The sequence below is a fragment of the Platalea leucorodia genome, assembly GCF_965183815.1.
Source record: "Platalea leucorodia genome assembly, chromosome: 9".
Classification (NCBI taxonomy): Eukaryota; Metazoa; Chordata; class Aves; order Pelecaniformes; family Threskiornithidae; genus Platalea; species Platalea leucorodia.
In genome coordinates, this window is record NC_138831.1 from 855,636 (window position 1) to 927,724 (window position 72,089).

Genomic DNA, 72,089 nt, shown 5'->3' on the forward strand with positions numbered 1-72,089 from the left:
CACTAAATGTATACTCACTTCCACACAGAATGAGTAGTCGCTGTCACAAAATAAGGTGGTATTGATTCAACTCAGAAACTGGGACTTCTTGAGGACAACAGCTTAAGAAAGAATTTTGCTTGAATTGAGAAGCTCATATTTTACTATACTTTGCTTTCTACCAAGTTATTCATTGTCCACGAGCAAACATTTCAGCAGCACTCCTCAAAGCCTTTGCATTTATACTGCAAACTCTGGTGCTTGCTCATAGACATCATTTAAGACGATGTGATGGCCTCTGCATATTTGATCTCACCATCTACTCACCAAGCTAAGCCCATTGCTCACTAGTTGGCATGGGAGTTAGGAAGCAGCTGAGAGGTGGCTTGATTGATGACTTCAGGTACTAACACATGGAAAAAAATAATCTCCTGGTGGTAACTTTCCAGCCTTGCAGATACATAGTCTGAAATTAAATGTAGACAGACAGACAGACAGACACAATCTCTCTTGCTTTTCCACTCAGCACCCTCAGCCCAGGGCAGCACTGCAGGTTTGCTTTCAAGACCCAGGAGAGCCTTTCGGCACAGGGCCCCACTGCGCGGCACTGTCCTCACTCCACAGCCGCCGCATCCTCCCCCTGCAGCCCCGGCATGCCTTTACCACTCCCCTTTACTCTCTTGTTTCTAATAAGAACATGACATAATAAGAACAGGATTGCCTACACTGCCCACAGACTCCTCCAAACTCCTGCAGACCCACACTTAGATTAACGTCAGACGTTAGAGACTTAGCCAGTCATCCGCACAGGTCAGAAATAACGCCGCTCCTCTCTTGCCTCCCTACCCCTGCCTAATAGCCAAAGTCCAAAAACCAGAGAGGTCAGGGATGCATTTTGAGGCAGTACATCTCTTTGGCTACCAGGAATCCTTTCCCCAAACAAGGTCAGTAGGGCTGAGGGAGCTTCATCTTCTTCTGCACCACGGGGCACTTTGCCACTGCATCCACAGGAGCAAACCGTACTGCAGCAGCTCACAGCTACCAAAGTCTTGTGGAGGGCAGCGCTGGGGGTTTCCTATTCTCTACCTGCAGTTTTATTTCCCAGTTTCCCCTAATCAGCTTGTGCGAAGTACCTCACCACTATAACCATATTATTCTGAGCACTTAACTCATTCTCTGGGTTGTGATGTGCAGACTGCTAGTCTAGGAAACACAGGCTGCATGACCTGATGCTCTCCTATGGGTTTTAGGAAACTCCAAATGCTTGTAAAACCCACGTTAACATACTGCATCCCATTGTCATGAAAATTTTTATAATTACAGAAAAATTCCAGTGTCACGAGAGCATTTACAGTAATCATTTCTTCATCAAAATGGTGTTTTACAAAAGCCTTTTTCATTTGATAAAAATCAATCTACTTTGATAGGTAAAATGTTCCCAAGTAAAGGCAAATCTAATTCAAGAACAGCAAACAGGACTAGAGCCTGTATTGCTTGTATTTGAGCCAGAAACAATTAGTTATAAGATGCTTATTAATGTATACCTTTACCGTTATGTTGGCTCAGGCTTCCATGTGTGTCTTTCCCTTACACCCTGCTTTATACCGTCCATCCTCTCTGTTCACACAGAAACCTGAGACCGGTAGCCTTTCAGAAGCCTGTTAGCTGGGAGAGCTAGAGTTGTATTCCAGATTTCACGTATTAAATTCCCGCAGCCTGCTGACCTCTTCAGTTCTCGGGGAAAACACAGGCTGCATCACTGGGCAGGACTTCAGACCGATTAGGGACAGGGCTTAGACACTACTGGACTAGTCAGGGTGAAGATTTTCTTTCCTTAAGACAATCTACAAGACTCCTGCTTCAGTTCTCTCTCGCAGTTTTTCTGGAGCACAAGATGTTCTGTGTTGCTATGGGTTATGAACATGTGTTAGGGAAATTAAATACCTAATCCAAGCACCACTGAGTTAATTAATACTGTGCTGTTAACAGGGTTATAACTGCATGCATTTCATGAGCATTAACAAGATTTGTTTGCATTAACATGGTCTTACATCTCCCAGGTGACAGCGGGAACCACGCAATGGGGATTTATGCTCTGCTCTGGCCGCTGCCACCAGTGCCCAGCGGGGCTGGGCAGGGACCACGGCGCTGGTGCACGGGGGGCTCCGATCCCCACCCATCGCCTCCAGCGCCCGCTGCGGAAGGGCACAGCTCGCTCCCTGCTGTTGCAGCCGCCTGTACTTTGCATGGGGGAATTACTGATGGCTTGGCGTGGAGAGAGGGGAGATGACCCCATGGCCTACTGATTAAATGGACTAGAACTGAACTTGCAACAAAAATAAACACAGCAAGTACACAAATCAGCAACACTTGCGTGACTTCATGAAGACAAAAATCAAATTACTTCAAGATGATCTTTACAATTACGTTAGCAAGTTCAATAGAGCATCAAAGATGACAGCTGTAGCTTTCTGCGGCGAGGAGCCCGCAGAAGGCGGTGACAGAGCTTCTCTGGGCTTCGGCAGCAGCAGGGCTGAGCCCCTCTTCCCTCTCATTCCTCAGCCATTACTCACACGAGTACCATGGAGATTTTCATTAAACAGTATTGGGGGAAAAAAGTTAGGATAGAAATGGTAGACCTGCTTTGTGTTTGGCACTGGTTAGGGGAGACTTCTACTATTTTCAGTTCATTATTTTCTTCATTTGCCCCTCTTCAGTTGTCTGTCTCACCAACTTCGCAAACTCCGACATCTAGAGAGGGGATGCACCTGCATTCCTGCCTGCACACTGCCAACAGCAGTGCCCAGAGCCTCAGCCATGGGCCCAGGGTGCTGACAGCAAAACTGTGGACATAACTCTGCAATAACAGATGGGTTTTGCTGTCTGTCCATCTGTCTACATGGCTATTCATTATTAAAGGAAATGATCTATCTTGCTTTTATATATTTCAACAGTAACGCTATTTTGCTTTAAATCATTTACATAAAAACACTTGATTTACCTCCATTACTACGAATGAAGTTTATCCATTTTCAGGAGCAAGGAGGAGAGTAGGACCCACAGCAATTTATAGAAGGTATGGTTTATACCCTTGAAAGGTCAGTGCTACGCGTTTGATGTGGACTACGCAAGGTTTAGCCAAATGATACAGGCCACATTACGGGGCAAATTTCTGTAGATCTAGGACAAGGTCCACATAGTCTGCTAGTTTGCTCATTTGCAAACATCTGTAGCAGAACACGCTGATCTTCCATTAAAAAGAACACACAAATGGAGTCAGTTCCATTTGTTTTCCATATATGGGAAGAACCGTCTCTAAACAAATTTAATTCTTGACTCCAAATGGGATAGAAGATGCTTTTCAGATAAGAAGTGGTAAAATAAAATCGCAAGAGATCACAGAAAATGATGTTGTTATTCCCTTCCTGCAGCATTCATCTAATTTTATGTTTCGCATTGGGGCAGTTTGGCCTTCTCGTAAGACCAGAAAGAGAGCAGACAAACAGCAGTTGAGCGGTGGTTAGACTGCACTCATGTAACCCAGCAATCATAATTCAAGGGACAAAATTATTTCCCGTCAGAAATATAGACTGAAACTGCCAAGAAAATCTCTCCAAAGCTACAAACTTATCACCATTCACCCATTAGACTTGTGATGAGAAGAAAAATCAAAATTGCACCACTTAGTAAACCATGGATGGAATATCACGCAGAGAGGAAGAAAAGAAGACGTAGCCATGAAGTCAGCTTGAGTTCTACTAAATACTTTGTTTTGAAATCACATTTCTAAAAGATCAGAGAAGCAGGTAAAAATACAGTTGCATTTACAGCTTACCCACTGTGACACTTTTTCCCGACGACTGGCAAGATTTTGTATTAGCTATGAAGCCATGTCTTAACAATCATCTTGTGGATTCGCTTGTCTCTCCGTCCGTGGTGGCAGAACCATCATGTGTGATGAACAGCGTGTTGGCTTTAGGACACCACGCATACAATCTGCAGCTGAGGGGGACGCCAACCTGGGAACGAGTGCCCGGATAACTATTCGAACCTCCCCAGCTGCAGTCCAGCTTTCATAAGGTTTACACAAGGATTACAGTCTTTTCAAGTTAAAATAACCAAGAAAGGAAAGTTTGAGAGGAGGCTTTCCTTGAGCTGTCTCAAAAGTATTTGCCCACCTATAGCGAACTTCTCTCCCCAGTATAGGGTGTTCTGCTCCTTTGGCACCAACAGTACGAAAAGGGAAAAAAGCCTGCACAGTGTGATTTCCTGATTGAGCTACTTGTAACCTGTAACCTTCTTGGTCCATTTTCATCTGTTTTGGTGTTTTGTTTTGTTATACAGTTTCAACTGCTGAGCCCAAAGGACATCCATGTTAGAAATGGCTGGCTGGTTCATAGCATCAGCTCATGCAGCATCAGAGATTTTCAGATGTGAAACCCTTGTCCAGTTTTTTCACACTGGTGGCTACAGCAAGTAAAGCATCATCACTAATGCATTATCTAATGCATTATTTCAGCCTCCCAGAGGAAAACAGATTGGAACTTCAATTATCTATTGCCACAAGTCACTTTGTTACACCATAAAAACAAAACCCAAAGCAGATTGATTTTTTTTTCATGGAGCTCCAGAACACAGAACTTACCAAGAAATGAGAAACACAGTAAGAGCTGAATCTAACTATAAATTCTGACATATCTCCACTAATAATGATTAATGACTAAGAAAAAGAAAAGGGAGGCTGCATGCACAAATGCCAACCTGAACTGACACTAAGACATACAGCTATTTTAAATATTTTCCCTTCTAATTACACATTTCTTACTACTGTAAATATTCAACATACAAAACCAGATTGGCTCTATTGCCTGTCTCAAAAGCAGCAGGCAGTCCAATAAGCTCTGAAAAGCTAATTCAAATGCCACACGTAAAACAGCACTGCTGTTTCTTCCATAGAAAATCCAAATAAAGCTCATTTACTTCTCTTGTGAGTATAACACAAAGGTACTACCACCACAGCGGAGTTGTTCTACAGTAATACATGAACAAGGAGACTGAATACCCAAACCTGCAGTCCCTGCTATAGCCTCCAGTTTTTTTAATTCCATGTCAGTGGGAGCACAACTCATTTGACTTATGGAGAGGGCTGAGGCCACACTAACTCCGGCTTGTTCACCATTACAAGAGCGATCTCCGAAAGAGAGTATATAGCTCAAGAGTGCGCTAGTATTCAGGGTATGTCACTTTGTTCACTACTTTCCAAGGACCAAAATTAATTTTCCTGGGCAGAACGGCTCTTTTTAAGACAATTTACAGCTAATGCATGGCCCTTCACATCCTACATGACCTGAGTTTCACCGTTCAAGTGCAAAAACTATAAGTTTTAGTATTTCCCTCTTTCACTGACAGGTGTAAATGAGAGGGTTTGCGTGCCAGAGAGCATATTTGGACAGAACTATGCATGCAGCAGTAAAGACCGTCAGAGCTCCGTGGGTCCACATAGCAGCGGGTGTTATATCAGCACCATGACAGCAGCAGGAGGCTAAATGCTTGTGGTATAAAACATGCCGATGTTATTAGCATGACACCAGCATGATGCCCCCTCTGCACCTCACCCTGGTCTGGTGGTGCTTTGCCTTCGCCCTCCCAGCCCGGCTCCGGGGAAGGGCGGTGTCGCTGCGGCCGCGCAGGAGGGCAGCATGGCTGGAGGGCGGCTGTGGGTCTCCTCCTGCTCTGCAGGAAAAGTGCCTATGCAAACCAAAGCTGCTGAGCAAAATTCGGGGGCTGTTTAGGGTTTTGGGAGGCGGGTGAGGGAGAGCTTGAGTCATGGCAGGGGTCCCAGCCAGGACTGGTTTCAGCAAAGCCACATCTGGCAAAAAGCAGGTGCCTAGTGACAGAGAAACCCCATCCCTGAATGCCACTGGCCTCTCGTACAAGAAGCTTAATAGCATGTTGATATTTAGGGATTTCAAGGTGCTCTCTTTGCTGTCGATGATCATACAAGATTGAAATAGCATCATTTGTCACTGGTTCGATGCCACGTAACACATCTGGAAGCAGGGTGTTGGCAGCATTTGTGTTGTGCTCTCAGCGGGAGACAATTTGCTGGTAGAGATCCTGACAGTACTGCTGGAGATGAAAACACCCAAAAAAGTGTCCATGACTGGCAACTTTTATTTTGCAACATGTGTCAAACTCTGGTCTGTGATGTGGCACAACTAGCTATCGCATGATGTAAGCGCAACAGCACATATTTTAACATACAATACCATTGTCTGGGAGAAGTTAATTCAGCTCCCCACTGCGAGACACATTGCGTGATGACCAAGTCCTGAAAAGTGCTCTAGTCCACTTAAAACAGCCCTGTGAGCTGGAACGGCTTCTCACAAGGCAGGACGCACGGCGCAGAAATTTCCAGAAGTGAACTGTAAATGGAAAATCTTTAAACAAACACAAATATTAACCAAACTCGATGCAGGATTACTAGTTTGGGTTGGGCCTCCGCAGAGTAATGAAGCAATTCCCTTAGAAATGCCTCTATATGTTCAGAGCCTGCACTTAAGGCAGATTAGCCATGTTGTCATCTTATGCGAATACCAGCCTTTGCTTGGGAAAACGAATTAAGACCATACCAAAATTGCTCCAGTAAAGAGTTCTCAACAGCGCTTGTAACCTCAGGGATGCCATTATAACAGCAAAAGGAACCAGCAAAATACGGACTAGTTTACCAATGCTGTTTTACTGCAGAGCAAAAACACAGTTTATGAAAGCGAAACACACCAAGGAAATATTTTGCTCAGCCCCCAGAGTGATGGTGCAGTTCCTCAAGAACAGAAAGTCCTTCTTCATCCCTCCCAACACAGAGCTTAGGAAAAAATCACATCTGACCTGAGTCATCTTCTCATTCAGACATGAATTCAGTTTATCCTTGCTGGAAGGATGATCTAACCCCTACCTTCTCCAGACTTTCTCAACAGGGGATCCAGGCACAGGGGTAGAGAGGAGCTCAGTGACAGAGGTGAAAAGAGGACGGAAAAACATACATAAACACACAGAAAAGCGATAATTCTGGAGCTTTCCTCCAGGAAACCATGTGCCACTGCACAGCAACAAAAACAACCCAGGGGTTCCCTCTCTGCCCCGGCTCCCTGTGAGGAGCCACTTTAAAGCTTTTAGAACATTTGCAGAGTTTGAGAGAAATGGTTTTTGTTTGACTTCAGCTACTTCAGAAATGCCTGGGGCCTGAAGAAACATATTTTTGGATTGCTCTTAAAGAACAGGCTGAACTTTGAAGTTTGGGGAATTTTTTTCAGATCAAATGTTAAATTAATAAACACCAACATGACAAATCGGTCTGAGTACTGGGGAAAAAATTAACAATCACTAAAAAATCTTCTTGGATTAATTAATTCTGGCATATTGTTACTTATTCTGATACGTTGATGGGTCTGGCACTTCAAGTCCTATAAGCCGTGCTGCGTAATGTGTTTTTGTGTCCTAACTAAGCACGTTTGACATTATTGCCCGTTTGCCCCTACGAAATAAAAGGCATATGACCACCATTGAATAAATTTCAGTTTGGGTAATAATGAGATCATGAATAACTAGCTTACCTATGGATCATTTAAGTTTAAGAAATGCGCACAGAAATTCAAAGCATCTGGAATCTAAATTACTTCTTTGTACACAGCTTCTTTATAACAGAAGTTTCATCAATGCCGCTGAATTTACCCTGCACTTTCTTGCTAATTGAGGTGCTCGACTAAAGTGTCCCACATGACTCATTTATTCTTCACTGTATTGCAAGAAATGGCTGGATAAGAAAACCTTGACTCCACGGGAAGTCAGGGGTCAGGCGGCTGCAAGCCACACACAGACTATGAATTACAGCTACGTGGTCGCAGAATCATCTGCTACCCCTGGACAAACAGGAACAGCACCGTGCCAGTATTGCCACATCCACATTTTTGTATTCTCGCCTCAGTTTTCCTCACCCTATTTTCGGAAGAAAAACCATGATTCATTCTTAATAGGTGCCCTATTAAGTGCTTAAAAAGCAATAATGTAAAACAACCTTCCTCTATAAACACTGGTAAACAACAGTTCACTCACCGCTGTGGTTCCTTACCATCCCAGTGAAGACCAGAGGGGGAACTACTCAATACACTTCCCTGTAGATTTCAGGGACTTTTTTTCAGGAATCTGAGGACTGTAATGCTTCGGCAGCCCAGAGGTATATCTACCAAGGACCACTGGAACAAGTTTGCTTCTCACAAGCTAGGTGATTTGTTAAAAAAAAAAAAAAAAAAAAAAAGGAAAGAAAAGAAAAAAAAAAAAAGACACCCGCTCCAGATTCTAGTCTATTCTCATTACGCAAGCCAAGTTAATTGTACCAGGACCTTCCTGCTGCGGGATGGAGGTGAGAAGGGAGAGTGCCTACTGATTTTATCCCCGGGGAATCCAACGCCAGAGTCGCCTCCCCGACAAACGCAGTCCCTGCAGAGGGCCGGATCCTGAGCGGGCGCTGACGGACAGGGCGCGTCGATTAACGCCACAAGCGCCTGACCCAAAACATCAGCGCCCTGAGGAGGATTCCAGCAAACATCTGTTACCATTAAAGATTGCTGGTTGAGATCTACACCCAGAGAGGGCCAGGGCTGAGGGATTGCATAGTTCCTCTCTGAGGCTTAAACAGCACACGGATTTGAATGTTAGCAGAGCAACATTTAAGGAAATCGACTTCAGAATCAGGAATGAGGAATGCGAAGCTATTCATTTAGTGGTTTCTCTAATGCTTCTCCATTTAATATTTGCAAATTTAATATTTACAGATGCAAGCCTTACAAAAATTATGTTAGGAGGAACAGCTTCTGTACTTCTCATAATAAACAAACGACCAGAAATACATGGTATGAATAGCAGGGGTTTACAGCTGGGATCCTATGTTACTTCTTAGAGCCACTTATCTAAGATCTAGTATCTATAAAAAGCCTCTCTGTTTGCTATTTACACAGGTGTCCTGGAGCATTATATAATCATGTAGCAGATCAACATAGCCTTAGGATCTCAACGTATAATAAAAGTACATTAGGATCATGACACAGAGGGAAAGAGTTGGCTGCCATTTGACACTGATCCCTTCCAGAAGTTCACCTAGACATGGAGGATAGATGTCTTCAGTTCTTCATGAGAATAAGGCAAAGAAAACACATCTTTTCCTAATCTTGCTCGCCTAGATTTTTTAAATGTAGAGTCAAGCTGGCTCCTCAAATAAATGTTTAAATTTTGCCACTCTTATTTATGCTAAGTAGTTCCACTAAACTTGGCAACAGATCTCCTACAGTAAGATCCAGAAGCCAAGGGTCTTACACGATCTCGGCTTTCAAGAGTCAGGCTTTAAAACAGTAAAGCCATAGTAACTTAAAGTATTCAAAATATACATCACCAAGGAGGACAGTAAGACATGAGAGATGACAGAGTCTACACAAGGCATAGATGTTTCCACATATTCTCTAACCACAGAGAGGATCAGAAACTACATTACAAATTGAAGCAGATTCTATGATAAAAATGCCCTCCAGAAAAGGCATCTATCATCCCTTCCAAAAAAAAAGAAATTAATGATGTGATGTATTATCCATAAAAATCCTCCACAATGACTAATCTGTCATTTCAGTCAGCCAAATCCTGAAGACACGGTTTGAATCTTAACAAGGTAACAACAAAATCCACTAGAATGTAAGAACAAGGAACATATTCAGTTCCTATTACATCTGGCTTCATTAGAGCTTATTCTGCTTTTAATCTGCTATAATAAAGACCTTACATTTGAATAAAGATCTTAGAATTTGACATGTTCCTATAGAAATATGCATTGCATGCAAATGACATGGCAAAGGCAACACTAGTACATCAGCCCTTGTACTTACTCTGAATGAATGATGTCCTCCGTTCATGAAGTCCTCCTGTCATTCTTTTCCAAACATCTGTGACGCAGGATCTATACACGCTGCTGTGTTACAGGAGACAACATCAGGATGAAGAAACTCCCACCTCACATTCCCTAGGCTGCGTGCGGCTGCTGGGTATGCCAAGGCATTGCACCCCGACCCATGATTTTTATCAGCTATTCAGATTCGCACATATAGTAGAAGGCTGTAGCAAAAAAATAAGTTATTATATATAACACAATGCAAATCATTATACTTTTATAAAGTTTAAAAAAATCGTATTGGCTATTTTCAGGTACAAGCATGTCATCATGCATACTAAGGGTTGCCAGAGGTCATAACTAACAAACATTCCATATAATGCATATAATGACCAAGGAATTGCTCCCAGACTGCTATCGTTGGCATTTGCCTAGTTGTGTAAATCAAATGTATATAAATCAAATGGCACTGTGACTTAAAATGGACATACTTTGACAGAAGTAACCATTTGCCTGCTTGAAAACTATAGCAACACCAACCCTTAAATTTTGTATTTATTTGTTTCGCACATCTTGCACTGTTCGTTTTGTTTGTAGTGTTTTTTTGGAGCTGTTTCTTTGCTTATGGTTTTACTTCTAGTTCATTAAGTTCTCAAACTTGATTTACTTACAGGCTCTTTACCCACAAATGTACTACGTAAGATGAAAATATCATCAAGGGAATACTTTTGTCCAGAAAGCATAAATGCAGAAATAGACAGATCTTCAATTTTATATGAATGTCAGTCAACACCACTGAAGACTGCTAACAAAGTCAATGTACATGCCCACCATAACTTGGTCTTTCCCCATTTTCTTCAGATACTAGTTCATGTCTTGCTGAGTAACAGCTTCCTTTTTCATGCTGTGAACCCTATCGCCCAAAGGAGAGCACAAAAATACAGCTGAACAGTATTTTACAGCATTAATGACCTCAGTCTCCCTGCCTCAAGTAATGGCCAGTTCAGGTTTGCTCAGGGATAACTCTTTACTCCTCCAAGGCTACCGATTTGCAAAGCAAAGAGATACTCGAGAAGTCCTAACGCTATTTGCGTACCAAGCATTAGCTCTTCTGAAATCAATAGTCACGGAAAGTAAATCCCAGCCCATGCTTGAGAAAAGCTACGTAAAGATGCCATTCTCTTGAGGAAAACCAACAGGAAAACCTACAGGAGATGGGCTTGCTTCCCTGACAGAAAGAAGGGGCAGAAGGCAGCAGCCAGGCGTGTAGCCGCTGGCAAGCGGCAGCTGCTGCACGCTGCGAACCGCCCGCCGGGGAGAAGCGGGAGGGCACCCGGGCGGCTGGTGTTTCTGAAAGTGGTAACCCAACGTAACCTGGCACTGGGGACCCGGGAGCCACCGGAGGCACTGCAGAGAGATTATCACCTCGTATTGCAGGGACCATTTCCTTCGCCTCCCAGAGAAGGACTTTCAAAAAAAAAAATTCTTTAAAAAAATGGAATATTGGAATGGGCTGCTTTATAAAAACAAAACAAAGAAGTGAGCCATGCTATGAACTCTGCACTACAGTTTGCATTTTTTAAATTCCTCACAATGGATCTGGAATAAATCAGCAATGGGTCAAACTGGTTCAGAAAGTGTTTGAATAACTGCCCATGGAGTGTCCAGGGGTTCTCCGTCAGCTGCGTATTTTGACTGCTGCTGTTCAATTACCATTTCAGAAAGCAGGACTGCTGGGAAAGACAACACAACGTAAACCAACATTGGCTATAAAAGCATACAGGGTACCGATATTCACACTGCGCAGCCCGGCTTGCAGAGGCGTTACCAAAAGCAACTTCATGCCACACCGCTCAATGACGTTCCTCGCCAGCAACTGTCAATACAGCCAAAGGTAAGAGGTCTTCAAGAAATCGTGAGAGCCCCAAATATCTAATTTTATCTCTATAATAGAAACAGTAATTGGCAAATCATTATTTTACATTTATAAAATATATGATGAGGAACATACCACATGCATTCTAGACTTTCTGTCTGCACTGGAAATCAACTGGGAAATTAGGAGGTATGGCGTAGAAACATCACTACGAATATACTGTGTTACTGCTTTTGCAGCTGCAGTCCCAGAATTTGTTTCACAATAATTCAGTTACCCATGTTTAAATAACCAGCCAGCAGAAGAAAGGCTGATATATTTCATATGCATTCTCTTTGAGCAGGGGGGCCTTCACGTCTGGTCGAAAAATGTCAGGCTCATATGACACCACCAAAGTCAGGAGAGATGCCTAACCATAACTAAAAGCAGAATTTGGCCAACACAATTGGAAAATACCAGCAGAGTATATACAAATGCACACACACAACCTCATATAAGAGCAGAGAATGAAACAGATTGGATTTTTTTAATCACACCTTTTAAAAAAACAAAATTTCATGTACAAACCCCTCACGGTGCTCCTTCGTGGTTCATTTATACCGCTGCAACACAAACAGATACACCAGAGTCTGTAGTGGGGTGAAACTTCTTCCCCCCCACCGCCCCGTTGAGTTTTTAAACAGTTTGAAGAGCAAAAGAACAGATCTGGCCAGCCTTCCAAATGGTCTTCAACAATAGATAAGCAATTTTAAGACTACCACAGTCAACGTGTACATACAGAAGCTATACAGGAATATATTTATCTATGTGTTTGAGAGAACTCTATTTTTCCCCTTTGTTTTCATAGTTTCCTCTAGCACATAGTCCAGAAGAAAAAACTAGATGCCTTTCCGGATTCAGCAAAGCCACCCTTTTACAGTGAATATCCTAACGGTTTAGATGTTACTTCTGCAGAATCCTCACCCAAAGGGAAGCAATCTTTCGGTCGGCTTCAGTACCAATTTCTACAAGTTTTGTCTCATCTTCGCAAGATCGTTCTGTCAAACACGCCTTTAAGCAAGGAAGGACTTTAGCTTGCTTTCTGCATGCGGTGCCTGACCCAAAGCTGCCATTCACTTCTTCAGGCTTCTTCCCTGGCCCTGGCACGCACCCTGCTAACACCTGGGGCTTCGATATTTTGCAAAAACAGGGTGAAAAGTGGTATTGCCAAAGCCATAACCGAACAGAAGGATTTGAAGAGATTACTAAAAATACAAGATTCTGAACCATTTAACATTTTTAAGCATTTTAAACAAAATTAAACAGATAAACTTTGCTGCAAATTAAAAACAATTCTCTTGTATCTGAGCCCATAATGACTATTTTGAATACAGATATTTACGGCTGCCAATAAAGAAAATTTTTGGTAACTTTTCTGTTATTGGGAAGAGCTTGAATACAATCCAGTCCAAAAAAATGCTGACTTTCCTAAATAGGGGCTGTGTTTTTGCAATAAAGAATACTGGTCAATATACAAGTGAAGGAAAACTGAACCAGATGTCAGTAATAGGACCACAGAACGTTGCATTTGCCCAGAATCGCTATTTTAAACACACGATGTTGGTCTACTGGTTTGTGGGATAATACATTCTTGGCAGCCAGAAGGAGTTTCGATATGTTAGGAGGTTATCCTTGGGCAAAAAAAAAAAAAAAAAAAAGAAAAAGAAGAAAAGAAGCAGAAGAGAGGTAGAGAAAGGCCGCTAATTCATCAAGCTCGCTATAGCAGAAAAAAATTGTGACTCAGGCAACCAGTTCAAAGAAAAGCCAGTCTCAAAACAGAAGGCTTGGTTTTTACATTAATTTTCATTTTCTACTTTACTTCCGTACTACTAACACTTCGTTGTACTTCGTCTTTTTTTTTTTTTTTTTTTTTTTTTTTTTTTAAGGATTCTTCCTTCCATACACGCTCAATTTCTGGGCATGGAGCCTTAAGGAAACACTGGTGAGCTTCCACCTTGCGGCCCAAGCGCAGTCAGGCCGGTGGGCGGGGGAACCCCAGCTCCAGCCACCGCGCACGCAACCCAACCGCGCAAAAACCCATCGTCGCGTTGGCAGCCTTGGCTCCCGCGGGGATCCTGCCGCCGGCACCGGCCTTACCGGAGGCAGCTGCTCGCAGGGGCAGGCCCCACCGTCCCAGAACCACTACAGGCAGCCCTGGAAGCCACATGCACGCAAATAACATTAACCCAGGTCCCTACCCATTGCCGATTCAGTACTTACCCATCTCTGAAGCGCCTTCTAGTTCACAGTTGCAGGGATTTGAGATTTGGGGTTTTTTCCCTTCTATTTAAGGAGTAGTTACATCGGTATGCCTTCTTAGTATAGAAGTAAAACGTCAAGCTGTACTTGGTGCGTCTGGCGAACAAGCACTTCCCTGTTTTACCACGTAGTAAATTTAAAAATCAACTCTGCTCATTGTTTTAACAAACCCTCCTCTGAAAGATAATTAAAACCACTTCCCAATATACAACCAAAGTTTTATTTTTATAGTCTATCCTCCATTATGGCATAATCCTTTCTTTTTGTTTTTTTTTAAACCAGTGAAATATACAAATCACGCAAGACAGAAATATGTACATTAAATGTACAGAACAGAGGAAAGGGCATAGAAGATTTACATATCTGAATGACAAGTAAAATATTTTACATTAAATAGTGTTTTAATAGCTAGGATCATGAGATTGAGTTCTGCTCAGACAAAAGTCGCTAAAAAGGAACAAGAGGTGACTCAGCAAATGAGAAAAAAATGATCGTGGTTTTCGTACAATAAAACCAAAGTGACGTATTCAATGAATTAGTGCTTTATTTATTTATCTTATTTTAAAGATACTCTTTGCAAACATCTGAAGATGAGGGGTAAATATGTCCTTGTACAATAAATTAAGAGCAATAAAGCGCCGTTTAAGATGATAAATGATCAAGATGAACTTAATGATACAGCTTAAAGGCTCGTGAAAAGTTAAGGCTTTAGTACAACTAGGCTAAAGTGAAAGATTTTCCTCACTTGGTATTTGCAAAACCATTTTCTTTAACTTGTTGGACGGGACTGAGTTGGAAACAGGCATCTGAACCAACGATGAAATCCTGTGTAACTACACAGCTTTGGGGGGAACGCATGTTGTTCAACCAATAACAATTTCCATTTCAGAGACTGAAAAGCAAGGGCCAAATGCAGCACATTTCAGAGTTGGGAGGCGTCTCCTTTCAGCAATAATCAATAATGCCCTGAACGTGAGAGTGGAATAGAAGCGATCTCCAGACCGGTATCAATTCAAGTGCAGGGTGCTGCCTCTAACAACCACCCAAGGAAGTCCTGAAGCAGGGAAGAGGCTTACTTCTTCGTGATTATCCTTAAAACTTTCAAATTATAAAAGCTTTTAAAAAATAACAAAAATAAAACACACCAAAAGGTTAGAATCAATCTAAAAACCTGAAGAGATCTGAAAAAGAAAATGGGGGGTGAACTGCCCCTGTAATTTAAAAGTTTTATTATTTCTTAAATCATTAAAATATATATGTACAAAAAGCTTTGAAATAGACACCAGCAGACCACAGTTCTCCCATATATATGTAACTGCTCAAGTATAGTCTGAGCAGTCATAGTGTATATCTGCAATATATTATCTAAAGCATGTGTATTAAAGACATAGGATGATAAATTTGGTATTGCTGCAACATCTCATTGAACTATAATAGCCAGTTAACGTTATTAAAATATGAAACTATTGTCTCCTTGAGTGAAAGCGTTCCCAAAATCTGCGAAAAAATAAAAATCAATCATTCCAAGAGTGGATATCTAATGATTTATTTTCTCACATAAAATTAGAGGAGTTATTTGTCAAGCTGTGTTTCAAAAGACAGCCAGCTATTACACCATTTTTAAGGCATTTTCAAATCTGGGGAATTCTATTTTCTGTGGGCTTTCCAGGCTGGGAGACCAAAACTGTTTGCAAGCACGCAGCTCCCCTCCGCCCGGCTACAGTGCTCCATGCGGTCTGCACCCCGGCGGCTCTCCGTGCTCGGTGGCAGGGAAGTACTGCTCTGTAAGACGAGACACTCGAACGTCACAATTAGCTAATAAGGCCAAATTCTGCCTTGAAGAATAGCTTTATTATTCGTCAAGGCAGATTTTTTTTCTTTTTTTTGGTCTTGTTAGGTTCTGGAAGCAGACACGGTGACTCAGGAATAGCGCAGTTGAAGCCTTTATGATCCTTTGCTCTTTACCCTCCGATGACATTGCGTACGGAAGCAGGCAGGTTCAGATTTGCAACTGACACTGCACTGCGTGATGAATATACCACCCCTTATTTACAGGGCCCTAAATGTACCGAACAGCTTTATATACCCTATTCTGAGAACTTCTAGCGTCTGAAACTAAAAGCCATGGACAGGTCTGTGTGTTCCTCGCATCCATAAGGATTGTTCTAACATCCCAAGCACATTACATGGTTGCTCTGCCTACTGCACATGTATTACGTCCCATGGGACTAAATTAGGATATGTTGGATTTTCCCCTCAAACTACTCTATTGTTTTTAAGAAAAGTCAATTTTTTTTTTACTTTGTAAAATAAATATTCTCAGGTTCTCCCCCATTATTGCCAAAAATATAAGCCGCACACAGTTCTGGGATGGACGCAGAGAGGGTTTCCAGGCACTTCTCTTTGCAACCTTTATATTTTTCTTTTTTCTTTCTTTTTTTTTTCCTTTTTCCTTCCCCGCCCTTTTTTTTTTTTTTTAAAAGAAGACGACAACTCGTTGGACTCTATAAATAAAGTGGAGATAGTCCTGTGGAAGGGGAGAGGGGCCTGCACCCCTTGCTGGCAGGTGGCTGCAGTTCCTCCCACCTCGTCCGTCCCCTATTTGCACACAAATTGGTCCACGATCTCTGTGCACAACTTGCATTTCACGTAGCAGCACCAGTGGAACTTGCAGTGGCAGCGCTCTCGCTGCACCGTCTTGAACTGGTCGTACCCCCGGCCGCAGCACATGAGTTCGCAGCCGTCCATGCCCTCCGAGGTCTTATTGCAAAGGCGGCCCTGGGTGCCCAGCGACCCGGTGCTCTCGTTGCGCACGCAGTAGTCAGGGCTGGGATCGATGTAGACCAGGTCGTGGATGGTGGGTGCGTTGAAGCGGCTGTTCACTTGCACCAGCTTGCCCCGGCTGTTGAGTTTCATGGCAGCAGCGCTATCGTATTTCTCCTTCAGGGCATCGCCTACCTTGCGGAAATCGGCAAGCTGCAGCCAACAGGTCTTCAGGCTACAGGAACCAGAGACACCGTGGCACTTACAGGCCACGTCAGCCAGGTTGTACACGGTCTGGAGGAGCCAGGGAGAGAAAGCAAAAAGGATGATGAAAGATTAGCGCAGCTGTGAAAGCATTTATCCCCCTCAGTTCCTGCCCTCTGTCGCATTCCCACTCGCCCCTCCGCAATATTGGCCTTAGCATCGCCTTCCCTCCCGCGGTGTGCTGGGACCGAAGGAGCGAGCGAGCGGACCCGCGTGCAGCCCAGCAGCCCCGTTAGCCGGCAGGAGGGGAGCGCCCTCGCCAGCCTCTCCGCGCCGCGGAGGCAGCCACAACAGCACACACAGCCCAGACAGCAGCATCAGTCAGGCTGCATTCAAATTCCAGGAATTCACTCTCATGCCAGCAAAGGATTTTGCTGTTTCATTAAGAAATGTAAAACATCCCTTTATTTTCTATCATCTGAGTTACTCTCTCTATTGATTTCTGCTTGAGGCTGCAATTAGGGAAAGAGTTAAGATTCCTCTTGCTCCTGGCTCCGCTGCAGCTGATTGTCTGCTCTTGGCTCGGCATCCTCCTCCTATCCCAAATATTGCTCTGCAAGGGAGACTTCATCCAAGAAGAAACCCCCAAACACCTATGGGTGGGAGACAGAGCTACATAGCAATATCCTCTTTACAAAGCTTTGGCAGGGAAATATCAGTCATTTGCCCTGTACAAATAGAAATAAGAGTCGGTGTTGACACTGCCCCAAAAATCCTGGGGTCTGACACATTAGATGATACTGTAGACAACTTCCACCCAGCAGTTACAGAGAGGCGTAACGCTGCCAAATGGCACTGCAAAGACGAGGCTGAGGAAGGAAAAAACTGCTCGAGTCTCCGTAAGCAACTGTGAAAGTGTAATTTTTCTTCTTGCTAATAGTAAATTGGCCTGTCCATTGCTTTCAGACACCCTCCTCTCACATTTAAACACTATTAATTTTCAATTATCTTTCATCCTCCTTCACCTTAGAACACAAGTGTAAAGTCTCCAGCCGACTACTTCTGGCACTTCAAGCTCTAGGAAAATAATGATTTTGGCTCTTCATATTCAGACTATTAAAAAAAGAAAAGTTTACACCCATTCATTTAAGGCATTTTCGAGATTAAAGAAGCCATAAAGACACGTTTAACCACAGAAGACCATGTTTTCTAATAATATGGAGGAGCCTTTCACATCCTCTTAAAGCAGAGAACAAAAAAAGAGTCAGAACAATCCCGCGGCATGATTCCAGCCTGGGAAGCCCAGCGCATCCCTCTTCCCTCCCTCCTGGTTGGAAATACAAACTAATAAAAGTCTGTTCTACAGAAAATCCAGGTGAGCTGGGCACTTTTAATGAAACACTATGGAGGGAAACACAACACACTGGTCCCAATCCTCCCCGACGGGCAAGGCGATAGCGCTGTCAGACAACCAGGAGCGACACAAACCCATACGCTCCCCGCCCACCTCCACCCTGCTATTTTCTTGTTCTGTGCATCCCAACGGAGACAAGCCTTGGTGGCCGGTCACCGCCCGGCGCCGCCCTGTGCCCCGCCAAGGCGCGGCTTTCCCCGAGGGGACGGAGGCGGCCGGGGGCAGAGAGACGTGCTCTTTCGCGGCCACTTACTCTTCTCCCAGCCTCGTTGTTGTGCAGGTTCATCATGATGCGGGCGCTCTCGTAGGAGCCTCTCTGGTAAACTCTCTCGCGCTCCCGGGCGTCAACGAACTCCTTGGCGAAGCGGTATCCGTATTCGATGTTATCCCCGCAGCCACCCCAAAGCCAGTCCCGGGGCAAGTCCTTGGGCCGCGCTGCTCGGCTGCAGCCGCAGGAGGAGAGCTCGCCCTCCCGGCAGGCACGGCTCATGGCGTTGACCACCCCAGCCGCGCTCACCGCGTAGGTGAACGCCGTCTCCCGGCTGCCTGCGCGGAAAGATAAGTGGTGTTAGGGGAGAGCCCGTGCCCGCCGCTGCCTGCCTGCCGACGAGCCGCGAGGGCAAAGGCTCTCCAGGAGCCACCAAAACTCATTCGCCTACTAAAAGGTAGAGTAACCCAAACTGTGTTCCACAAAATGTCTTCACTCCCAAAAAACCAAGTGGAACCCATCCAATTAGAGCCCACAAGGTGTTTGTGAAGAGCAGGAGTCGCTTCTCATTCCTGCTGGTGAGAGCCTGGACGAGGTGAACCGGGGCCGGAGCACAACGCCGGCTGGGCCGAAGCAACCCTGCGTGCGTGTGAGGGGTGGAAAGGGAAACAGGCTCCCTGTCTTTCAGAAAAAAAAGAGATGTTAAATACAACAACTTTTAAAAGTCTGGTTCTTAAATCACTACTTCTCAAATATGATTTATGCACTTCACCCACTTGTTCCCATTTATTTAAAGTTACAGCATTTTACAAAGCCTCCTGGTATCAAAAGAAATGCGCAGCACAATAACACACAACTTTTCACCCTACGCGTGAGCCAGGCACTTCTGTAGGAAGCTATTTAAAACTAGCGACACCCTGCGCCGTGTAGCATCCACCACTCCAGCTCATGTCAATATGGCAAGTGAGCCCATGGACAATCATCTTTACAAATTACAGGGAAGAAAAAACCCTTGGCACAAGGTGGCCTTGAAGCTTTTCTCCTCCATCTGGTGCCCTTAAATGGAAAATTGAAAACCTCAAGTTTCAAACTTTCGGAAGAAACAGTTAGAATACCCACAAAGCAAGATATGGCCACGTACCATCCTCTTGACGGTACTAATTCCACCTTTATTTAGAGCCTGACTTCCCCTATCGCTTTTCCAAGGATGCCACAAGTTCTGACTACAACTAGAAAAGCCTTAAAACAAACAAACACAAAGAACCCCCCACAAAGCTTGCACCAGAGAGCCCACTTGAAGTTTGCTTTTCATCTTAAGAGACAGCATCCCACTGGGTCTTTGCCAAGAAAGATTCCCAGAATGACTGAGAACAGACTAAATATGTATTTTTTTATTTTTGATTTATAGGACTTAAGTTTTATTCCTAATCTTTAGTCCAATCAATAGATCAAGCTAGTTTTTAATCTGGATTTTACAAGATTTTTCTTAGGGAACAGCATGGGACTTTGTAAAATCAGGGCTTTAAGAGGCTGCGTTTTGGACACATAATACGTATCTAGGCAGCAACATTTTGAGGCAGAAACTCTTGGTACAAGACCTACCATAACAGGTCAAACCTAACAGGAGCTTTCGAGCATTCTGGAACATAAATAATTTGCAGTCTGGTCCATGTTTAACATCAAGATGACACTGTGCTCAGAGCAGCTTTGTTAATACAACAGCTGTCATCCACTGGATTAAATTTAGTAATAGATGCTAGTTTTAAATGGGAAAAATCAGAAGTCTTATGTTGGGGAAGATCAGATTTAAGGAAGATGAGAAGCACTTTGCTCCCTTATGTACAATGGTCTATTCTCACAGACACCTGCTCGTGGAAGTACTTACATGAGTTATGGGTATAAAGGGTTACAGGAGTAGCCTTTTCAGTTAAAAAAAGATTTGGCTTTATGCGGTGACTTATGCCTTGCATTTACTGCAAACTATAGCAGGGGGAACCTCATAGAGATTTTAACGTTCCCGTTTGTTCTGTAACACACATTTTTGGATTAATTCCTTAAGCAAAATTTCCACTAGATTTAGAGGAAAGAAACGTGGTCTGCTTCGGACCACAGGACTCGCCTCTTCCGTTCCGTTTTATTCTTTTTCATGTTTAGTTAGCTCATGCTTTCACGTGGTTAACTACACCGTTTACTGCAGGATTTAAGCTCATAAAGCTGACTTTTTTTGACTAGTTTTCATGACTATCCTGGAGCATACTTTAAAGAACTTACTTTTAGTGGGAAGGAGAAGGAAAGGCTGGGCTACAGAGAGGAGTTGCCCCCCAAGGTCCCTCCTTGAACATTTAGGCAAATTATAAAATAGCATCAGCTGCTGAAGCGGATTTCGGGCCCCCGCAGGTTGCAAGCCAACACTGTCTCAAGCCATCGACCCCAGGAGCACATTAAGAGTGATGGTTCCACATGGATGAGTTACTCTGAATTTTTTTGCCTTTTTTTTTTTTTTTTTTTTTTTTAAGTCTTTAGGCACAACTGTGCTTTCCTTCACTGTCAAACATATCTGTCTTTTCCCACAGTCCAGCATTTCTCTCTGTTGTAGCCATGGCAAGGAAACACACATTCCAAACACGTTCAAGTCCCCTCTCGCCCATATATATAAAACATAGAAATGGAACTGTTCAATATACATACACTCTGCAAGCCACCCACAGAGCAAGGAGCTGAGCTTTACACTTGATATGAATAAGTCTGCAAGAACAGAACAATTTTTTTTATACCTGAACATAAGATACAAAATGTTCTTTGTCTTGTATTTTAAAGGCATTCAGCATCAGGCGGCAGGCATGAATAGACTGGACCCCAACTACACCGAGCGGCTGGGGGAGGATCCAGTTATTTTATTTGATGGTAGCATTTAGCTGCTTGTGGAGCCCAAGCACAGCGAGCCCGGGGCCGGCCACAAAGCCAGGAGATGGCGCAAGGCGGCGAAGGCAGCGAGGACCATGGCCTGACCTGGGAACCAGCAGCCAAGGGGAGCAGCAGAGAACAAAAGCCCTGAAATTCTGCAGTTCAATAAGCCACAGAGCAAGTTTCCAAACCCAATGCTAGGTTTATTTGTACAGCTTTAGCTAACTTTGCAGGATAAATCCTGGAAGAAAGACTGTCCATTTATACGCTGGGGTAATTACTGTGCTGTCGGCCAGCGCTTTGCCTCGGCGCTCTCCGGTGCACAGCCAGCGACAGCGCGGGCGTCCGCGCAGATGGCAAAACCCTCCCGAACCACGCGCGTTCAGATCCCGCCGAGCATCTTCTCCTGTCGGTGAGAGCAAGGGGCGTCTGACAGCCCCCGACAACCCAGGGCACGGCAGGCTGAAGGAAAATTGAACCGGGCTCTAAAAGCACCTATTTTTCCTTCCACTCAGAGAACAGCAACTGGTCATTACCAAAGGTCAGCGTGAAATAATACAACTGTTACCCACACCACCTTTCTTGTTCTCAGTGAATGCGCTCTTTAGGCTCTTTAACTCTTGAATATGCCTATTAACCTTGCTTCCATCTGCAATTAGAATAAGTGGCTTAATTACATGACGAATTGCTGTGTAGACATCAGCTAATACAGTCATATTCAGGAGAAGGGTGCGGCAAAGTTATTTAACTTGAAAGAAACCACCTTTAAATAGATCTGTCATACTTGGGGAGGGCAGAAACGTCTGTTGCGGAGACAGACACCACAAATCACGGGCCCCATCCTGTACATTTCTTCACGCCAATAGCCCTCTTCAGCTAATTTTCCCTTGCTTGGGTAATAAATAAGGGCCGAAGGATGAAGGCCCAAACTTTAAACAGGTTATTTTTCTGCCATTTGTTAGATTTTTAGAACAGAAAGGTGTACAGAAGAAGTTTTCTTTCGTGTTTCACGTGCTTTTAGACTGTTGCTCGGGTAGGACAAAAAACCAGACTCGATGGGGGGGTTAATACTGTGCTTGCAAAAAGCCTGGGGAAGGCTGTTTATCTAAAATCAGCTGTTCCAATCAGGTACTTTTTATGCAATAGATTTTTTTGTATTATTTGTCTGACAATCTCCAAATAAAAACTTCTTTTAACAAGAATTGAGACCAAATGTGAATTGATGTATTCCTTCAACCTTAACTGGAGTTAGCCCACTTACAGATAAACCTAGCTTGAGCCTGATTTTAAAACTTTATTTTTTTTAAAGCAGGAGAGAAGAACACTGACATAAAAGCTTTACTTCACATATCCAACTCAAAAGCACTGCTGAGTTTGTCAGTGTACTGATCGCTACGTCAAAGACCGCCACCGTCGCCCAGGAAAGCAGGCGTTTTCAGTGGCTCACACAGGGGCAGCAGCCTGGCTGGGGGGAGCCAGGGGAAGGTTTCACCACGGACCCAGTTCAGCAGCACTGGTTAAAATTTTGCCAAGGACTTTAAAATACGATGAGGTCCTTAAGCGTCAGGAAAGGCAGGCAGCACGTGAGCACTGGAGAGGCACATTTCAAAGACGATCTGATCGGGAAAGGGCTGGGTGCCCACCCAGTTGCGATGAGGTGTTAAACAGGGATCTGTCTCTCTTACCCGCAACGTGGTTACATGAAACGCAAGTTACGAGGACAACCACACATATTGCTCTGATAGAGCTGATTTCATAAAAATAACCCTGCTACATTATATTTAGCATAAATCTCACGTTCTCGAAAAGAGAAAAAAGTTACCATATCTGGAAATAAGCAAGAAGGAATTGCCTATAAACACGAATGACAGAGCAGCAATTTTCAGTTAACCTCCAGACCAAGAGCAATTTATTATGCAGCCACTAACTTTGGAACGAGACATGGACATCTTTAATTTTACAAGACGCTGCTGGTTTTAATTCTCTTAGGTTGCCTTCTTTTTGTCTCAGGTTTTCTGAAAGGAAATTTCAGGGCCGCATTTTCCTTTCTCCTCTATTCCCATATGCAAATACATATTCCTACTTTGTTTTCCAAGACACATGGCAGGACAGTGGTGGGAAATCACCTCCAGCTAAAAATAATTCAACTCCTTTGCCAACTTTAAAAAACACTTGATTGTATACAGTACTCGGTAAGAACCTGGCAAGAGTTTCAAGTGCAGAACAGTATGTGCCATACACATCCTTAGACAAGAGTTTAATCATAAAGATGTTGCTTCCTACCTATCTGCATGACTCTGCCAAAAACAGAGTTGTTGTCCACAGTGCTGCAGTTCCATCTTCTATGTCTGAACTGATACTGGCATTCCTTAATGCCCGTCTTTGCACCCTCTCCAATGAACTGCATGTGGTCCTGATACAACTGGCAGAGTTTCTTCTGTCCTTGGGAAAGCCCTGCTAGCTGGCTACATAGTGGCTGGGCTCCTATGATATATACCTCTGACATCTGGACAGGGTTCATGGGGTTCATAGGGTTCATCCCTAAAGACCTGCATAAAGAAAGAGTCAGATTAATAAAGAGGAGACTCAAAAACCCAACCAACCAAGAGTCTATAAATCCCAAACAGAACTGTATCTTATACGTGAGTATGCAACTCCTGGTTTTGCTAACAGGTGGGAAAAAAACCACTCAAATACGAAACTTTTGCTTTAAAGGCAGCACAGAACAGAAGTTATTAGTTCCCATCCATGTGGTTATCGCTATACATTAGGGACTGAAGCAAGAGGCAGACTTGGAAGACTTGCATCTAGGCAGTCCTTCACCAACTTAAATGGACGTAGTAAAAATAACAGAAGCTCCAAACAACTGCAAGGCCAGAAAAATAAATAAAGCAAAACCGAAAAAAGCCCCCCAAACCCCAATTTATTTTAACACACATTTTAGATTTAAGAAGTCTGGATTTTTCAATCTGTTCTACCGTAAACAAATAGGGAAACCTTTAACAAGCCAGAAGTTAGAAACTTGCTACAGACTACTTCTAGCTTCTTCCCAACGACACACAAAAACACAGAGGCAAGTATATTCACTCTAAACAAAATCAGCTTTCTTAATTCTTAAAGTGCTCTCCACATGATACATTTCAATTAAAAAGTGACCATTAATCCGAAAAGGATCACTTGAAACAGCAGAGGAACACCTATTTCAAGAACTCCCAACATCGTACACTATGGAAACAGATATTGCCAAAGCAGAAATTTAAATGTACTTCTTTGTAACAAAATACATTTACAAACATTTAAGTTACAGAAAAGTTCAAACTGAAACTTTAATAAAAGTTTTCACTTGTAAATCAGCATTCGCTCATATATGCAAAATTTCTAATCTAAGGGAGTTGCAACGACTCTTTCAACAGAGAGGCAATTCTAGGAATTTAAGGATGATCAAATCCATAGAGAATCTACTTTACAGCACTCTAAAAACTGAATTTTACAACGCGAGATGTTGCACATTTACACTCATTCGAGAGACCCATTCGTTTTACCACACAACGTATTACAACTACAACCTCATTCCCCCGCCGCCTCGTTCACGCAGCACTCCCTCCGAAACAAAGTGCGTAAGAAGTACGCAGACATTTAACCAAGCAAATCTCGACACCCCCTTTTAAAATCACGTCGATACGAGATGCTTACCACCACGAGCTGGCTTCTATTACGCCCTGGGTAAAAGAGGAGAAAACGGCCAGAGCCACGATGAGGTACTGGGAAGCCATGGCACTGCCCGCGGTCCCCAGAGCGCCTCCGTGGATTAGTGCTGCGGGGGGTTTCTGGAGGGGGGAGAGAAAGGATCAGATCGTTTCTTGCCTCTCAGACCATTTTCCAGCATTTGCGTTTCAACAGCGCAAGCGTCCGGGCCCCCGTTCGCCCGACGCCGCCCGCCGGGGCCGGGGCCGGGCCGGGGCCGGGCAGGGGCCGGGGCCGGGGCAGGGAGGCCGCGGCCCCCGCTCCCCCCCGCCCGGGGCGGCCCCGGCCCCGGCCCCGCCGCTCCGCACCCCGCCCGCCGCCGCCGGGCCGGGGCCGCTGCTCCGGAGGCGGAGACGGGGCACCCGGGCCCCGCAGCCCGCCCGGCCGGCCCCGCTGCCCCGGAGCCGGGCATTACCCCATCGCTCCCCGCTCCGCAGCCAGCGTCGCGGACACCAAACGCTCCCGGCTGGCTGAAGGCGGCGCCAGGTTTGCAGAGCGAGCCCGAGCGGGGCTGGGGGGCCGGTGCCGCGGGGGCCCGGCGGCTCCCAGCCGGGGCGGTGCGGCCGGCCCCCGCCTCCCCCTCCCCGCTGCCCCCAAACCATCTCGCCGCAGCCGCTGCCCGCTCTCCGCGATCGCCGAGGCAGCCCCGAGCTCCGCGCTGACAGCCCCGACGGCAGCCCCCGGAGCCGGGGCCGGGGCCGGTACCGGCCCGGGGAGGTACCGGCAGCGACAAGGAGCGGCTCCGCGGCCCGGCCCGGCCCCTGCAACAACCGGGCTGCCCTCCTGCAAGTCAGACGCTCCCCCCGACGGGTCCCGCCATCACCGTCTGCATCCTCACACGGGACTCTTGAACTTGCTACCCAGTGCCATTCACGGTGTTTTATTTCCCCTCCCCTCGGAAGGGAAAAAAAAAAAAAAAAAAAGGCATTTCGACACTTGGGGGCTCCCTATTCATTCTCAAAAAGCCCTTAATGCTGAACTGAAGGTGCTCTTAATTCTAATTGATTTCTGTTTGCGAAGGGCCGGGAGCAGAGCGGGAAGCGGGGCTGGGGCTGGGGCCGAGCCCGCCCGGGGGCCGGGGGCCGAGCCCGCCGCGGCTGCAGCGCCGGGGGCGAAGCCTCCCCTCGCCCCGGCCGCCTCCTGCCGGTGAAATAATAAATACCTCCTGCCCGTGAAGTGCCTCCTGCCCGCGAAATACAGACCTCCTGCCCGCGAAATGCCTCCTGCCCGGGGGAGCCCCCCGGTCCTCGCTGCCGGGGCGGGGAGCGGGGCCGGGCTCCGCAGCAGGGAGAGCTCCCCCCTTCTAGGTGGGATCAGTCCCGGGAAAGATGCCGAGGGCACACGAAGCACGGGACGAGGCGAGGCAAGGTGTGCGAGGAGCTCGCTGCGACACCCGACAGCCGACGTGCCGGGGTTTTTTTTCCTTTCATCTGTTCTCTCTTAATAATAATGCGAGTAACAACAAAGACGTGCGATGGGACTGCCGAGCCCTGAGGAGCTCGGAGAGGCCGGCGCCCAAGCGGGACCCCGCGAGAGGTGCAGCCGCCCGGCCCCGAGCCAGCCCAGCGGCCCCGGCGGGGCGGGCGGCCGGTGCCCGCCGGCGGCGGAGGGAGCCGGTGGCCGGGGCACGGCGCGGAGGGGGCAGCGCAAGCCCCGGACGGCGGGGCCGGAGCCCCTCTGCCCCGTCCCATGGGCCCGGGTGCCCCCGGCCCGGCCGTCGCCGCAGGCAGCGCAGCACCGGCCCGGAGCCTCGGCGGCCCCGGGCTCCGCCGCCCCCGGCGCTCCGCCGCCCCGCTCCCAACAGGGGGCGGCCGCGGCCGCCGCAGCCCCGGCGGGGACCGGGACCGGGACCGGGACGGGGACGGGCGGCTGCTGCCCCGCCGACGGCACCTCCCGCTCCTCTTCCTCTGGCGTCTCCCTCCTCGTCCTCCGGGCGCGGCGCGGCGCGGCGGGGCGGCAGCAGGCACCTGCGCCCGGGGGCCCAGCGCCTCCGGCCCGGCCCGGCCGCCGGCAGCAGCAGACACGCTGCCACCAAAACCAAAGCAAAACAAAAAAGCCAACCAAAAAAAAAGAGAGAGACTCGCCGGCAGCACCGGCTATCGGGAGCGTGAGGCACCATTTTCAACTTTGCAGGGCCGCCGAGATTGGTTTTTGGTATTTAATGCACCCCATGCGGAGCCCGCGCTCTTTGCCGAGATGAAAAGGGAGGCTTTTACAGATCCTGCAGCCGCGGGATCGCCTGTGATCCTGTTTTACACGGGGTGTCTGGAAAGCCTGCGAAGGCATCTGGTTTTCTGGGAGCACTACCTGCGGGAAGGCGGCATCCAGAGCCCCGGCTCCGGGGGGCTGTAAACCGCGGCGGCCTCGGCGGGCGGCGCAGCGGCTCCGGGGGGAGCCCCCCGGCCGCCCCCTGCTCCCCGCTGCGGCTTTACATCCATTCGGGACCGGCGAGACCGGGCTTCACGTCCGCCGAGGAAGGCGGGCGGCGGCGGGGTCCCCGGCCCCGCTCCCCGCCGCGGCGGCTGCCGGCGCCCCTCCGCCCCGCTCCGCGCCAGCGCCGCCGGGAGAAGCCCCGCGCCCGGCCCGGCTGAACTCGCCGTGACCCTCCGAGCGCAACCGATTTAGCATACAACTGACAATTAAAAACAAACAAACAACAAAAAGCCAGCAGTCCATCCAACATGGAGTCCTCGCAGCGCCAAGGGGACCCCGAGGAGCCGCGCTCCTCCGCGCTGCCCCAGGCGGGACCCTCTGCAGATGCAGAGTGATAATCTCCAGAAACTGAGAATAAAATTAAAAAGGGGGGGGGGCTGACTCCGGGTCCTCCGCTGGCCCCCAGCCAGCTCTCCTTAAAGGTACAGGCCACCATTAGCGCCGACGTTGGGCTCCTCCATAGCGATCCTCCTCGGGGAAGTTTGGGAAGTTGGGGAAGATGTCTTTAAACCGGCGTTAGGAGCCGCTGCCAGCAAGATGCACCGGGACGCGGCGGGCAGAGCGAGCCCCGCCAGCGCCCGGCGCGGGCAGCCTCTCCTCGGGGGGAAATTTAAAAAGAGAAGGAAAAAGCAAATAAAGGAGCGTTTCCCAGGCGGGGAGCAGCGCTCGGCGGCGGGCGAGCGCGGGGCGGCGGGAGCGCAGGGCGCAGCCCGGGCGGGGAGGGCGGCCCGGACCCGCGCCCGCGGAGGTTCCGCCCCCCTGCGCGCCCGCGGCCGCAGCCCCCGCGCCCCGCGGACTCACCTCCATGGCCGCGGGATCACCGAGCGAGAGCAGCCGAGTAATCCAAGCGGAGCGGGAGGCGAACGGGCGAGGCGGACGTAAAATCCTGGAGGGCAGGAGCCGGGCGGTGCCCTCCGGGGCGGCGGGCGGCGGCGGCCGGGGGAGCGCGGGGGCCCGCGGAGCTGGCGGGGGGCGGCGGGCGAGCGGCCGCTCTGTCCGGCGCAGGCTGAGCGCGTCCGACTGAGGAGCGGGGCACCAGTGCAGCCTTCTTTCCAAGGTCCATCAGCAATCGCGGTAATTAGGGCTTTCCACCACCAGAAAAAGAAGGAGGCAAAAAAAAAAAAAAAAAAAAAAGCCAAAAAAAAAAAAAGCCAACCCAACACACGCACACAGCGCCCGTGGGCGTGATTGTGCGGAAGCAAATAAAAATCTTCACAAGCGGCAGCGAAAGCGCCGCGGGCGACGATCCGTCCCACCAGCCCAGGTGGTGCCGCCGCGGGGCTCCCACCCGGCCCCGGCCCCGGCCCCGGCCCCGGCCGCGCTCGGGCCGCCGGCGCGGCCCCTCCGCGCCTGGGCGCGGAGCGGACAAGGGGGGCGAGTGGAGCCGAGCGGGCGCAGGGCTCCCCCCGCCCGCCCCCCTTCGCTCGCTTAAAGGCTGGGCGGTGCGGCGCCGGGCGTCCGCGGCGGCAGGGCCGTCCTGGGGCTGGCTCCCTCCATTTTACACAGAGAAGAAAAAGCCAAAAAAAAAAAAAAAAAAAAAAAGAGCCCAACAGAAGAAGAAGTTTCTGCACCACCGGGGAAGGGGGAGGGGGGCCTTGTGCACGCGTGTGTCTGTCTTACGGGGCGACTGATCCCGCACGGCGAGCAGGGGAGGGGGGAGAAGTCCGGGGCTTCAGGGGCTGCGGCCCCCCCAGTCCATCGGGGCCGCGGCGCCGGAGCGGGCTGCAGGCGGCAGAGCCGGCGGCGTCGCGCTGCAGCGACCCGTCCTCCTCGGGGCTCTGCCCCCCGCCCGCTGCAGCCGGCCCGGCTCCCCCCGTGCCTCTCCCTCGCTCCTCTTCACCCCGCTGCTTAAAACTGCTTAAAAAAAAAAAAAAGAAAAAGGAAAAAAAAAGTTGGAGAGCCAACGGCGGCTGAAAAACTTTCTCGGCAGCGCATGCGCCCGGAGCCGACCTATTGCAGGCTGGGCTGGATTTTAAAGCTGTACGGTGGCGAGCGGGACCCCGCTGCAGCCCCGCGGCGGGCGGGGGTCCCGGGGCGCGGCCCCGCACCGCCGCCCCGCATCGCCGGGCCCCTCCGGCGGCCGAGCCCGGGCCGAGCCCCCGTGGGCACGGACCCTTCCCGCAGCAGCCGTGCCCCCGGGCGGCTCCCCCGGGGCGGGGGGCGCGCAGCGTGGGCCGGGGGGGCCCTCGCCCCCCGTGCAGCGCCCAGGGCCGGGCCGCGGCTCCCCGGGGCGCGGGGCCCTGCAAGCCCCGGCCGCGGCGGGCGCCGGGAGCGGGGCGCTGGGGAGGGAGCGGGCTCGACGGCTTGGGTTCCCCCTTCTTCAGCCTCTTTTCTCCGCTGTAAATTTGGCAAGTTGTTGACAAAACTGTTCGGGTTAAATCACGGACGGCCCCATGAACGCTACGGGCGGGGGGGGCTTCGCGGACCCCTTGTACTTCAGCCGCAGTGCTTGCCCCGCTCCGCCGTGCCCCGCCGGCGGTGTCTGACGGCACCCCGCATCCCGCAGGCACCCCAGCGCGGGGCCGGCAGCGCTCCCCCGCCGCGCCCATCCCCGCGTTCTCTCCCTCGGGTTCGCCGGCGGCTGCGGGCTCACGGCGGTGCGGGGCGGGGAGGGGGCGCGTTACCGAAGCCGCCGGGGAAACGCCAGCAGCTCCCCATCAATCAGCAACTGCATTCGCTCCCTCAGCGCCATTCGGTGCAAGTGAAGTCCCCTCAGGCGCCCAACGGGGCGAAAGGCGCAGCCCGGCCGGCCGGGGCCGCGCCCGCCCGCGGGGCCAGCAGCTCGCCCGCCGGGCCAGCAGCTCGCCCGCCGGGCAAGCGCAGCCCTGGGCCGGCATCGGCGGCCGCTCCGCGCCCCGGGGGGGCGGGCCGCGCCCCCCGCTCTGCCCAGCGCCCCGGGCCGCGCCCCCCGCTCTGCGCGGGCGCGGAGGGAGCCGGGCCGCAGCGGCCGCCGCGCGGGGCGCACCCCGCTCCCAGCGCCCGGGGCGGCGCCGACCGGGGGGGCGGCGCGGAGCCCCCTCGCCGCGCGGCGGGCGGCAGCCCGGGACCTGCGCCCCGCCGGCACCTGCTCGCCCGCCCGCCCGCCCGCTCGCCCGCCGGCCGGGCCGGGGCCGCGCTGGCCGAGCCCCAGCAGCCTCCGCGGAGCCGCCCGGGCTCCCGGCCGTGCCCCGGGACGGCGGTGCGGAGCGCGCGAGTGAGGTGCAGCACCGGGTCCGGGGCGGGGGGCAGCGACAAGGGGGCTGTTGGTGCCTTTTAGGAAGACCAACCTTAGTTTTATGCCTAGTAAATAATATTTTATTGCCTTTGGTTTACTGTGGCATTTCAGTTATCCCCTTTAGGAGTCTGCAAACTGCGTGGGTTAAAGGTCGTTTCTCAAATCACTAGAATTAGTAAAGAATAGCAGAAAACTGTAAAAAGGGGAGGAGCCGCACAGTAAAACAAGAAAGATCGCCTGAAATAAACTAATAAAGAGCCCCGAGCTGTTTACCTCTCGCATTTGTATTCCCGCGCGATGTTTATCATCGTGTCATCGCACAATGTCATCGGGCGCAGGAGAGCGCCGAGCCCGGGACCATCGATGCAGGCAGGCCGGGCCGCCAGCAGCGGCTTGGCAACAGCCGAAGCCAACACCAGATCATTTTCGTTGCCGGGATTCCTAGTCATTGCTTTTAAAAAGCAAGCTGAACAGGGAATTTATAAATCACGGGCAAATTTTCAAGCCATGGCGCATAGAAGTGGAAATAAAGGGCAGAAATCCAAACATCCTGCAAGGCTTTAAGAATTTTAATTTCTCCTCGCTATTTAAAACAGCTGGGTGAAGCTAGAGGGGGCAGGAGGGAGAGGCATTGACGACGCTACAGGCATTCGTGCTGCCCTAGCTTTTGTTTTCCAGGTTTGCTGGCGACCGAGCTGTGAAGTTAAGCGGGCGGTTGATCCGCCGTGCTTTACTGCCGACGTTGAAGTGTGTTCTGGAGAAAAAAAATAAAATGCTTGAAGTAATGTAATAGGAAGTGCAGAGATATTGATGGATGTCCGAACAGCAGAACCCCAAACAGCAACGCCACAGGACTTTGGAGATGAAGCTCTGCTATAGCTCTGCCATTCTCTGTAAGACACAAACAGATTCTTTCTGGTCCTTTAGATGTGTTTCTGCCATTTTTCTGCAGAGCGATGCATTTTAACAGAGGACTAATCACATCGGAGTATTGCACGTGTGTGTTCACTTCGACGCGTGGAGCCGCACGATGCGTATCTTCACACCGTGGCCGGTGACAGCCACGCAGTCCGAGGCCGACAGGCACAGCTTCCCATCATGAAGAACCCGTTTGGGAAGCACAGCTTTCGAGGGAAGAAGGTTATTTTCCTATATGTCTTTTTAGTTCATCGTGGCATTTGAACGTATAATATAGGAATTGCTACAAATATCGCATGGAACCTTTGTGAAGGCGTAGCCCATCTGCAGCTGCTTCGGTGGTACTATGTATAACGTGTTTGCATATATGCTTTTTTAGGCGAGGGCCATACATAGTACCGTAACGACCATCTGACAGAGCGAATAGGTCATGTAATTTTGAACGTGTAACCTGCACGCTGCCCACCAGCGTATCTGCGCCAGGGAGGAGTTTATTTTAAGCTCCGAGGGACCTAAAGATGCCTTTAAATCATGTATGCACTTTCCTAAGGCTGTTTTCTTTCCTAAAACATGCTGTTGCTTTCTTCTACAGACCACCCTGTCATCTAAAAGATGGCTAAACTACAAAAGAAATGCCAAAGATGATGATTTTATGCGACTTCTTGCAATAATTGTTATTTTCCTATATCCTTAGCCACTAGGGGCAAGAAATAGCATGGGGATATTCTCCTTTTTAAATAATCGTTTTATATTTCTAGCTTGCCTAACTGCTGAAGAAGCTTTGACAAGTTAAGAGACTCGAATACAAAGAAAAGAGCATGGACGTGTGTGTCTGTCTGCCCCTCGCCCCCTCCCCCGAATCCCAAATCCATGACGTTGAAAGAAGCCAGGATATTTGGGAGCAGCAATAACCACTAGAGAGGCAGAAATCCAGAGTCTAGATCAGCATTCGTCTTTCCCGGGTGAAGACGTATTTTAGATGCAGTGAGATGGAAATAAGAAGCAGCAAGCAACAAAGGGAAGTTTATAGGGTAATGAAATGGCACGGATTCTGGTAAATACACCGGTCTACAAACCTGCAAAGTCTGTAGAAAAAAAGTACCATTTTATATTTGAATTGATGAGAACTATACCAATTTGTTATGCCTAGTAATGAACTGGATAACAAATAGCCCCCTCAAAACACTCAGCATTTGTCTGCATTATCAGCTGGAGAAAGTAAGTTGTGGACTCATTTTTTATTTTTAATGTGCAAAACACAGCTGGATTCTTTTCATTCCCTCCTGCTGAGGTCTACCAAACCTCACCGCCGCTGCCGAAGTCGCAGCCCAGGTACAACAGGCGTGTGGGCTAGCCCACGGGGGAAAATAAAGATATGAGGAAATTCTTTACAAAAACGAGAAGTAACTCTAAAAGCTGTTGAACCGGGATGCCAGCCTGGTGCCACGGCTATTGGAGCACGGGGCTCGACCACCGTGAGCTCAGCCGGGTGAAGATGGTCAAAAAACGCCCTCTCAGAAGAGCAGGGAAGGCTGCGCTGGGGTGCTCCACAGCGCGGAGGGTTTCGCTGTCCCTGGCAGAGCGGTGCCCCGGGCAGCTGCCTGTGCCCGGCCCCGGCACACCGCGCTCGGCGAGCTGCAGGCGGAGGTGCCGACGCCAATGCGGGTGTCTGAAGGAGGTGTTCAAGGAGGACGTGACTCCCCCCAGCCAGCGGGACACGGGAAAGCTGCCCACGCCTCCGTTTTCTGCAGTAATAGAGACCGCAAAGGGGAGCTTCTGACATTTTTAGTTGTATCTCTGGAATAGCGAGGTTGCTGAAGGCAATTCTCAAGGGAACAACTTTATGCCCCCAGAAGCGTCTGCTGTTTCCTGCTCCGTCCTGCCTCTCTCTGGGGCAGGCGTCCCTCTCCTCGCACCTTGTGCCTTTGCCTGCAAGCTGCGGGTCTTTCTCTCGGTGATACCTCTCCCATCCGCATCTCGGCCATCCCCCTGCTGCCACCATATGTCATTGGAATGTTTCAAGTAGTGAGTCTGGTTTACTTAAAGAATAGTGCTTTTAGAGGAATAATACTTTGCTTTGTTTCCATTAGGACCTTAAAAAAAACGTTTATGGGAGGAAAAATAAACAATCCCACCACCACTCCTTAACAACAGAGTACTTTCCCTCTCCTAATGCTACCAGTTCCTTCTTTCACCGAGGCCAAAGGCACCTCCCATAAACTCTGGAGGGCTCTTATATGTTTCTTCTGAGTGGCCTGAACATAACTCTCCCCAACACAGACACACAAAGGCGCACAGAGAGTTCATTTTCCAGAGATGACCAGGCAGGGAGCTCTGTCGCACCGACTACGGACCAGCAGTCTCCCGGTTCTCCCTCGGAGCAGCGGAGGCACGGGAGGCCATGGCTGCAGAGGGCTGCGCACAGGGGCAAGGGGGAAAGGACAGGACGAAGCCCTTCTCCACGGCCCACCTGCATCACTCGCCTGCAGCAGCCCTTCAGCAGCCCCGTTCTCACACGCAGGTCTCTGCCTTCTGGCTGTGCTTCAGGTCCCAGCTGCAGCGGCAAGGAGCGGGCAGAGGCAGCCCGGCACCGGCTGAAGAGCCGAGGGATCACGCCGGGGCCATCGCTGCCCCTTAAACAGACACCTCCGTGAGCAGACTGCCATTGCGCTCCCTTTACTCTAACACACCCCAGGCGGCCCGAGACGTGGTTTGGGGCTGCGCGTGTGATGCGGGATCACCACGCTTGTTTCACCATCCTCCTTGGACCGTCTAAGATGGTACTCCTCCCTTAGGAAACTTCTAAATCCCATTTTCTGCCTGGCGTATTTTCATGGTGTGGCTGTGATTCCTGTGCCATACTCATGACCCACAGGTAATCAGGACTCTCAGGAGATTTCTACCGACGGCAAAGCAGCGGACCATGAATGGACAGGAATTCACCTGCGGGAAGGGGAAGAGAGGAAAGGGCACCACAGACTTCCCGTGAGCACGGACCCGTCCGACACCCACTCCTGACATGGTCACACCACGGGTGGTTGCCTGGGGCCGCGTCCGCCTCCGAACAGCGCTGCTCACCTCTGAGACGATTAGAAGATTAGGCTCGAGTTTATAATTGTAGCAATATTAGATCCTCAAAGTCTGTATAGCTCAAGGAGGAATGTAGGTGGATGCTGTCTGAAGCTCTCACCCGAAGTATCACTAAGCATTTCTTTAAATATGTACACACACATATCATCAGTGAGGTGTGTTTAAGAGTGAGAGGAGGGAGCTTGGTTAGCCCTTATATGACACTTATCTTAAAGACTACTTAGCTAATTCATCATTTCCTTAGGACTAAAGATATGTTATAACAGCTAAGCCAATGTATATTTGTCCCTGACTGCTTAAAGCCTATATAATTCTGAACATAGCTATCATCAATCTATGCACCATGAGCAACACATCTGATAAATTTAACCCTATCTTTCAAGCTCCATAACAGTCTGTCAATTGACCTTGATTCTTACCAGTTTATTTAGAATGCGGCATTGTTTGACAACTCATTTTACAAAGATATTTAAGGTTTAGATTAATTTTGAACTCTTCTTTTTAAGTATTTAATTAGGCGAACCTTGTGACTTGTTGCCCCGGTGGTACGATTCTCTGATTTTTTCATGGAATGATTAAGGTACCATTTTAGCTCTACATTACTTCCCTCAATTTAAATGAAAATTGTGAAAACTTTTGAAAATGGCACTGACGGTGTGAATGTTTGCCCACAGTGAATAACACAGAGACGTGCTGACAGCAGAGCCGTGGGACCAGGCTGAGCAGCACGTATTACGGTTCCATACAGAATAGGTGTATTGGCCACATGTGTACAGCTGGCACTTATGGCAAGTGCTTCTCCTGCCAAAATCACTAACTCAGCCTTGAAAAGTTGGAAATGCGTTTATCCTGGACCACCTCTCGTTGTCTTCTGATGCTTAGAGCCTGTAGACTGTCACTTTTTCAGGAGTGACCTGATAAAAAACACTTAGAGTATAATCTTGGAAGCAAGGAGGAGCATTGTGGTTGAAAGCGTACTGTGCTTCCAGGCAGGGCCTGGCAACCCCGCGGCCGGGGGCTTCTGCAGCGAGGCCCCTGCTGTGCTCCAGCCTGCCCGAGTCCTGGCATCAACAGCCTGCGCACGTGTGACTCCTCTTGCTCTGCTGCTTCGTTCGAAGGCAGAGAAAAGCCATCCCAGCGGCCTATGGTGCTATTGGAGCTGACGGTCCCACGGAGATGGGAGGTGGTCTTCTGTTCTTTGTAACAGTACGGAACGCTGCAAGCTTTTTTGTCAAGGGGCTGTATTTTTGCTTCTGGGAGAGCACGACGGGCACTCATGGCTGCCCAGCGTGCTGCTCTGAACAGCTGTGGCAATTGCCCAGCCCTGCCTCACTGGCATCTGTCCTGGTCACAGCATTTCTTCCATCCCAACAGTCAGTAATAACCTATAATTCAAAGCATAGCGGTGACTCCACGATACCACTTTTAATAAAGCAGCCAAAGGAACAGCTAGAGAAGTAGCCACTTAATTGCTTGATAATAGTCATTGCACTTGTCTAATTGTCTTTATTACGGGTTGCCAATTCAGCAACTTTTCTTTATTTAATCAGCTGTTTTGCTAATATTTTTATAAAACGCTTCCTCCCAGAACACCTGAGGCTCCCAGGGTAATGTACCCAGCACAGAGGAGGATGTACTGATCTACTGCTGGTTGTAGTGAACTCCGTAGGAAAATAAAATCTCATTCATTTCTGCAAGGTTTTATGCAGAACATTTACTGTGTTTTCCGGATCAGCTACAGGTATTTCCGTGGAATGATGGAAACGCCAGAGGCTAACACCCTATCTGCTTTCCAGGCAAGAGTGCATTTCCATGCAGTTCCAACATCCTGTGACTTTTTTCTTCTGACAGTATGGTATGAAGTTATTGTGAGGGCTGCGTTACCATCAGTAGGATATCATCAGGGTAGTCTCTGTTTCCATAGAAGCTGATAGTATTTCTTCACTATCCCACAGCACCAGCTTGTGTTCCTTAGGAAGATATTCCCAAGTTTTTCAGTATTTTCTTTATACCTCTCCTCTTTATCAAAAAGGTGCCTTAGTCCTAAGTCCCAGCTTGACCCTGTAAAAAAAGGAACACACATTGTAAAGGTCACTTAAATAGTTAAATGTGTGTCACAGCCGGGCTTTTTGCCGCTAAGTAGGCAGGGTGCTCCCCTTCAAAATGCTGGACTTTATACTTGCCATTTGCACTGGAGTGAACGTTGACAGTCCTGTCCCTGAGACCAGAATAGTTTTGGGGAAAGCATTCCTTGTCTGAAATACAATTTGAGCCGTATTTTATTATACTGTGACCCTGTGAGTATACAAGCAGGAGGGACTCCTGGGGTTTATTTCAGCTGATTATGGAGCACAGAGCAGAATACCGCCCGTGACCTCTGTAAATGATCACATATTTGACTTTTGGATAAGAAGTCATCTAGTCATAAATGATTTATCTAAAAGATTCTATCTGATCTGAGACTAAGCTTCACTCAGCTGCATTAGCAAAGCATGTAACAATTTATAAATGTCACATACTGTAGTACTTTAGAAAATATATTTACATTTTATGTTCTTTACATATATCTGGACTGGATTTTGAAAGCTAATTCAAAGTGAAATCAGATTTTGAAAATATTTGTTAAAAAGCCCTTCCTAAAAATCTGGTATTCATTTTAAGGTGATATCCTGTATTTAATAAGAATCGTTAATATTGTCTGTGTAGCATAATTACAAAGCTGTACTAAGATGCAGCACTCAAAAGAAGCGTCCTTTTCATCTTCATTCCTGTGGTGCAAGGAGGATGTGCATAACATCAAAACTATCTCTTCGATTGCCATGTTGTTTGTAACATGGTTTAAGGCAGTGGCTTTGAAATGTTTTGTATGTGCAAGTAGGAAGAAATTCAGCAAAATAAAAACATTTTTAAATTTGTCCCATTCCCCTGGTGTTTGACCTTCCTGAAAGTACTAGGCTATCACACATCAAGGCACCATTCCTTTCATATGAATTACTCAGTTCACATATTTCATTTACTTTATTTTCAGACTGCAGTTTGATGTCTGTGTTGCTAAGGAATCTAAATTCTTCTCAGAACTCGCTATGGTGTCAAGGTCCAGCAAATCAGTTGCAGAAAATGCCCCTTTAGTGCAATTTCTCACTAATCACTCAGAGTTTAACAAACGTGCAAGCATCACAATTTGTATTGGGAATTTCAAAAGCGAGAGGGAAAAATAATCATCGAGCCAAACCGATTAGGCAAGTGAACTCTGAAAAAGCAGCATTCCTAAACAACCTATTTTAATATTTCCTGATTTGCCTGATTCTTTGGGACGCTAATGATGGCAGCCTAATGTATATTAGGAAAATGTTACAAAGTTTTCTGTATTTCAGTCTCTATCATGCAAGATGCCGATTATATTGAAATCCCACAGCAAGCAAAGGAAGGAGAGCATTTTAATATTGCACAGAATAGGACCACAGGTAATCCAAGCCTGAAGCACGTGTTTAATTTCAGACGGCCTTACCTTAGGTGCCTCCTACCTCGTGCAGAGTCCTCCGTGCACCCCCAGAGAAGATGGCAAAGCAGCCGAAGAATCACAGGGCTCCTTCAAAAAGAAGTTTTCAAGGACTGCATGTGGCACTTCTGCATGAGGGAATTTAGAGCTAAAAAATGTGCAAAGCACTGCAGAAAGTAGAAAAATCAGTCCTGTACACCCCTATGGCTGCAATGGAGAAGAGCAAACAGAGTAGCAGCAAAGCATAAATGTTTTAACCTAAATCATTCCCTGCGATGTATGCAGAGAACAGATGTGGACGAGGATTGCTATGAAGAGGTATCAGTATGACCATGAGCATTCACATTAGCCCAGAAGCATTTATAATTGATTTTAGGACCTAAGTCCTGTAAAAATTTGCTCACGTGAGTAGTCGTATTCTTCTGTGAGCCATCTGGCCAATTACAGGCAAAAATGCCAAGCACTGATATCCCTTCCTCACTCGGGAAGGACTGCGAGTAATCCCTTCTGACTTCAGTAGCGTTACTCAGGGTGCTACTCCGGGTCTCTGATGTTAAATTATTAACCTGTTTCAAAGACGCTAATGAATAGAATAACGTTTATAGTCAGGTTAGTAAACAGTTCTCTGTATTTTAGCAGAATAACTCTATCCAGTGCAGTATGCTTCACATTGAAGGAAGATCGTGAGAGATTCCAATTAATTTACTGATGGTAATCTTGAAGAAAAACTAAGAATACCTGCACAATACTCAGGTCCGAAGAACAGGCTTCCACTGAAATATTCACGTTCTTGTGACCAAGAAAAAATTCCTTATCATATGAGCTGGACAGGTCTTTTCCTGTAGTTTTCAGACCTTGATGTTTTATTGACCAAACTCCTCACTTTAGACTTGAGCTCATGTTCTCCCGAGGAAGTACAAGTGGTAATTACGCAAGTCTTTCCTTCCCTGTCATAGGCAACATTCACAAGGGAGATTTACAACCTTCAGCTTTCAGATACGGAGACTGGTTGTTTAACTTCAGGGAGAATAACTCTGACGCGGCAAATGGCATCAGAATTGGAACAAATCCTCTAGAAACTGGCTACCTGGACAGCCCTGGGAGTTAGTTATTATGGGTTTTTTTCCTCCTCTTCTTTTTCCTGTAGTAACCCCAACTGAAAGATTGGTCAGAATTTATTTTGTTTTAGAAAACAGACTCCTTAGATAGATACAACGCATTTTACTCGCAGAGGCAACAGCAAGTCTATCTATAGCAGCAGCAAGCTAACCTATGGACTGAATGATACTTATTCAATCGTAACAAATACCATGAGATAAGTGCCCGTAATGCAGAGACGCTATAATGACAGACTGTCTTAAGAGTTCTTGGGAATAGAGTGCTGACCTAGAAACACAGTCAGGACAACTATAAACAAAACACATTGTAAATGAACTTCAGTAATGAAACCCAAGATGTATTTTCTTATCGCAAAGCATTCAAAAAGTCAGGCAGTTTGTTCATCTGAATTACATTTAGCTCAAATTCTGATACATAGAGGAAATGGTTTGGCCCCACGCTCCTGTAAATGTATGCATATGCTCCAGAAAGAAGCAAGTGGGGCACAATCAGAAACTTACTTTTAATCAACAGCCTCTCAGTTCACTTCACTAAAATCTGGATTAGTCCCTTCGCGCACACCCTCACCACGACTGACAACAATCCTGCCTTCACGCGTTGGATTGATCCAAGACTGGAGAAGGTACGGAGGGCAGGAGGGTTACGCACAAGGAATATGGCTGGTCTGTAATGACCGCATTTCTGTGACCCTTAGTGGATTGTAATAAGGATCTTTTTATTAAACCAAAACAAAACAAAATAAAACTGTAAGAGCTCCAGGGCAGATCTGTGTTCTCTTTTGGCCTGTGTTAACCTCTAACCAAAATCTGGCCATTTAAAAAAAATTACTTCAGCTGTTTTTCTTTATTTTTAGAAGTTTAAAATGAAATATAAAGCCCGTAATAAAATGCATATGAGGACACAAATCAATAGACTTGAGAACTATGTTAAGAACTACGCAACCATATAGGTCTTCATTAACAAGGGTGCTCTCCTCAGAAAATGCTCTTCGCCTGCATGCATGTTGTTGTTGATGATATTATTTATTTCTATGGTAACCAAAGCAGTAAATACAGCAATATTAGACAACAATAATCAAGAAAAAAACTTATTGCAAAAGAAGACAACCGAGAGCCAAAACAGAGGTGTTTAGATGATGGTGTAATTTGCTATAATAACTGTTTAGCCGCATTTTTGGCAAGCGCCGGATAACTCACTTATGAGTAATGCATCTGTCCAAATTACACTCAAATAAAAAATAGTTACCATGCTACATTATCATGCGTTCTGCACAGATATTTCCTTTCTATCGATTTTCCCACGACAAGAAGACTTCTCACTGAACCCAGGTTAACTGCGGATTGGTGCTCATTTCTCTTGCGCAGCCTCTCGAAAGCTGGTTAGGTGATGTGGCGCCACACATCATCAGTCCTGCGCTATCTGGAGCGCTCTCACATCCTCGTGCAGCCTCCCACTCGCCTCTCCGCTGGCTGCTCCATCTGGAGGGAGCTGGCTGCTCTCCTCCAGCCCCGGCTCCCCGAGCGCAAGGCAGCCTGCAGCTGCCAGAACATCTGCTGTCTCCTGGCCTCGCCGGGGTGCGTACCAAAAGCACGGCCTTTTTAAAGTTGGACAGTTGCCTCCATCAGAAACTGGATGAGTTCAAAGTTCTTGGATTTGTCCTGAGACTTGTAGCTACATGGGAATATATAGTATAACTATCTGTAATGCAAATTCAAGTGCACATTTCAAAGGGATACATGCGTTGTCTTTAGGATGCGCTGGCATTTTGCCTGCTCTTCCTCTGTGTCTGTGGTGATCTGTTTTTAGAATAGTCTTATTCCGAAGGCAGAGTCATTCTGAAGAGCAAGAAGTGGAAGGAATGTAAAACCAAACAAAACCAATCCTTGATTCTGCAATTGCATCCATCAAGGGTGGGCTTCTCGGTGGGGCTACTGCTGCATTGGTGCCTCCAGGCCATACGAAACCTGTCGTGATGAACCCATCACATAGTAAGTAGTCACCAGTAGTAAGCTACTCCTGGTGAAGGCAGAGGTTGCCTCTTGTTTGAAAAGGTGCATTTGAAAAAGAGGTGTCTTGTTTGAAAAGGCAGGAGCATGAAATAACGTCACTCTAACCTCACAGGAGGAAAATCTGCACAGCAGCCCCACATCAGCTGTCCTTTTCATACATGGGTCAAATCATGCCCTGGCGACGTGCAGGGCTCCCGCTGACTTCATAACGGGAAACGTATTACTTATTTAGAGCTGACTTGGCGTTATTTAGAATGATTTAATACATTAGTTATTAAAAGTTTTGTGTTTTGGAGAAGCAATATCAACAGGTGAAACACAGTCACGCAGTTCTCCGACCCTCTGGTTTGTGCCTTCCAACGGGTTTCTGCCCAGGGCAGGACGCCGTGTGAGCAATTAGCGCGCCTCTTTCAGGATCAAATCCTGGACCCGGCGCACAGTGTGAACAACCAGGAGATGCAGTAGGTGTTCTGCAATTGGCTTTATCCAGCTCATGCTGGCACAGAGCTGTTTGGGGCTCTCGGAGTGTGTCTGAACTGACACGTTTGCTTGAAATGCAAGCCGACACATGGCTTCTCCCCTGAATGTCCCCCACTGCTTATACGTTTGCTTGCTCAAACCTTGAGCTACTTTGGCTTGAGTCCGGAGTGAACAAATAGGCTCTCTTAGGAAGGAACTTCAAGCTCAGGAGAGGCTGACTCTTGTTCAGGCTCTCTCCTGTAGGGCTGGAGGAGCTCTTGACCGCATGGACTCCAACTTACCGTGAGGCGAGCCGCCCCGGCAGCCAGAGCTGCCCTCCCGAGGCGCCCAGCCACACAAACACGCTGGCCCTGCCCCGGCCCCCGGGGCCCTCACAGCCCCTCTCCACCGAGGAAAGAGAACAATCACAGACAAAACGGGGCTCAAGAGCCTTTTGCAGCTTCCCCAAATCCCGTGGCGTCCTCCCGGATGCCGGCGGCACGACGCGCTGGCACGGACTGGCCCCTTCGCCACGCGGGGAGGCGGGAGCTGCCCTCAAAGCAGGAAGCGATGAACACTGAAAATGGAGTAAAAAATGCGTGTTTCCAGTGGCGGGGGATGGAGAGCCCCCTAACACCGGCACTGCCTGGATACAGAACGAGACCATTCCGAAAAATTGTGCGGGTCTGGAAAGAAGACAGAAGCAATTGCTACTCAATTTACAGTATCACAACTCAAAGCTAAGTAGGCATAAGTAGAATACACAATAAATATATCTTTCGCTGTAGTTAAAAGTGAAACTTAATATCTTATGTTAGTACATAGTACTCGCTAACCAAGAAAACTAATTTATAGGTAAAGAAACAGCTTAAAACTAAGAGACTGTGTGTTTTTAAATAACCTAAGTAAAACGCATACTTACTTACCTTTTATTCTCCTGCTGTGTGTGCCCTGAGCTGGTCCAGGGAGTTCTATGAGGTAAGAAATTCCTGTTCAACAAAAGTTCCTTTTCTAAAAAAAGTGAACATAATGGAAACGGGGAACCACTTACCAGGCAGCTGAAAAAGGAGCTGACTGTGCAGAGAATTTCACACCTTATGGCTTTTCGTCAGTAAAGTACATAAACAAAATGTAATTTTCTATGCAATTACACAGGGTCACACAAGAATATTATGTTTTAGAAACCCTCTCAAAAGCATATTGCTCTCTAAGAGCCCAATCCGGAAAATGGTTCCTCACTTTAGTAAAGTTGCTCATAAGCATTTCTGGGAGTGGGGCCTAGGAGACATTCTCCTTTTTATGCTTCCTTAAACAGTTTATGTGATAGTAACAACAGGAAGATAAATTACTTTGAATGGTAGCAATTAGAGAAATAAGGAGTGTGATAGATTTACCATGTGGAAAACATCTCTCACACATTTTCTTACAGTCATTACTTTTAATGACACAACACTGATTTCAGAAAGAAACGAAGTTTATTTGATGAATATAAACAAGCTGATCAACACTAAATACTTCCCATACACATGATAACGATGTTATGAACTCTAAATACCTTGGTACTTTACACTTCTACTAGACATTAAATTACAATGACTGTCTAATACATGCCCACTGGTAATTTCTAGGAATTCCTTAGTTTCATATCAATGTCCTTAACCACATATCAATATCACAATCCAGAACATGCCACTCACTTGAAAAAATTATTACAAGAAGCACTATCAAATGAGGATCTAAGGTAACTAGGGAATACTGACCCATTGCTGCAGAACATCACATTCAAACGTCACCCTACACACACAAAAAAAACATTGCAGATATAGTTTGTGTCAACACATCTGAGGTCTTTCCATAAACACTGTTTAAAAAGTAAATTGAAACCCACTTTCAAATGAAAGTCAATGTGCAGGTACGTGCATACTGGATACACAAAATTCATTAAATACAAAATTCATACTGTACATTTAAATGAAAGAAAGAATGTGCAGTACGAGACTGATCTCACCGTAAAATAATAATCATTATCTTAAATGGTAACCAAAAGTTGGTTTGCTTCTTTACACTCAGAGGGGGAAAAAAACCTACCAAACATTGCTCAAATAAAATATTTCCCAACATCACAGTGTTTATTGTAAACCCCGAGATTCTATTTTAGTATATGAAAAGGTTTTCTCCAAACATCATAGAGCATCACATGAAATGAAAAAGAAAGAAAGAAAGAAAGAAAAAAGCAATGTTGGACAAAATTTTCCTCTCTAGGGGCTAACTTGTAGGCCCTGATAAAAGTTTAGATCAATACTCTTACCAACATGAGCGGAGCAAAAACGCCCCTAAAATCATATCTGTGACAAAATTGGCACATACATATAAATATCTAACTATACAGCTTTGTATCTGTGACCCTATTTCCCCCCTAGTTTATTTCCTACTTCAAGTATTCAGTTGCAGAGTTAAGGTAAAGACCTGATTGTAAGAGACAGAGATGATTGTCCCCTACCGCGACAACAAACGCGTCATGAGAAACTAGTTTTGTTGTCTGAGTTTCCAAGTGCAACATTTGTCATATGTGCTAAATATACTCCCCAAAGCTTTGCCGTTTCAAAAACAAAGGTCTAAAATGCCATTGATAGTTAAAGGACAAACTTTTTAAACATGAATGAAATTTGGATTATCTATGCTATACTAATTCTATACATTTGACTCTATTTACTGAAGACAGTAGCATCCAGCAGGACTCCTGCTCGAATAAATTGCTCTTTGATTGCACCAAGAATTATGGTACAAATAAATAAAATATCATCTCTAGACAATAATTTTAAAGGGGTTACTATGTATGGCTCATGTAGGATGTTTAGGGTTAATTGCACCACAGGTTCAAAAAATAATAATTTTTCTAAATTCAGTGCAAGACTTCAGGAGCATCCATTTAGATTTCTCTTTTTTACAGCAGCAAAGAAAAACTACTAAGGATTAAGGCCACCCATGCTTAAATCTATTGTTTGTCCTTTAAAAATGCGGATTTTCGATTCCCACTCCCACCAGCATGGAAGCATTTCTTCCATGGACAAAAAGATGCCTCACTCACACAGCCAAACATTTGCACGTTTGCCAGACTGACTGAAAATGTGCATGGAGTCGTAAGTCCTCTCCTTGAGAAGTGGCAGAGATTGGACTATCAGTTATATTCTCTCACTGAATGTAATGACTTCACATTTTGATTTTTATATTCCTTGCATGTGCTTTAATTTATTTTACTAGATACATTTTGTGGATACAAACAGCCTTTAAGTGCTATTTGTTCATTGGTAATTTCTTCTCTCACATCTAAGATTCATTGGGATCTGTGTTGGAGACTGTTTTTCAATGTAGAAAAGAATAACAAACAGTTCCTCATTTACAGGAGACCTAGTGCATATACTGTATTCACAGCAATCTTATCTGTATTTTTGTTTTTTTAAAGAGTCCCAGCTTTTATTGTTGAAAACCTGTATGCATTTGGATGGTAAAAGGTTGATATATCCTTGTGTATATGTCCATATATATACATACATATGTATTTATATACGCCTCAAGCTTTTACCATCCAGGAATAGATACATCTTGTGTATAATCTTATATTTATGCTCAAATTAGATGTCCTATGCATTGTCAGAGACACACACCATATTTTCATAAAGATAATCTTTGTCATCAGTTATTAGTACCAAAAATTGATTTCATTTCCAACCTGGCCCAGAGCTTAATACCGGTTATACTATCAATGTTTTCTGGTTTTTGTTTCGTTTTGTTTTTTAAATTATTATTATTTTATCAGTAGATATAAGAAAACAGAGGAGGGTAAAGGCTCGGTTTTTATTTTTTGGAAAAGCCCACATCTAACTGGGGGTAAGATTAATGCCAACACCCTTATATAGCATTTTACTAATATCTCCTTGATAATCTAGTGCAATAGAAGTGATACTTTAGAACAGACAAGGTAAAATCAGCAACTGCAGATACCACACCTAAGAGAATCTGAATTACTTACTGAAATCAATACCAATTTACCCAAAATTAGTTAAATAACCTGTTTAACTGAACTTCATTAAACAATAATATTCCGGACAGATGGTTTCTTTGTGAAAACAGAATAACTTCCAAGACCCATTAAAGCTAGAAATGAAGCTCTTATAATTTCTGCCTGAGTCTCCTTCATTATTTTCCAAAGTATCTAATTTCATAGTAGACTACAAAAAATAATGGAGAAAATGCCAATTAATGCAGCATTTCACTAGATATCAACCTTAGCATTCATTTTCTGCATCTGTGATCTTCTCCAGGATATCATGGTGACGTTTGGAGATCCAATGCAATAGATTATCATCATTACCTTTCAGTGCTACATTTTTTTCTTCCTCTTTCACTAGTTCCTCTGACAACTGTAACAAGGGAACAAAATATTCCAATTAGTAACATGATTGAAGCATACAAAACATCCTAGTTCTCATCTAATCAAGCTTCTCATAGACATCAGTGGATATATTACTTTTCTAGGGACTACGGATTAAATGAGGATTTAAATTTGATTTGAACCTGCTTATTATGTTCACAGGGTGGCAATTAGTTTTACAGCTGCTTTGCATGACAAGTTTCTCCCTAAATGGGAAAGATTTTAAATTCCAAAGATGTGAAATTATTTTGTGCTTGTGATTCTGTAAATGGTGAGTTTTCTGCTCCTATCTATAAGCGCAGTAGTTTTGAAGCGGAAATGCTATTAATAAAACTAAATATTTTTATTTGGAAACCAAAGGAATCATCCATTTATTTCCACTCAGTTCCGCAGCAGGTGGGAACACGTAATACCTCTAGAAACTCTCCAGAACTGCAGGTACTGAAAGCAACATTTTATTGTTATATTTTAAGCACTTTAAGTCCACTTTAATTTACGAAACAGTGGAGAAAGGTTTTATGGATACAAGAACCTCAGATTTAGAGAAGTTAAACCACGCAACAATCTGTTAGGAGTTTTTCAGCCACGCAGTCCCTAGTCAATGACTGTTGCTCTTCCTGGCTTGGCTGGCATCGCTGAAGCCCAGGGACTACGAGAGGTAAGCGGCGTAAGCCCCAGCCAGGCAGTGGAGAGAGCCCTCCTGCTTCCCACGGGCTTTGGAGGAGGCTCCGCGTCCGACTGTGAGCGACTACGGAGTGAGGCCTGAATGATTTTTATTGTTACACTGGTTCTGTTGCAAGCAAACGGCATGGCATTCTTGAACAGAGAGCAGTGAATTAGTCTTATTCACACTATCTGTTTATCAGATGAGTGGGAGGAATTAAATTATTCCTTCACAGGACAGTTGTTCATTTATCTACTGACGTTGTTTCGAGAAACGTGGAAGTGCATTATGTATGGGATTCTCCAGGATTGACCTTGCATTTATGTAACCTCAGAAGTCTCCAAAACATCCAATTTTATGAAAAAGAAATTGCCATAGAACGCTTACGTTTTTGAATACAGCTGAAAAATTGTTATGTTTTGTAACTAGAACTAGTTGACTAAAATGCCCCTTTAAATGCTAGAAGCTAGTATTTATCAGAGTAATTATGCTGTGAGCAAAGTGAAACACTCTTTACAGAATAAACTTGCAAATGATTTTAAATCCCTATTTTCAAGTTCATGTCTGTGTGGCAAGTACATGTAACAGTTTATACAATACAAACTTAGATGAATAGCTTTACTTTTCCAATGGGAGGTTGGTACAACTCTTCTGGTTAAAACACTTAGGGACTAATCCAAAGCCCACTGAAATGTGGAAAGGTTCCCACTGATTTTAACAGGTTTTGGATCTGGCCCTTGAACGGAGAAAAAAATGACTTCTGCAGAGCTGGAAAGCCAGGGAGTTCCTAAAGTAGATCATGTTACTAGTTCTGGCACATAAAATCTTTGCAAACTTTTTATGAAAACTGTAAGTCAGAGCATGCATTACGTTTCTTGAACTGCGCATAGCTCCCATTCTTCTGTGTGCCGAGTATTTCTTAATCATCATTCAAAGAGATATATAGGCATAGGAAGCACCCATATAAATTAATGAGGAGAGTACATTCCAGAAACCATAGCACAAAAATGTCTGTATTTTTTAACAGGTTCACTAAAACATAATCATAGCAAATCTTCAATGTACTTGATATTTTACAAGCTGAAGTTGCTTTGCAATTAACACTCATTTATGCTCTTAAAAATAAGAGCTCAGAATAAAGTGTCCAATCTGAAGAACAGCAACAAATCACAAAATACAATCTCTCTCTGGCTTGCTCCCCAAATTTGCATCGGGGTTTTAGTATAGAATGAAACCCCCGAATAAACCCCACCCGCTTAATCAACCCACCCATTCATCGGGAAACCATATATGTATTGGAAGTGTAACAAAATCTTGTTCACCACAGATAGGAAATGCAAAGTATTTCTCAAGTAAGTCAAATAAATATATAAAAGGATATTGCTGTCAAATACCAACTGAGGTTGAGTAAATTAAATTTATATTTGTTTCTTCAATGCTGTACTTGGTATAGGTCACTGAACCTCTAAAACAGAAATAAAATTTGGGAACAGACATTGGGCCTGAGCTTCAGCAGCGCTCCAGCTGAAATTAATGTCTTATGAGCTTGGCACCTCTGCCAGTCCATTAGATACCAGTTAATGAAAACAGCAGAAGGATGTGAAGATATAAAAGTGTAGTAGCCCACAAATATTTGTTCAGATTGTTTTTCCTTTGGATAAAGACACCTGTCTGATTACTACTTTTTGCCTCCAATCCTTTCCTCTCAGCAGTGATTTGCAGAAACAAGCTGGAGAGGGTGGGTAAACACAAAGGGGTTAAAGGGGAAACTGTTTAATAACAGTAGTAAAATGCAGGCTATTTTTGACATCTGGGTTAATGTCCATTATGCTCCATATGCTTTCCAAATGTTTGCAACAAGCACCCAGATACAAAAACAGATACCCATTCACATAGGCTTAAATTGCCCTCTCCTAACCTGTTACACATGGTACCTACATAAAAGGCCAACAACTGATATGGTAATTAGTGAGTCAGAAAGAGAGGGAATAGCCACTTTATTGCAGGGAATTGGTATCTGACCAAACGTTAGTAGAAAAGGATATCATTAATGAAAACCTGGTAGGGCTATTTCTGCTCCTTAATCTATGACAAGGCATCTGCATTATAGTGTGACATCTTTTAAAAAGCTGTCAGGATGAATTCCTCAGTTTCCTCCTCTAGAGTCATTTACCATTACTGCGACCAGAGCACCAACAAACGCTGGGAAATTATTTCATTTTCTGGAAACAAGTAACTAGACTGAACAGTAGTATTTAAAAAATAAGGCTATAACTCATAAAGTCTTTCTCAAGTGACCTCCTGGAACGGAACCGTGCCTCTCGCAACAACAAAATCTTAACGACGTGAAGAAAAAAAATGCATTCTTAATTTTTACTTTTGTCTGTGCAAAACCATGAAAAGAATGGCACAATTAACCTAGACAAAGCCCTGGCGCGGCACTATTCTGAATTCTGTCCCTGCCACTCGCTTATTGTGTGACTAAGAAAAAAGTCGTATCGTTTTTCTGTGCCTAGCTTGCTCTTTGCTACTGCAGGGATAACATCAGGCTCCTCACAGGAATTTGCAAGGCTTAATGTTTGTAATGTGCCTTAATAGTCTTGGATGAGTGCTAAGTATTATTATTTTTCAGTTCCTGCATTTGATTAAAACTGAAATAACATAGTAAAAATTAAATTAATATATTAAGTTACAAGTAAAGAGCGAGCATGTGGTTTGTGGAGCTACTTGTAACACTTTTAATACGAACATGTATTACAGACTAGGTGATTCCCAAGGTCTGTAATGACATGTACCATGTGGGCATAATTTAACAACTGCAGAATCCCCCCAGATGTTTGATTCAGCCAAAAATCTGTTCGTGGCTTCTGTGCAAGCCCAGGGCTCGGACCGGTGGGAGCACTGTGGGCTGCTTTCCCCCTGTCCCTGAAGTGTGGTTGCAAACATGATCACAGTCCAGATATTTGCAACTCAGCACAAGAAACAATATTAGGTAACACAGATCTGCTGGAGAGCTCGCCACGACGTAGGTCCCTTAACGTGGGATACGAACACGGCCTGATATGTACTACTGGAACCGTTCTGTCGTTACAGTCCCAGCAATAACTACTGTTTTTGCTGCTTCCTCCTGGCCTAACTCGCATGGAAAGAACGAACACCCACCTCTCACTTTCTAGAGAATACAGGAACCTGTTAAAGCCTGCTGTATCGATGCGAAAATCTCTGGTGCAAGGGCCAAGAAGAGAGATAATTAAGACATAAAGTTGTATCCAAACTACGTAGAAAACTTCCAGTGCCGAGATGCCAAAGACACCTAAGACACTTGTCGAGCCGAGTGAAAAGGTAAAATCTAGTTTAAATTTATAGCATTCCTTCAGTGTCCCTCTAGGAGTTTGGCTTTTTGCCAGTGTTCCTTGTTAAAAATTTGTTAAACGTGTTTGGCATTAATGCAAACACAAAGTGCTCATTTGTTACAAATTCTATTGGAATGCATTCATTTAAGGCAATGAAGTAGTTACCAGAAAAGAAAAAATGTTCATTAAGTACATTTTAAAAATACAATGATGTATGCGGTGCATAACTATGGCGCCCCAGTGGCTATATAAATATCTGACAGAATAACCACAAGTTGTGTTTGGTTTGAAATTGGAATCTTTTAAACATAACCGATAGAACAAAAACTGGTTTTGTTTGTTGTCAAAACTGATGTTAAGTCTTTCTTGTTTAGAACTAGTTAAAATAACCAAAGTTTTGGCATACAATTTCTTACATTTCCAACCAATAAAGCCCACAGGTTAAAGTAGCGCTAAAGGAAGTTTCTTGATTCGAACGGTAAGTGCGGCACTGCGCATTATCTGGAGAACACGGAAAGTAAACACCCTGCGTGGAGGAGAACAAATTTTAGTCATTCTTAAAAACCCCACTTGAGGAAATGTTACCTGGGAGATCTGCAACTGGCTGGCAACGGCCAGGTACGCCTAGGCAAAGGCGTCCCGCCGTACGCCTAACGCACTAACCCTGTCGGAACGTAAATAGCTCCAACCTAGTTTACAAATCCTAATAACAAATCTCCCTTTTATAATAACGTGAAATATCCCTGATAACGTAACTCTCAATTTTGAATAAGCAATTCGGAGGTGTATTTCTTAGAAACTATAAACTATCTTCTTAGCTACATTGTACCAATAGAACCATTTTTCTTTCTACTTTTTCAATGATTTATAGTTACTTACAAGAAAGCTTAAAAATGGTAAATACATGAGTAAAATATATTTTAAAAGGAAGATCCAGAAACTGTGTGATTTAATTAAATATTGAAAGGTTCGCAAAAAACATCAGTACAAAAAGTTATTTATAAAGACAAAATTAACTTTGTTCCACTTCTGGCAAAGAAATTATTTATCCCATTTGTTGCTATTTATGTTTTAAATTCATTACACAGTAAACTTCAGAAGGATCTGCAGCTGGTGGTAGAATCGCTGTGTGAATGCGATGAACTTTCCGTATTGCTATAATGCCAGAATTGTTAATCTGAGTTAGGGATAAAAGCAGATACCATTGGGATGAATAAAATCAAATGGATTCAAGCCCTCTAGAGAGTGAGAGTCCTTGAAAACTACTGTACAATTATATGATAAAATTAGATGAAGTTTATGAACCTTCAGACTATTTGGACAAGGATGCCTTCTCTGCTGGGAATGTTTATAAATCAAAATTAGACAAGTGGTATATGAGTTGAAAGACAGCTATTTTTTTTAATAGACTTTTTCTTTTCGTAAAACAAGTCTAGTCCAAATCAAAGCTCTTCAGAAATATGAGAAAACTCAGCACATATTCTTCAAACTGTCACTTTCACACTGAGTTAAAAAGAGGGTTGTGGGCAATGGCGAGGATGGCTTCAGAGCGACGCTCTTGGATGGGCTGAGCTGGAGCGTGTTGAAGACGGCGGACGAGCTGCCATCGCCTCCAGCGGAGCCCAGCGCCGCTCGCGGGGGCAGCAGTGACTCAGCAGCGCAGGGCACGGAGCTCTTTGTCACGACATTTATGACTTCCCTCAGATGCAGCATGTGAGACCATTAAGACTTTTTTTTTCTTAATTAAATCAAACAGAAGTGACAAATAAAGAAGAGTTGTCCGGTAAAGTGGTTCAAACAACAAGAGTTCCCAACGTGATCCTAAAAACTGTCAATAGCAGAGATTCCTTAATGAAATTTGAAGGAGCCTTTTTCATCCTTGCTGATGTGGAATGCCATTTATTCTCATGCTAGGGACTAATTAGGGGCCTTTTTTGAAGATCAAGGTTTTGCGATCTCTGCTTCTTAATAACATGGTTTGCCTGTCTGCCACCTGGGACAAGGCAAGGCACTCTCTAGCTCCCGAACAGCAGGCACTGCCTTAGGCCATTGCAAGTGCAGGCAGGAAACCGATCCTGCCTTTTCAGCCGTTTAACCCGTTCACTGCCGGCCCTCCACAAGCCCAAACTCCTCCAGAGGCAGTGAGCAATCCAGTGGGAAAGCATTAAATTAATCTAATAAAAAATTGCATGGCTGGAAATCTGACATGAAGGGCAAAATTATTGTATCGGTGTAGTGATGAAGATGGCACAGAAACCGTGCTACTTATAGACTGGACTGAACGCATGTGGCAGTGCCTGCTGCAAATCCGCACACCGCTTGCTGCGCTCCAAGCAGACAGACAGTTCGTGTTTCTGGTGGCTGGGAAAAGAAGTGGTTAAATAAAAGCTGTGTCAAGCCCCCAATCTAATAAGTCATCTTATTAGGAAGTTGTGATGCCCTGTTTGCCCTAGCCTGTGGCTTGTCTGCTCCACTGAAAGGTCTCCTGCTGGGACCTTTGTGGCATTATATGAGGTAGAGAAGGCTGCTGCAATATATAAGCCTTGGTTTTGAGCAGCCAAAACAGCAGGAGAACTAAGCTGCAAAGAATTAAACATGTAACAACTTTGTAAAAGCACAGACAGTGATTGAGGTTGGCCCTTTTGCTGTTGACACATTCTGGCCCCTGTAGGTTGTGGTCACTAAGCCCATTAGAGTTGCAGTGTGGCAACATCTCGTTCAGCAAGTTCAATGTGTTTCTGTTTTATTTCTGAATACTGGACGCAAGCTGGCAGTGATAGGAGAGCGGAATATGGCACCAGAAATATGTCATAAACACAGTCGTCATTGTCAGGAATGTGAAATTACTTTTCAAACTATTTATTTTTGGCAGATGGAGGTTGGGTGTATTTTTGCATTTTGTTAACTGAAATTTAATTGCAACTTGCTGCATGTTTTGTTTAATTAAAAAAAAAGGAAACCTCAAGATGCTGTTTTCTCTTAAAAGAGAAAATTTTCACTGGATAGAGAAATCTTTGTTGCTAGAAATTCATTGCAAAATGAAAACAGAATAAACGAACCCACTAAAATCTCAGCTGGGATAAGTTTCACTTATGAGCATCCACTTATTTAAATCAACATTCCCCACTGTTCTTAGTTTTTTCATTTCTTTAAGACAAAACATATATTTAATTCAGATTTTAAAAACTGGATTGTGAAATGGACAAGAAAGATGAATTAAATTACTGAAAGGAGATATTACTGATATAACTGAGGGGCAGATTTGAATTATAAACCCTAATATGGGATACAAATCAGAAGAATACCCCTTCCTATCTCCCTAAGGACCACACTTTTCCAGGGAGGGGTGCAAGGTTTCTGTTGCCTGCCCATGCGGGTGCTCACGGTCCCTCAGCTCTGAAGGTTCTCTGCCTTTCAAAACCGCAGTGGGGTTCCACGTTTTGCAAACCCCTGCAGATCCATCGCTGCCAGGCGTCACCAGTCTGTAGGTACGGAGCAAGCGATGAGCTGGCTGACACTTGTGTATCTGAAACACTTGGCTCTCCCAAGCCTGCCCGGGGCTGCCGCTGCCCCCGTTCCCAAAGGAGCTGAGGCTCATTTAGGAGGTTACCCGTGCGGAGGACGATACAGACAGGTCACAGCCGAAGGAGGGAAGGGGCTGGCAATCGTTTGGTCCTTGGGTCCACAGGCGCTTCCCTGGTGCCCTCCCGTTTCTTCGCGGGTGAGGCAGAGGGATTTGCTCAGGCGTCGTCTCCCTGTGGGTGCACCCAGCTCCCGGCTGCTGGCAGCGCTGCCGAGGGCTCCGTAAGTTCTGACTTGCCCGTCCACAGAAATGACTGGCCACTCCTTTTGCAGGGACAAAAATGATGTCAAAGGCAAAGCACATTCTTTCTCTGGCCACCAGTGATGAAGCAGTGTTTCTTGTCTGTTCTTAGGAGTTTGCCTGAGCCAAGCAAGGTCATAGCTGTGGCTCTTCTCTGGATGAGGGGAATTTCTAGAACTTGCAAAACTTTTTTTTTTTTTTCCTTTTCTGTCATCTTTTTAGATTTGCTGATAGTTTGGGACTAGAAGGAAATTCTTAAAATCTCATACATATTTGTCTGGTTGTAAGGAGTATGACTTGGTTTTCACCTCATGCATCCTACCAGAGTCAGTCAATATTTAATAGCTAAAATTGGCTGGCTGTTGTGCTGGGATAACTCCAGTTACTGTGGCTGTCACCACACTCTGTTGTTAGAAGCACATTGGTTACTAGATGTTGTACCAGAGTAAACACTAATAAATTTGGTGGTTGTGGTGAGGAAGTTGAATCCAAAAGCATTCCAGCCAGCGAGCAGGCATACAAGGGCTGTACTCCTTCCGAAGTACCCAAAGGCTGGACGGAGTCGGGAGGCAGAGGGGTGGTGAGGGCTGAGTGCGGGTTTGAGGTACTTCATGTGTGGGCCTATTCCTCCCCTTAGGAGAAGGCTGGATTCTTGGCTAGAGAGGACAAGTCTTCTTGGAAGTGCTGGGCATAGCATGGTGTCCTTAGGGCAGATGACTCCAGTAAATTGGCAGAAGTTTGCTGGGATTATCTTTTTCTTAACCAAATAATAATAAGAAAACTAATGAAGATGCATCTAATGGCTTGCATCTGCTTTTCCAATCACCTTAGATTGCTTATCTTCTAAAGCTGAGGATAAACTAATGAGCTTTGGATTATTGCTCTGTGGATCTGAATAATTCAAAAGACGGGTAGACGTGGTGCTTGAGGACATGGTTTAGTGGTGGACTTGGCAGTCACAGGTTAACGGCTGGACTCGATGATCTTAAGGGTCTTTTCCAACCTTAACGATTCTATGATTCCGTGATTTGTACCAACAGCTGTACATCCCTATCTATACTTTGTAATTTAGGTAAACCATTAACAAGTCATTTCATTAGTTTGTTCTGATAGTTAAAAGCCCTGTACTCTTTAAAGTCATCCTATCAGTTATATTTAAATACTAATTGTGCTGTGGAGGGCATTGCGAGGTATGCTTATTGTATTACTAATAATAAAAAAGAAATCAATGTGCCAAAGGATAGCTCAGAGTTTTGTTATATACCAAAAGCCTGTTTTACAGTACACGAGATACACTTTCATCTTCTTCCCCTCCAAATGATCCTAAATATTTTTTATTTCACGTGGTTCATGATAGGAACCTACTTATAAAAGTGAAGTGTGATATTTACAGTTGCATCTTTTAAAGTCAAGAAGAAAGAGATACAACTAAGGAAAGTGTGAGTAGGTTTGGTCTATTTGAAGTAAGACCAATGCTGGATCCACTTAAAGCTCTTCAAACTGCTAAAGCATTACAATGACTGTGTGTGGCAGTGTGAACATGACCATACATGCTCGACAGCTACTTATTTTTTAAATACCCATCCAAACAACACGCAGCATTTTGAAATCTAACTTGTGTGGTCTAATTATACAATAATTTTTATACTTTAGGCCCCAATATTATGAGCTTCTCCACAATTAATGGGTCTGCCCACGCATTTCTCAGTGCATGATAGGGAAGACTTAGGGACCAGTTCTGGTAAGCATATAAGCATGTGTTTTAATTTTTACTCTAAGTGAGACTTAAATGTGCACGTAACATTAAGAGAATGCTTAAGAGTCTACCCCGAAACGGACCTTACAGGCTATCCTTTTACTAAGGGCATGCATAGAATATGCCACGCAGATTGAAGACCCACAGTTAGCATATCAATGACTATTGCATAAAGGGAAATAATAAAAGAGCAATAAGCAACTTGTTTAAGCAAAATCTTGCCCCCCCCCCCCCATCTCCAAACACCATCTTTTTAACCATTTACGAACTCAAAAGCATGCAAGTGTGTAAGAGTTAGTGCGATCAGAGGCTTAGATTGCAAGATTTCCGAAGGAGATACTCAGACCTTCCGTGCAAGTGTCAAATGACAGGTAAATATATACAAGTAAAAATACAAACTTCATTATGAAATCATATAAAATTACAAGGGCAACATTTTCTACTTGATGCATTTATAAAAAAATGATTCATTGCAATTAAACTGTGTTTAGCAATACAAGACTAGTAAATTTATGAGCAAAAATAATCACTCCGATCCATTATTAATCACAACTTACACTGAACAGTATTTTTTTCTAGAGAACACCTATTTCCCTATGCCTATTTTCTTTCTCCTCTCAATCCCCCATTCCATCTGTGCACAGAGCTTCCCTATATCTTCTCTCTCTATTTTTCTGCTTGCTGAAGCTTTATTTCTCCCCCCTCTTTTTTAGTCCATTCTCTGCAGTAGCACTCTTACCACGCTGTCAGTCTCTGTTGCCCAGCTCTCTCAGCTCACTGCTGAGCGGTGGTATTGGGCTATAGCTGCAAATATAGGTCTACTCTACCTGCATATTGCAGTTCTGTTCGTTGGAACAAGATAAAACACGAGAAGAGTAATTCACAAAAGCATTTTTGAGGACAACAATTTGCTAATTAAAAACAGCAAACCCAGAAGATACTCTTGATGTGCATGCACAAATGTGTCAACCCCACTGAGGGAAAAGTAAAGCCCAGAGAGGAACTTAGCTCATAGAAACAACTTGGAAAATAAGAATAGGGATGGCAGTACAAACTTTGTTCATTCCTCCATTAATTTTAGAGGGAGTAGCAACAAAACTGTTACTTAAAAAAATCTTTTCCACTGAAACAACTACATTACAAGAAAGACAAGATAGTTTCAGGACTACTTTCCAGAAACTTTGTTCTTACTGGACTCTCTTGAATTTTCAAATTCAAGACGAGAAAACCAAATTTGACAACACATCCTAATTTCTCATTAAGTATTCTAAATACAAATAAAATTATCCAGCCCATTTAATTCTAATCTTCTGGGTTCATTTTTTTCCTCACACTTGCGTGTCTTGCCTCATTTTCTATCTGAGCTTAAAGATATAGTATAGGTTGCCACTCCTACGTACACCTCCACATTCATATTTATACACTTGGGATAGGAGACACAGTGGCCTGTGCTATATAAAGAACATTAGAGTCAGACACAAAGATATGGGAAATTCAGCAAAAAAGCACAGCCGGACCACGATTTCATATTTGAATTTAGCGTACTGTATTGTGAGGGCTAGAATACAAAATGCGAGGATTAAGTCAAGGAACGTGGTTTCACTGCATTTTTTTAATGAGAAAACCTTGTTTTTACAAACGTTTGCACAGATCAAATCAAACTAACTTTTTATTAATTTGTCTAAGCTACTTGTGCTTTTGATCAAGCCAATTTTTGTAGCATATACCCTAATTTATCAATTGTTTTATCATGAAAAGCAATTGACTAAGCCGGGAATAGCTTTTTAACAGAGCTCAACAATTAACAATCATGTAAAAACCAACAAAACAAAAACCCCAGTAATTTTCTCATGCAAGGCACAAGATCACAAACACAGGACATAAAAAAGGAGGAGGAGGATCACCTGTGTCCTTTGCAGAATTTTTTTCCAACAGAATGTTTTGGGATCTTTACTTTCATTTCATTAAATGAAATCTTATTAATTCCCCAAGGTACGTACCTTCCACCATTAGGCATTACCACAATAATGACAGTTACATGGTATTTGGGGAAGTATTGCTTGTATTGTATCTAGACTCCGCTGCCTGCTCATTTCGCTAAGTGTCCATATTGTGGCAAAAGGTACCAATCATTTCATATTCACGCCATCAGACTATTAACGATTTTAGAGACTTCTCCCATTTCTTCTTCTTTTCCAAACTGAAGAATTATATTGCAACAGCTTCTCTTTACATAGAAACAATCTGAAATCTCTGTCATCCCCATCATCCTTTTTTCTAGCCTTTCCCGTGCTCTCTATTCTTTCTCAGTGGCTAATCAGAAATGTGTGGAATAGGAAAGATGTGGGCAAACCTTCAACAGGTACACGGGTTAAAAATGGCTTGTGTTTAGGTACCTGTTTCTTTCCTAAGTATTTATAATATTGTTTGCTTTTTTGATTACTGCTGCAAATAAAGCTAAGTTTTTGGAGGACTACGCACAATAATTCCAACATCTCCATCCTGAAGAGTAACGGCTAAGTTACATCCTGACATTTGGTATGTAGTGTTAGGGCTGCTCTTCTCCCATATGCTTCATTTTACAGTCATCTAAAGCAAATTTCATCTGCCGTTTTACTGCCCAGTCCCTCAAGTCACTGCAAGCTACATTTTGAATTTTCAGAATTCCTTCAATCCTGCAGAGGAACAAAATAGATTTCAAAACCATTTCGTGGGAAATTCCCATTAAATATATCTGGTTTCTCAAAAGAATGAGCTGAAACCTGCAGGGCAGCTGAGACTGAGGGAAGACAAGAGACATATTTCCATCTGTGCATAACTCAACAAAGTGCCAGTCCATGCTTGCGGAATCCTTTCCTGCGCTGGTGCTGCTGGCTGACAGCGTCAGCGTTTTTCAGGATTACGCCGTTATCAGCCTGTACTGGGACCCTTTAATGCAGCTGAAATAAAAGGGCTTTTTTTGCCTATTTATGCCATCCTGCTCTGAGCACCTCCTGTTGGCCTCAGTAAATCTCTTTGCTAAATTTCAATCGACTCTCGTGGTGTTCCAGCTGTTAGATAAACTTCCAAGGATATTTTTGTGACAGGTACAAACCTAGACAGGAAATCTCAAGAAGAAATCCTAAATTAATTATATGTCAACATTCAAGCCACAAGAAGGAGCAATCGTCATAAATTTTTGAAAGTTAGAATCCAATTTTAGTTGTAAGTGCAAAAAAGTTCACTGACTCAGTTGTGAGTCAGTGCCAATAAAAGAATATATTTCACATTCTTTAACAGTTCTTTTTGGCTAAACATAGAAGGGAAGAAGCTAAGATTAGTGAACTGTATATTTATATCACATAAAAAGACTACAGGCACGATCCAGTAACAAATTGTAGATTTACAAATTATAATCCAGTATTGCCTAATCTTATCTCACCTTTTTGAAAACGCATACAAAATATAAACTAATTTTGTGCTAAATGACAACATCTTCACTACCTGAAAATCTGATAATGCTGCCAACAAAATCTTTCTGCGGTGCCACCCAACACGCATCCCAGCTCTCTTCCCCTGCACACGCACACTGCGCATTTCGTTTGCTGCCTGAATGCTAGTACTATCGAGTAAGCAAGGGGTTGAGAGGGCAGAGTGTTGAAACAGTACTGGCCAGAGGGCTGCCCCCGTTTCTCTGGTTTTAGCATTGCTACCGATTTCTTGACAGCTTTTCCAGTTCCTCTGCGACATGCCCTTGCAGAAACTCTGAAGGCCGCATCCCGGACACATAGGCAGTTTGAGTGCTCTGCAGCCGCCACCGGCTGTGCAGGTGGCAGAGATTCCCTATCCCGTTCCTCCAATATTCAAAACATTTTCCTGGGAACGCCGTCCAGTGCCATAACCCTCGCCGTGCTGCTGCCCAGCAGCGCTTCCCGGCAGCGCAGGCAGCGGCGGTACGCGTCCTTCCCGGCCGTCAGCGGCGCTCGGCTGGGAGCAGAGCTCTAATCCACTCCCAGCTGAGCACAGCTGAAAAAGCCAACCACCATGTGTCACGTCAGGTACTCGAACAGCAGCCTTCTGCTCTGACCTGGCAGGGGGCCCTTTCCAGACCCGTCTGCCTAAAAACAAATGGGAGAGTTTTGAGATACCTGTTTTCTTAGTGCAGAGAAAAACGTGGGGGTAGGGAGAGAGGGAGCGGGAGAAAATACATGAAGCTTTGCAGGCTGCATTTCTCGATGCAGCTCTGGGGCACGTGTGGGAGATGCTTGTGGTCCTCATTCTGGCACCAGGTCTGTAACAAGCCATGGCAAATGCATGGCAAGCAGGGTAACACACCGCCCTAAACCCTGGGGTGCTGATACAGACCTCAGGGTGCTGTCTGCCAGGTACAGAGCTAGCGGGGAGAAACTGTACTGGCCACAGCCGTTACTCCCACCCTTGGCAGAGCTCGGCACCACCGGCCACTGGCGGCATAGCCCAGCAACCGTTGCTCACCAAAGAAAAGCCCAGGCAAGGACGTGCAGCCACCTCCCTCATGCAGAGGCAAGACAGAGGGAGCAAGCTAGAGACTGCTCAACAGCAAGAGGAGTTACAGCTCAGAGGGAGAGAAAGACAGTTCAGGCCATTGACAGAGGCTAGAAACAGCCTCCCGCACAACGGGCACCAGGCCACGGCTGAGTATTCTGTTCATAAACAATACCAGATTATAAAATGCAGGTAGCATTCCCCTTGCTCTACTGAGTGCTTTCTCTTCACAGATGAAAGACACTGAAAGGATCCATCCAAAGCCCACGGAAGACAGACTCTTTTAAATTATTTCAGTGGACCTATGTCAAAACAGTCCCAGGAAGCAAACGCTCAGACCCATCTGCAGGCAAACCTTGGCCCACAGCATCAACACGAATCCATCACAACTCCGGCCAGGCACCGGCAGGAACACACTGCACTCAACTGACCACCTTGAGTCTGTGTCTCTGAAATACTGTGGATAAATAACTATTTATGTCACCCTGGGAGAACAGGAATGTATGATATGGCTATGAAACCACCTGGACCGTTATATATAAAAAGTGTTTTCACTACTTATGGAAAGCCAGACATGTAAATTACGCTACCTTTAGCAGGCAAAAATATGTGCCAAAGACCATGCCTAGGAGCAGAACTCAGGAAGAATGGGGGTATGGTCATGCCACTTCTGCAGTGTTTTCTTTTACAAGCCTGTTTTACTGCTGAGGTGGGGGAGACCAGTGTTATTGCTTCCTCAGAAAGCTGTTCTCACAGGATTTGACTATTGGTCATGAAAATCTTATAAGGTCAGACAATCCTGCAAGATTTTAACCAACTGAGGGTTTAAACGCGTTCCCAAGATTTTCATTATGTCCATTTCAAAGATGGAAAGTAATCCCCTTACGTGTATCCTCTGGGAAACCAGAATTAAGTAGAAGCAAATCTGGAGATCTGAATTCAATTCCCTTGAAAGTTTACACAAATTGGTTATCAAATTATTTATCTACTTTCAGGATTTCTACACGGACAGATAAAGCTGGCATTATCAGCGAAACTATATCTGCATATTTAGTATGGAAATAAATAGGCTTAGCCTGTTTTCTTGGTGCTGAAGACTGATCATTTTGCAAGAACAAGAAGACACACAGCCACAGCATCGTACGCCATTAGAGGTCCCCTCAAGGCTGACTGTTAGCATTAGAACATTAGCAATCTGTGTATTTATCAAAATGTGGACACTAGAGTGGCTTGAAGTAGTTTCACTTCCTCTGAAATGATAATAAATTGGCAGCGTGAGTGTTGACTGCCTGAAATGCAACTTCATTACTTCAGAGGTTAATGGAGCAACCTCTCTCTGTTGATCTTCCTGTCACCATTGCCTACGAAAGACTCTCTGACACAGTGCAGTTTTCAGGAGAGGCACAAGTATAACAGAGATTAACCACATCAAAAAGCATACTGTCCCGCTCCATTATATTCTGCAAAGCTGGTGTGCAGTAAATCACAATGGCCAGCAGTGTGATCTGGCTTGTCTGAAAATAAAATCAGCATAAAAAGAGGTGATGATGCTACATTACCGAGACAAATACCTTTCCATCTTAAAAAGAACAGAAAAAGAAAAAAGAAAGAAAAAAGAAAAAAGAAAGAGGGAAAAAGGAAGAAGAGAGAAAAGAGAAGAGGGAAAGTTAAAATGAAAATGAAAAAGGCAAGGCAAGGCAAGGAAAAAAGAAAAGAGAAGTGAAGAGAAAAAGAAGAGAGAGAAGAAAAAAGAAAAGAAAAGAAAAGAAAAGAAAAGAAAAGAAAAGAAAAGAAAAGAAAAGAAAAGAAAAGAAAAGAAAAGAAAAGAAAAGAAAAGAAAAGAAAAGAAAAGAAAAGAAAAGAAAAGAAAAGAAAAGAAAAGAAAAGAAAAAAGAAAAGAGAAAAGGAAAGGAAAGGAAAGGAAAGGAAAGGAAAGGAAAGGAAAGGAAAGGAAAGGAAAGGAAAGGAAAGGGAAAAGAAAAAATAGAAAAGAGAAGAGAGAAGAGAGAAAAGAGAGAAGAGAGAAGAGAAAAGAGAAAAGAGAAAAGAAAAGAAGTTAGTAGAGACCAAACAAAATGTGAATACTTTAATTATGATGTAAAGTATTAGGAGCTACTGACCTTGAGCTATTTTGCACTAATTCTATAGAATCCCTCTTGTATTTCTTACAGAGAGCTACACAGTGATTTAGCCAAACTACTCTTCTTTTGAAGGCTGAATTCATGCTTTTGCAGGAGATGAAGACTGACAGGAAAAGAGTAGGAGGTGGCCACGGAGATTCAAAGAGGATTACATTTAATGCTGGTTAAGTGAATAACCCACTGAATGAAAATGTATTCATTTAGGGAAATGTGCCTCTTCTTGTTATATGTTACTGCCCTGAAATGCCTGGAAGGTGTGACAACTTTCGATAATTCACGACTCCCGTTGATCACTGACAACACAACGAACACGTCCCTCACAATCCTGAACAGAGGACGCTGCCAAGGAGGCAGAACATTCTGTACGTCCTGTACACAAAACCTGCAAGTCACCTCCAAGAAGGGAGGTTACTCCTGTCCTACAAGGAGCAGCCACTTTGTCAAGAACACTAACCTAAATTCACAACAAATACAGGTTAGTTGTCTTTTTGAGAATATGTCGATGAAATAAAATTTCTCAGAAATGTTTCATTTTGTTTAATATTTCTGTTCTCTTCAGCAGATTAACAGATGGATACATAACTAAAGGTACATCAGACATGCAGTTACGGCAGTGTAAATGCATGCACATATCAAGTAATTATATGTGCAGTTGTGCAAACAATTCGGGTGTTTCAGGTCACTTGTGTTCACTCTCCACTTCCCACCCCCACTGTGTTTGGGATGGTGTTTAGCAAGTCTGACAACACGTCTACAGCAAATATATCCAATTCCCTTGTTGAACTCTTATCTTTTGGAAGTTACAATTAGAGGTGAATACTTCTGGGCATGAAACACATCAACCTGAATGAAAGCATCCACTTCCTACACACAGTGGCAGGCACTTGGACTTCTAACTAGAAGGCAACATTAATAATAAGTGTCTGCTGATAGCACAAGGGAGGAGGAACCTACTGGAAATTATGGGAGATAAGGAAGATCGGGATTTCTTGCTGGAGAAGCAAACTGGGGGTGAGATTCCAGTAAGAAACTCCTCTGAATGCCAGAGCAACTGTTACCTTCCCAGCCTGTGATCTAGGTGTTGTGAACACCGGGACAGGACTTCCGTCATTGGCTCCGATTGTGTTAGTGGCTCCTTTTAAGACTTTGGGCAAGTTGCTTAATCTCTCTGTATCAAGATTTTTCTCAACTGTAAAAATCAAAAAAGCAGCTACTAAACCTGGAGAAGTCCCTTACAACCTACAGATCAAAGTGAGATGTAAGTGCTAAGCTTTCTTCTGTACTACTACACCATTTTCAATTTCTTTAGGTTGAAAAACATATGCAGCGTTATCTAAATTCAGGTTGATTAGGAACCATGTCTTACCTTTTAAAAGGGTGAACAGTGGTTCTGGATGACAAATCTGAAAAAATTAAAAATGTTTTACTTTCACAGAGTATTCAGCCTTTCTCTAACTTAGGATCCAAAAATTAGTTCCACCAACTCGAAGCTGTGTTTTGCAATAGCTGCTATGCTGCTGTAGAAAGATAACCCTTTGGTGAATGATTTAAGAAAAGAATTGAAGAGAAAAAATTGGTAGTTCAATGGTATGTTGACCCCATGAATGTCAGAGTTGAGAACGTCTCTTCTGCAAATATATCAAACTCAAAATTGATAATTAACATGACAGTGCTGCAGGTTCTAAAAGACACAATTTATAATATCTCAAAAAGTCATTGTCCCACTGGAAAAAGTTTGAGAAATTGGATGTTGCATAAAAATATGAATTGAATATGAGATTGGAAGACAACTCTTAAACATGGGAAAACTCCGCCTCTGCATACGCAGAGTATCAGAGTGCAACACTATGTACTTCAGAGCCACATTGCTGCAGACAGCATCAGCCACATCTCTCTTTGTGGACTCTCCTTTGAAGAACGAACTTTATGGGTAAGTGGGTGAGAGGTTTAGCTGCCACTCGTAGCTACACGGACAGAGTTGTCCTTCCTTATCCCAGAATGCCTCATTTTTGCTCCAGTCAAAAACGCACTATGGAGCGGCTGGTTCATAGGTTACGAAAACATTTTTGAGTATCAGTGAGAATTTCATTCCAGCTTTTCTTCTACATCCATAGAAATTTTTTGTATTTATTTTTTCATACCTCTAAATCACTGTTCGGCTCTACTGCAATGTTGCTGCTGCAATGCCAAAGTAATACACAGCAATATAGCGTTCAGAATCGCGTAATTCCATCCTGCAGCATAAGGAATACTGTTGTGGATACATTTATATAAAAGCACTTCACTTGAACAACCCAGAGGGAAAAAAAGCCTATTATGTATTGCAGAATCTACCAGTAACACGGGCTAACAAAACACGCGTGGCTACAGATGATCACCTTGGACAAAGGTAAGTTACAGGAGATAAGCAACTTGTACCAGAAATCCTAATGCAACAGAAAGTTTTGTATTTTCTGGAACAGTAATATCTTATTACTGATATCAGGCATCAGTTTTTGTTCATGTTGATGTGCATACCTGCAGATGCCTTATCACCCATCATCGTAGCACAACAGCGCACTTTTATCTAAGCAGGAGAGTGAGCAGTTCCCCTCCTCAGCACATCGCCGGAATTAAAGCAACATCCCGATTTACAAAAGTCAGTGAGCACAGACAGTTTCTAAAACAACTACTATTAACTGCATTTTAATGACACGTATGGTTTCCAGGAAAGTCTACGGTAGGTAAAATAATCCTAAATAGTTTAAAAATTTCATGGTAAGGAAATATTCTGGATCTTTAAAATAGATTCTGACTTTGCATCCTGAACTTTTTTTTTTTTTTTTTTTTTTTTTTTTAATAAAAAACCCTTAGTTCCTTCTTAATTAGAATTTTTAACAGCAAGGGCAGAAATCTTAGAGGGAAACCCGTACCAATGTATTTTCAATGAGATGCAGAATTTAGAAGGATTTTCTTTGTAGAAAAGCAACAGGTTTTTGATCTTTATGTGCGTTTGCATGGTAGAAGTATTCAAAGGAGTGAAGTATTACTGTCATTAGTAAGTAAAAGAGATATCAAGTGTACTAAACTCAAAGATTATCCATCAGAAATGAAAGAAAACAAAGACCCTACAAGTATAAGATAGCCTTTTTCTGTTGGCTGAAATCTTTCATATGGTATATAATGCTGGCAAAACAGAATTTTTCTATTCACCTTTTTCCCTATTGAAAGGTAATGCTCTCTTTATCTAACCTTTTCTAAACCACCATTGAAAATTGTATTTTCTGATTTAAACAAAACATTGTTTTTCTTTCTGCCTCATATGGCTAATAATAAAGACTTGAGGTAAATCTCCCTACAGCTGCTTTCAGTTCATCTTAAGTCAATGAAACCTATATAATCCTGTAATACAGTCAATTGTTTCTTTTCTGCTAGGCCTGAAGGCCTGCAAGCTTAGAAAGGGAAGAATTACTGTTTTGCTTTTAAGCACCTATTAATATTTTGCCCCTCCAGCACTTCTTTTTTTTCCCCTTTGAAGCCTTTTTCCCACTAAATTAATGTTTAACAATTAAATCAAGCTGAAGGAGATCTTAAAAGATCTAGACAATTACTGATTGGGTAGAAGAACAGGCCTTTAATTTAAATGGGAAACATCTCCGAAATGATGGCATGAGACCCCACAACTAATTACATAATTTTCTGCATCTGAGAAAACATGAGCTGAGAGAATGCAAATAGAGCCACACATGTAATATCAGGAAGAAAAGCTGGAATTCTAACATCTACCTGTTATCTTTGAAAATAGAGCAACTTGTAGAAAAACATGCTTTGTGCTACTAGATATACAGAGGGAAAATATAACTTTACAAAAAAGAAGAAAATCCAAGGGGCGGCATCTCTTTTTCAGGCAAATATTACCGATACACCTAGAATGGCAATACTAACTCTCTATGTAAACATCAGAAGCAGGCCTAAGAGCCCTTTTGAAATTGTGTATTCTTTGTATACATAATATACTTTTGTGTACTTGTAAGATACAAGTGTTCTGAGTTTCCTGCTTTCTTCTATAGTAATGTGTGTGTTAACTTAAAAATATATCCACAGCTGAGTAGTAAGGTACGATAATGGAGCTTTTCTGTTAGGCCGGAATAAACAGAGCTTGTCCTGAATGAAAATCCTTAACCTGAACTCAACAGCTGGTTAGTGGCCACCGCCTTCGTCAGATCCGCTGAGCGCCCAGCCAGAGAGCCGTCTGCCCCCTCGACTCAGACAGCCCTCCGGGTGCCGAGACCTAGCCAGCGCCACCGCCTCCCCAAACACCTGCGTGCGCGGTCACCCCCCAAACACCGCTCTTCTTCCCTCCGAACTCAAGAAAATGTCATCTGCTCCAGGCAGAGTATCATGGCTAGCCTCGCTTCTTAAAAAAGGTCTGACTGAGCTATGACCAGGGGGTATTTGGACCAAATGCGCATTACCAAGACCTAATTAACGGAGTCAATGGCTTTATCCCATTTCCAGCATAGGTGCAGAAGCAGCTAAGGGCACCTACCAGGATGTCCGAGAAAATGATGGATTGTGCCAGCAGAAACCAAATACGTCCATGGTGTGAAACCTCCAAAAATGGACCCATGTCTTTTAAGTTTGTCCATCACACAAGTATTAGGGACAGATGTTCAATGAACTAGACGCCTAATTTCCCAATAGGGCCTCTAAAGTATTTCCAAAGGAACCTGACTGAGTGATTCCAAATACGTGAGAGAACAGCAGTTTTTGAGAGAGATACTTTAAGTTGCTCCCACTTATATGGTTGAACTCTCAGGGACCTTGAAGGTTTTGTTTGCTGTTTCAATGTTCACCAATCTATAGCTACTCCTTAAACACTTCAGGAATTGCACATTGTTCTCCTGTGAGATTTGAGCACTTCCTACTACCAGACAAGCCGCAGGTAGATGAATTAAAAAAAAAAGTCCCAACAGATTTTCACAATTCAAATACTTGCTTAATATTTTAGATGCAGTTTTCTGTAATTCAACAGTTTTACTCATCCCCAGATAGAATCAAAACATGATCTGAGGAAAAAGTGTTATTCAGTTTTATGAGTCATCAAACCATTTTGAAACACCGAGCGCCTTTTAGCTCACCATCTGTTATATAACCTCGATGCAAAGTAGAAATTATTATGCTTTTGGCTAGAAATCTGAATTCCATTTTCAGAAAAAGGTTGAGATGACAAACAGACTACTATGAAGGACACATTCAGCCAACCAAAAACACTCTAGCACTTCCAGGAATTAAGCCTCTCATTCCTATAATAACAAAAACCATCACTGACGTAAGAAGGTCATGTCCTTTCTTGCTTTTGATTTTTTTTTTTTAATATACATTCTTTAGTATCTTTCTATTGTTCATTTTGAATGTTTCATTTCACCAAGCCAATTATATTAACAATATATTTCCCAATACAGCCCATAGCTGATTCACGAATGTGTGCACAGCTGAGGCACACGCACTAAAAAGCTATCCTCAGTCAAATGCCTTCTTTTTGTCCACAGAAAGAACAAACAGGTAACGACCTGTTCGCATAATTTACACAACATGTTGTTAAAAATCAACAAAACTAGGAATCACTTGTATCTTCTGCAAAGCCCCCTCCCCAGGACATTTCACCTATGCTCCTGAAAGGAGCCGCCTCTCTCCAGGAGATGCCTGCGCCGAGGACCAAGCCCCAGCGCCTGCGGACGGCCAGGCACGGCTCTGCTCACAGCTTCGTTCGCTCAGGCCCTGTCCGAAAATCGTCTGCGCCGAGTGGGTGGGAGGGGTGACCACCTCGGGGCTGCGGCTGAGCAGGCAGCGAGAGGAGGAGACGCAGCCGGGCGAAGCGGATGGGAACTCAGGGGCTCCCACCACCCCCGGCACCAGTCGGGTGCAGAATGTGTCGGCGGTAGCTCTTAAATGACAAATCTGAGGCGTGGCTGCAAGTGCACAAGTCTGCACGGAGCAACCAGCACTGACTCCAGCACAGTCTTACCTGTTGCCACTTTTTTTCTTCTCTGGGTCATTTTAAGTGCCACCTGGAGCAGCTGGACCACACATCCAGCAAGATGCTGGAGCTCAGCCCCTCCCCGAGGTCGCCAAGGGCCCTACGCAGCCCGATAGCTCGAGAGCTGCCCTCGCCGCGCACGAGGTCCTCGCCAGGCAGCAGAGCGAGGCCTCCCGCAGCGCTGCGGGGAGCAGCGGCCGCGCTGGGCTGGCCACGCAGGAAGGGGCGCGCGGGACAGAGGCCACTAGGAAGGACAACGGTGCCGGATGCCGCAGAGCCTAGGACGGGCAGTGGCAAACCTGGGCTGCGCCCAAAAGCCTGACGCTGCTGAGCAGCCGTGCTTCACCTCCGCATTAGGCATCAGCTCCTGTTACCAGCAGGCTGCGAACCATGTCCTTGCTCTTCCCCCTCCATTTCACACACCAAGAAAATCTGATGAGGACACTGTCCTCTGACACCTCCTGTTTCAGAGAAACTACAGAACAAGCAAAGATGTTGCTAACACTTCAAGAATGTGCTGAGCTGGGCAGCGAGTTTGCTAAGGATTGCCTGAGAAGGCAGAACCACCCTCCTGGGGCAATCTGAAGGGAGCACAGTATTAAACACTGTTTTTAAAAGCCATGAAGATAGGGTGGGTCAAGAAGACAGATGAGCCAAAAAGTAGGAGAGAGATGAACAAAGGCGCAGGCTTTGGGCCAAAGAATGAACCTTCCTTGCTGTGCAATGGCAAAGGTGAAGGGGAGTTGACGGGCAGCAAGAAGCAGGCTGCAAGTTTCCAAAGAGGGACCATGCCCCTCTCTAAAAGCTGTGTTCCTAAGAACAGGAAGAAAATGATGCAAGGACATAAAGATGTTTCTGTCTCTTGGATTCTGTATATTTCTTGTAGTGTCAAAAGTTCAAAGTGAAAATTTCCATCTCAGTCTGAAGAAGAACAGTGCAAAGATTTGAGCTCTGGGAAAGCATGAGGATCTTCCTGGAGATCCGGCATGAACACCGGCCTGAGCGACAGAGAGCAGGTCTGAGCAATTAGGAGAGCACGTCTTGAGAAAGCGCGTAGGAGCCCGAGCCAAAGGCGGTCCCGGGTTCTGCTCAAAGTCAGGAAGATTGAGGGAGCACAGCTCCGGCGTGGTGGGACCCAAAGACAGAGCTTGGGGAGCATCCAGCCAGGGGAGCCTGTCCAGAGCCACGACACCTAGTAACAAATAAATAGCAAACAAAGATACACCGGTGACAACAATCGGCTTTAGAAGTTAACAGGAGAAGCCTGGAAAGTGTAAAACATATTTGTGTTGCTAGGCAAAGGCAGTGAAACTAATTCTAGAGTAATGCTGTCTCAAGTAGAGTTTTGTGCAGAGGAATTCAAAGACCAGAAAACAAGGAAGATGAATTGTTATTTAAATTTCCACATTTGGATCCTTCCCATAAGGCTGACAATGAAAAATTAATAATGCAGCTTCATCTCGTTTGTAATAAAAAGAGGCCAATATTATGTTCTCAACAAACATTAGCTAACGGGCATGGGAAGGTTTAAACTGTCACCGTACAGAGCGGTGATGATGAGTGAAAAGTGACACGGGAAACTTGGGGACTGTTTTTAATCACCCTTGCATAGCTGTTAAAGGCACAATAAAATGGCAACAGGACATTATAAATAGAGCATGTAAAAAGGCCTTCTGTGACAGGGAGAACGGTTACAGACTCCCCTGTTAGACAGGTTGGCTTAAGCACTCACCCCGTCACCTTCCCCAGTTGGTCAAATGCTCTCTCCCATCTTAAAGATAACTGAGCTTGTTCAGCTTGGTTTGGCCCGTCTCTAGTTTAACATAAAAAGGGTGATTTATCGGAGATTTAGTTTAAAAAGCAAACCAAACAACAACATGAATGTGTTAAAAATTTTTTCAATTTCACAGAAAGGATGCCAGCTTGGTTTTAAAAGCTTCACATGAATTGAAACACAATTTAAACTATCTGGGATGTTTGGAAATAGATTTGTTTGCAGAAAAGAAACCTTTCTTCCCACAAAGATGCTGGGAGAGGACCGAGCGTCCTGGTGATTTCTGGTTGTGTCAGAACTGAATTTTGCACATCTGTCTGCAAATCACTCCACAAACAGCGTTGCACAACGTTGTCTTTTGGCCTAATTTTCGAAGATCTTAATACCAATAATTCCCACTGAAGTCAGTGGGAACATAGAACTAGCAAAAGGAATCTGAATGTTTATGTCATTTATTAGGAATAAATGACAATCAGTCCATTTAGTCTTGAAATGTAGCATGCAATCATTAAATTCTAGATGCTATTCACAATTTACAGCAACAGTTTCAGCAAAGAGCATGCAAGCTTAAGAAAAGTAATCAAGACAAATGTTCCTGGTTTTTGCATGACTTCGTTTGGATTCTTATTTCACTGCAAGTTATGAAGTGTCATATTGAGCATAAAATCAACTATCATTCTGAGTGAGCACTGAAGAATTACAAATTTGTTTCCAGCATTTACTTCTTTTTGTTATTATATCACAAATGTGCACACGTTTATTTTACTAAGAGTTTTGTGCATTTAAGGCCACAGTTAAGGAAAATGGGGTCACCTTTAATGACTTCTTAGCAATACTTGCCCACTGTAATCATACAACAACATACAGCATGAATCCCATAAAAAGGAATATTGGTGCTCATATCATTTAAATTTCTTATTCTTCCTTCCTTTCCCCAAACGTGTACTGTGTTCAGCTAATCTCACTTGTCATTCGCAGAAATGTTTAAAATAATGAAAAGAAATTCCTTAAAGAGAAAGATGATTTCCCTTAAGGCTAGGCATAACTGAAGTATTCCAAGGAAATAATATCTGTAGTGCTCAAAGACAAAGGAGTGTTCACAAGACCTACAGGTTTGGACATTTTTACTTACATTCTTCTCCCAAAATGAGGCAGAATATCAATGATTAAGAACAATGAATGTTTTCTGGGGTCACCCAACAGAAGGAAAAAAACCCCCGAATAATAAAGAGCACACCAGAATGTTGAGAGAGACATTAAACAGTAAAAAAAATACATAAATATTATTAGATTGAAGCATGCATACAATACATGTGTAGAATTCTTCACTCATACCTGACTCCATTATTACACAGATTACCTTTCCTCTAGCGTTCCCCCTCTGGAAATTTAATTAATGGTATGGATGAGAGATGCTCACCAGGCACAACGAGACATGCAAAGCTGTGCAGGAGGTCTACTCTGAACTCTTTGTAGCAAATCATCCCAGGTCTTGTAAACAAATAAGAGCGTAAATAAGAAGTTCACATACAAGTCAACCGCACTGCACTCCTGCAGACAGA

At 44.7% G+C, this 72,089-nt stretch overlaps 1 protein-coding gene across 1 annotated transcript; it reads right to left on the minus strand.

Moving 5' to 3' along the window:
• Positions 1 to 16,558: 16,558 nt before the first annotated feature.
• On the minus strand, positions 16,559 to 28,669 carry WNT5A (Wnt family member 5A). Its single transcript, XM_082322035.1, has 5 exons — positions 28,556 to 28,669; positions 25,271 to 25,404; positions 23,861 to 24,126; positions 18,719 to 19,011; positions 16,559 to 17,141 (listed from the first exon to the last, which is right to left on the minus strand). Exons 1-5 carry the CDS (start codon positions 28,559 to 28,561, stop codon positions 16,683 to 16,685), a joined length of 1,158 nt encoding a protein of 385 aa, XP_082178161.1. The 5' UTR covers positions 28,562 to 28,669; the 3' UTR covers positions 16,559 to 16,682.
• Between the last annotated feature and the right edge of the window lie 43,420 nt (positions 28,670 to 72,089).

Bases quoted from the DNA above. Each gene is read 5' to 3' on its own strand.
- WNT5A (XM_082322035.1), bottom strand. The intron at 24,127-25,270 runs GTAAGCATCTCG...TTCTTTATGCAG, and splicing joins ATAGAAGCCAGCTCGTGGTG to GTCTTTAGGGATGAACCCTA. The intron at 19,012-23,860 runs GTAGGAAGCAAC...CTTTCCGCGCAG, and splicing joins TGGCAGAGTCATGCAGATAG to GCAGCCGGGAGACGGCGTTC.